Below are 72,089 nucleotides of genomic sequence, written 5' to 3' on the forward strand. Positions count from 1 at the left end.
GGAGCCGACAACCGTCGCCTACATCCTGTTTTGGGTCCATCTATCTTCGTACCTGTTAGGTGCACTATCCTAAAACCACCAAAATGCAACAACTCCTAACTTCTGATAGCCATAGTCATAAAACGTGAACCGAAATGACTTTCTCATTGTACTTACAGTACGTGTTATATGTCACTTACATCATGATACTACGTTAATAAACGTACTCAAAAACAAAGACAATGCCTAAAGAACTGTACATTTATATTGTTTATGTAAAATAAAAGAATTTTATAACTGCACATGCAGTGGATTTCAATATAAATGGCAGATGCCACTTGGCCTGAGCTGTATGTTTTGTTAAGGTTGTTAGAACGACAACTAAAAGGTCATTACTTGTGCTGCAGTTTATAAGAAATTTTAATTAAATATCAGTTTATTTTGTAGTGTCCTGTAACATCTTTCCTCAATGTTAAACTCTGAAGATCAGCGTCACTAGCTCAAGGAGGTGACATTGTCGTGCTTGCAAACACTACACACACACACACACACACACACACACACACACACAAACACACACATGCAGCACATCGGAGGTATTTGCACATAAAATAATGTGTTCTACTCGTCGATGGTGTAAAATGCTTTTGTTGTAAACACACCAGGATCTATACTAACTCTCTTCAGCACTTCTATTCTGCCATTATTTCAGTTATTGTGACATAAATCTGCATCAAAGACGCCTATTTTGAGTACTTCAAGTCCACAGAATGTGATTTTTGAGCATGTAATCCAGATTAAAATATTGAGGCTTTCATTTGCATTTTTTTTTCTTTCCGTGAAGACACTTACTCAATACATCAGTGTTTCCAAGAAACCTGAATGTGTGCCTAATTGTATTCATAATAGGTTCTGGTAATGAGTTTTTATGTGGGTACGTTTCAATTCTGTTATTAAACTTACACCAGTCATCTTTCGGGCACAGATTGTGCATTGGTGTTTGGTCGGTGGATAGTTTGTGGAGAAAATTCCCCTCGCTGCACGCCTCATTGTCTCTAAATTATGTGTGGTTTTAATGATAGATCTTCCATAAAATAACTGAAGAGAATCAATTTCTTTCGGAGTAAGCCTGTCTTTTCCTTCTAGCGGTTTTCCATCCTCAAGTACTTCACCTTCCTTCTCTTCCAGCAAGCGACGAAGGCTGCCATCAAGCCACTTTTGGATGTGGCCAACACATTCCAACTTTTCTGTTCTTGTATTGTACAGATTTTTGTCGGTTACAGCTTTCAACGAAGAGGAGTCCCCATCACAAAGCATTTATTATATCTAACACCATACTGGTCCTCAGGTCTACATCTACATGACTACTCTGCAATTCACATTTAAGTGCTTGGCAGAGGGTTCATCGAACCACAATCATACTATCTCTCTACTATTCCACTCCCGAACAGCGAGCGGGAAAAACGAACACCTAAACCTTTCTGTTCGAACTCTGATTTCTCTTATTTTATTTTGATGATCATTCCTACCTATGTAGGTTGGGCTCAACAAAATATTTTCGCATTCGGAAGAGAAAGTTGGTGACTGAAATTTCGTAAAAAGGTCTCGCCGCGACGAAAAACATCTATGCTGTAATGACTTCCATCCCAACTCGTGTATCATATCTGCCACACTCTCTCCCCTATAACGTGATAATACAAAACGAGCTGCCCTTTTCTGAACCCTTTCGATGTCCTCCGTCAATCCCACCTGGTAAGGATCCCACACCGCGCAGCAATATTCTAACAGAGGACGAACGAGTGTAGTGTAAGCTGTCTCTTTAGTGGACTTGTTGCATCTTCTAAGTGTCCTACCAATGAAACGCAACCTTTGGCTCGCCTTCCCCACAATATTATCTATGTGGTCCTTCCAACTGAAGTTGTTCTTAATTTTAACACCCAGGTACTTAGTTGAATTGACAGCCTTGAGAATTGTACTATTTATCGAGTAATCGAATTCCAACGGATTTCTTTTGGAACTCATCTGGAGAACATCCTCACAACTACAGCAGCCTCCATGGCCACACTTCAGCCACTATAATTTTTAGAGCATGCTACTGCATGGCAGTATTTAGACATAATTTCTACATCTAAAACTTTACCTGAGTCAATACCAATAACAGATTCGAGTACAGGGCTCATTGAGCTCCAAATGTTCTCAATTTGAGAGAGATTCGGCGACCTCGCTAACCAAGATATGGTTTGGAAAGCACGAAGGCAAGCAGTAGAAGCTCTCACTGTGTGTGCAGGCCGGCATGTCTTGCTGACATGTAGGTTTAGGTTTGCTGGCATAAAGGGCAACAAAATGAGTATCTCCATACAGCTGTTAAAACTATTAAAATATAAAACTGAATGAAAATTTCGATAGTCCGCTGTAGCTCTATTTGTCTGAGTCGATTAGAGAACCACAAAATCGGAGCTGTTACAGAAAGCCTCAGCGTGGCTAGGCAAAATTCCCAGCCATCTTCAATTGATAAAAGCCGTAATCAATGATGAATGTAGTAATGGGACACCGTTTTCTAACATAACCTTTTCTTTATAGATGTAGCCGTTACCAGGATTAATCCCGAGTCTGGAACAGGTGAATATTCTCGGCTGTTTCACTGTAAGAATTTCTGTTGAGTTTGTATACGATGTATTATATTTCAGCTAAAATGGATAAAAAGAAATTAAGTTCTTACAATCGATACAGCTAAAATTCTTCTTCTTATAGAGATTACGAAATAAAAGGTATGCTTAAAATACATATTATTAATTGCACAATCTAACGCTAACTATTAAATTTATTTCTAGATTCATATATAAAATAATGATGTGGCTTAGTAAAGATTCTTCTTTTGACAAGAAATTATGTAAACTCTTTTGCTTTATAAACTCTTTGGAATATTGTGAGTACCACAGAACGTAAGGGGTAGCGGGTATGCCTCTGATGGAGACAGACGTATTTATGTGATCGACGCTAACAATGTAATTCTGAATATTAAGTGGAAATTGTAAAAACTGTGTTATATTTAATAATGTGACAAAGAATAAAATTCAAGAAATATACAGGCATATCTTCATCAGTTATTTATTCATCAGGAACCCACAACGTTAAATCAAAATTCAGCCGCAAGAATGAACCCCTAGACGCAAGACTAGATGAGAAAATCAGGATCTAAGGACTGAGAGCAATAAAAACTACATATGGGGGGGGGGGGGGGGTGAGCCAAAATACGTACATACCAAAGACAGGAAATGACTATGTCCAAAACCAAGTAGGAAATCTTGTGGCATTGAAAACAGCTTCCAGTCGTCTGGGATAAATACAGTACCTGCATGTTTTTCTAGGAAATCTTATACCACCCATAATACAAAAATAAGACGTATTATCAGGAAGATGGCCTCATCATGACCTCCTTTCTCGGGCATATTAGCAGACATTTTTATTAATCATTTGGAGAAAAATTTCTTTCTCATCATTTATAGTTTGAAGAATATTATTTTATCTTATAGGCTGTATGTAGATGATATTTTCGTACCAGCAAAAGATAATGAGCAAGATGTGCTTGATTTGTTGGATGCGATTAATAATTAGCATCCAACATCAGCCTAATAGTTGAATTTGAGAAGGACAGCAGCCTCAATTTGCTCAATCTTACAGTGAAAAGGAATGCTACGCGGTTTGAACTTGACATTTATCGTAAGCCGAGAGACAATATCAAACTTAAACCTAAGTACGTCATGCATAAACTAGGAAACAGATGTAATCATCCAGATAGGGGTGGACAATGGCTACACTGCAGAGTTTGGGGGTAATATTGGTAAGGAAGTGTTTAATAAATTATTAGTTTCCTTTGCACCGGCAACAAATAAACTCTATTTCTCGTCATTTTAATATACTGGTCCCTTTTGTTAACGCATAGTACATGCACTTAAGAAAACTAATGTAATGACTGGCTCTTGCACATGAAGAAATTGCTTTCCGCTCTACGCACTTTAGTGAATCTGAATGATGATATGTTCTCACTTCCAAGAGTTTATGAGATAACTTGAGGCTCTTGTGAGTGCAATTAAATCGGGAAAACGAGTGAAAATTTCGATACTCGTTTCAAAGGACACAATTATAAAAATGATACTGCACTGGCTTGCCATTTGGTCTCAGAGATTCATGCACTGGGCCCCATTGATGAATGTTTCAGCTGTTCTGCACATCGAATCTAAGAGTACAGAATTAGTAATTTTGAAAGAGTTTACCCGCATGTTGTTTTGAAAGAACTGTTAAACTCAAATCGGAGATGCATTTCGTGATGATAGTCAGGAATTAGGTAGGACCCACGGTGTTTAACTAGACGAAGAGAAGACCCATCCTCATATATCTTCGGTAGGACGTTAAAGCCTTGGCGGAACAGCAAGGGCCATTAACTATTTCTGTCGGAATAGAACTCTTCTTTATGCTCTGGCAGGGGGCACTATGAGGGTCGCTTTTCTTCAATTGTGACTGTCTTCCCACGCACACGTATTGCGTGCTACTGGCCTGATAAATTTCGACGCCGCGGCGCAATTATCATCGGTCTCGTCTTGTAGCAGTGACAATAGCATCTACCGCCATCAGAAGATGCCTAGAAGTAGTATTAAGGAAATATTGTGGGATTTACACGATATGATCCAACGGTAAACCTGAGAACTATATTTGCACTAAATAGGGTTTAGCGTTCCGTCGACATCGAGGTCAGCTGTACAGCTAAGATGGTTTCGAGAATAAGGAAGGAAATTTTTTATACCCTTTGAAAGGAAACATCCCGGCATTTTACTGAGGTGATTTAGACAAATCACGACGAACCAGAATTAGGTTCAAGTGGTTCAAATGGCTCTGAGCACTAGGCGACTTAACTTCAGAGGTCATTGGTCGCCTAGAACTTAGAACTAATCATCATTACAATCATCATCATCTGCTTTTATGGATTATGTTCAAGGAACCCATTCCGGCTTCAGCTTCTTAGCGCCATCGTTTCCCGGGGCGACCTACGTCCCTTTACCCCTCTAAATTTACAGGATGGTTCCATGATGATGTTACAAACTTTCATGGATGATAGACTAGGATAAATGAATCAATTTCAGGTGAGGGATCCTAGTGCAGGAACGAACTTCTCGACAGTAATAAGCCCAAGTCGTTCAGATACCTCTGATAGTAGACCTCTTCAACAGCAAGCTCTTCGATTTACACATTTTTCGCCGTAGTACTAATGGTCTAAACAAGTGGAAACTGTCCAGTAAGTATGGTCTGTAAAGTGCTATCTTAAGAGCTATGAGCTCATTTCTGCTATGAAACGCATGTCTTCTACTGAGCAAGTGCTCATACCTATTACGGCACGCGTTTTAGAAACCTTGTTTACTGGACAATTTTTTCTTCTTTAGATCCATACTACAACCGCCAAAAAGGTAAAAACCAAGGAACTTGCAGTAGAAGAAGTCCACTGACAGAGGTATCAGAACGGGTATAACTTTCGACTTGGTAGTTTCCGGCCTAGGATCGAAATTGATACATTTTGCCTTCTCCATCACCACTAAAAGTTGTTAACATCATCACGGAATCACCGGTGATATTGGAAAGCTTTCTTAGGATACCTGTATTGTTGACTTCTGCTTACATTCTTCTACCACTTCTGCTGATATGTGTCGATTTTAAATGGCGTTGCACATATTTTAAGCTCGTGTGCATATCATCGTTTCGTAACGTATCTTCTAGTTTACGCCCTTTAACGGATATGCGGAAGTTCAGCTCTGATCTCATCAAGTCTCAGATCCGTAAAGTAGTAATGGAACAGCTAGTATTTTATAGAATTAGCGTTGCATTCCTTTATTTATCTTTTTGTTTTATGTTATTTTTGTTGTTCCACAGCCACACTGAAATTTTACTGTCTTGTTCTTTATATTTTTATCAAAATAAAAATAAATTTCTGAATGCATGGTCTCGCTGCGACATGAATTAATAATATCTTCTCGTGCTGCCAGCAGTATCCGACGATTAAAATCACCTGACACAGCAGGAAGCACGAGATTATTTTGTTAAAAGTACCTTTTCTTTATGTACAAGCATTAAGCATGTACTAAGCACAAACACAATATTTTGAAAGATGAAACTTACATAGATATGAATGCTGATTGATTTCAGTTTTGATGTGTGGAACGAGGAAAAAAAAATTAAATACTAAAGCTCGCACTGTACTTACCTGGCAGTTGGCTGCTAGCTGCAACAAGCTCATCATTACTGATAGATGATTGTGAAGGTGGTTCGATGAACCCTCTGACAGGCATTTACATGTGATTTTCAGAGTATCCATGTAGATGTAGATGTAGACTATTCACACGGGAGTGCAGCCAGAGTGTTTTGCGGCTGTTTCTATGTACTTTTAATTTTTGCTGCAGTTCTGCATTGGAGACACCATAAAATCGTTCCTAACATTGTTTTTAAATCAAATGAGAAACAATATGACATAAATTTTATTCCGTTTAAAATTGTGTTTTTTAGAGAAAAATATGAGACATAATGAAAATTACGTTAAGTTTAAATTCTAAAAACACCGCGTAAATACCACCTCAAGCTATAATCGTACAATATAACCTTCATTTTGAATTTTATTTCAGAATTCCACTTTGAATAGTTTATGAGCTACGTGACTCAGAATGCCTTGATCTTATTAAGTTACGATAACATTGACCCTTAAAAAATCCAGACGGACTTGTTTATCACAGCTGCGAGTTAGCCAAAGATATTAACTTAACGGCTTCTATCGATGACAGAAAACTGAACACACAAAAATGCAGGGTTTCTTGCTGCCCAGCCCATGTATCTCCTTTTTTCAACGGCTTTCCTAGCAGGAAGCTCAGTAAGACCACAAGGCGTAGACACCTGTCGATCTCGCACGTTGACCTCGCTTCGTCCGCCTGTTGGGCGGCTACCGCTCTCTCTCTCTTCTTGTTCGACTAATTTTTATGTCTGGTTTCCTTACCAGGGTCGGATGCTTGAAACCTTTTACATAAAAGTTAAAAATTGTAGTACTGGGACCAATATAAGAAATATTGAAGTCGCTGCTCCATTGAGCTCATCCTGTTGACCTCAGCGCTCAGCTGTAAACGGTGCAGGTGGACCTGATACCGCGCAGCTTCACTGAAATGAGTGAAATCTGATGTAGACAGATGGGATGCGTTAGCTTCTTCAGTAAATCTTGTTCTTGCTAATGGCGTACGTCATGCAGCTGGTTTATCTGTTGTTGCGCAGCTTATTGCAGCTGAGTCTGTTCTATGAGTTTTGACAACGTTCCTGGTTTGTGGAAGTACAAATCTCTCGACGTTACTGTTACTGCTCAACTTTGCCCGCTTGGTATCGGCAAATACTCTAAGCACCAGCAGGGTCTGTGGTTGATTCTGGTTGTATAAGTTGATATGTAATATGATAGGTTAAGACAAAAGGAGGATTAGAAGTCAATCTCAGTAGCTGAGTGGTCAGCGCAGCGAATTGCTAGGAGAAGGATCTCAGGTTCGATTCCCGGCCGGTTAGGAGATTTTCTACGCTCGTGACTGGGTGTTGCATTTTCCTTACGTTCTCATCGTGATATTTGACATTGCACTATTGACGTGGCTGAATGTCGAAGTCAATAAACTGAAGAAAAAGGGATGATTGGTACCGTACTACAATGAAGACCCAAGACTTAACACTTGTCGGGTATCCCATCGGGTAGCGTCGTAATTTCTCCACAATATTTCGGCAGACGTACACGCTGCCATCTTCAAGTGGTTCCTGACGAATGCTGTGCTCTTTTTTTTAAAAAAATACAGGTGGAGCCCCTCCACGCCCGCACCGGCATGATGGCCAACACAAAAGGTCTACTGCCATCTCTGCATAAGGGTTAGTATTCACTAAAGTGAGGTGTCGCAGGATGTGGGTACTGCGATGTTTGCGTACGTCTGGTTAGGATTAACCATTAATACGCGCTCATCTGGAGATAGATTGGTCGAAATCTGACGAAGGGTAGCGGTTTTAAGGGCAGAGGAAAAAAAACTGCCGGGGCAAGAGCCAAGGGAAAAAAACCTCTGCAATAGTTAGGTCTGGTGGTAAGAGCAGTAGCGGTTTTCTTGGTGCCTGCGATAGGTTGTGCAAGGATAGGCATTGTTAGTAGTGGGTATCATGCTTGTCGATACCTTGGCGTTGTGCGTTGTGCTGCTCTGCGGCTGGCGCTGGGTGCTGGTACAGAGTCCTCGTTCAGCGTCAGCAGCCTGTAACAGTTAGGTTTGTTATCGAACTTGTGTCTGATAGGTCATATACCGGGGACACAGTGTGAGGGAATGTTGGCAGTTTGTTTGTGAGCCTGTGGGCGAGCTCGGTTGGTGTCCCTGCTGTGGCCTGTTGATCGGCTCTAGTAGCAGCTGGTAGTTGCCAGTCAGTGTTGCTGATGTGCAGGGGCTTACCGACGTTTGTCGCTGTTTGCGTATGTTAGTTTACCAGAGGTGGCTATGCCCTAGCTACCAGTGTCTTTGCCCGCTTGTGTTTCCACCTGTGCTGTGCTCTTCATCCCGGCGCCCTGTATATACTAGCCGTTATACCCTCCACCGTTCCTCTCGTGGTGTCTTTGGTGCGCCCGACGCGGTGGCTACTGGAGGTGGTAGGGGGAAGAGGCGCCTGTGTCTGAACTGGGGTATGCAGTCTCCGCATCTTTCTCTCCAGGCCGAGTGCAGGGTTCAAAGCCTGACTAAGTTGAAGGCCGCTGTCTTTATTAATTAGATCGTCCTGTAATCGGATTTCGATGGTCTCTTTAGTAACGCAGTCCCAGAAGTAGGAGGATTGACAGAGAATTTTTGTTTTTTCATAGTCCATAGTATGGCCAGTCTTTATACAATGGTCGGCCACGGCTGATTTAGTGGCCTGGCGTAATTCGGTATGGTGCTTGTGTTCGCGACACCTCTCTTCTACAGTGCGGACCGTCTACCCAATGTATGATTTTCCGCACTGACATGGAATTTGATAAACACCTGGTTTTCGAAGGCCTAGGTCATCTTTCACCGAACCTAGTAGAGTCAAGGGTTTTGCAGGGGGTTGGAATACCCATTTCGCCGGCCAGAGTGGCCGAGCGGTTCTAGGCGCTACAGTCTGGAACCACGCGACCGCTACGGTCGCAGGTTCGAATCCGGCCTCGGGCATGGATGTGTGTGGTGTCCTTAGGTTAGCTAGGTTTAAGTAGTTCTAAGTTCAAGGGGACTGATGACCTCAGAAGTTAAGTCCCGTAGTGCTCAGAGCCATTTGAACTAATACACATTTCACATTGTGTTTCCCCAGGATTCTACCGATTTTTCTTGAGGTGTTTCCGACAAATGGAATGCACGCCAATGACCTGTGTTCTTCTGTTTCTTCATCTTGTTCTCTTGGCGCAGTCTAAGTGCGTGTCTTATGTGCTTCTGGTTGTACCCATTTTTCTGAAATGTTGTCTCGAGGTGCTGCAGTTCTGCTGGAAGGCTCTCCTGATCGCAGATCGATCGTGCCCTGTGAACAAGTGTGCGCAAAACGCCTTCACGCTGGGATTTATGGTGGCAACTGAAGGCATTTAGGTACAAATTGGTGCATGTAGGTTTTCTGTATACACTATGTCCCAGCAGGTTTTCGTTTCACCAGGACGTCAAGAAACAGTAGATCAACATCCTGCTCCACATCCATCGTGAACTGTATGTTGGGGTGCAGCGAGCTGATGTGTTCGAGAAATTCATTTAAGCTGTCCCGTCCATGTGGCCAAACAACGAACGTGTCATCCACGTTGAGGAAGAAACAAGTTGGGTTTTGTTTAGCTTGTTCTAGTGCTTTCTCCTCGAAATTTTCCATAAAAATGTTGGCTACAACCGGTGAAAGCCGGCATCCCATGGCGACGCCATCTGTCTGTTCATAATATTTTCCGTCGAACAGGAAGTATGTTGAGGTGAGCACGAACTCGATGAGCCTTGTTAGGTTGTTGAATTTCTTGCTTATCAGATCGATGGAGTCTTTCATTGATACCCTAGTGAAGAGGGACACTATGTCGTAGCTCAATAACGAATCAGTATCCTGGAGCCGAAGTTCTTGTATACGTTGCACGAAGTGGATGGAATTGCGGACGCTACCCGGTCGGATACCCGAGAACTGTTCAAATTGGAAATACGCCGGGAAAACTTCAGATCGCAAGAGCCAAGACATTTCCATCAATGCCCATGGCGAGAGTGTATACCGTCTCGTGATGGTGCGAGCAGTATAAAATCAGGGCTGAGACTTATGAGAAATTACTGTAGAGAGGGAAAGACCTACACATGTAGAAATCACTGACATGAACGACTTTCCCCAAGGAGAGATTGTTATGACTCGTCGCTTGGGAAACAGCATCTTGGCTGTGGCGAAGCTGGTCTGCTGTTCGCGGGTTTATGTTATGAGAATCAATGGCAAGTGGTTGAAGGACAGTGAAATTAAGAATAGGCGACAAAGTATGCACGTCCACGCCTCATCGTTGAACGTGGATGATGAAGTGATTTTCGCTCCGTAAATTAGGAATGGCAGTGGTCTGATACATAGTAACCATCATATAGAACCGCTCGCTCGTAAAAAGGTCCGTACCCAAAGACTAGAAAGTTGCTCAAGTCTCACTAATACCAAGAAAGGAAATAGTAGTAATCCGGTGAATTATGGACATGTATCACTTATGTTGATTAACAGTAGAATTTTGAAACGTATACTGCACTCGAACATAATGAATCACCTCCAAGAAAAAGATTTATTGACAAATAGCCAAAATGGATTCAGAAAATATCGTTCTTGTGAGACACTACGAGGTGTTTATTGTCACGAGGTAATGAGCGCTTTCGACAGGGGACGTCAAATTGATTCTATGGTTTTAGATTTCGAGGAGGCTTTTGACACGGTTCCTCGCAAGCAATTTCTAATTAAATTGCGTATCGTCTCGCTTGTGAGACTGGATTTTCGATTTCCTTTCAGAAAGGCCACAGTTTCTAATAATTGAGGGTAAAACAGAGGCAAGGTCTGACGTTCCACAAGGAAGTTTTACAGGCTCTCTGTGGGTCTTAATCTACATACATGATTTAGGAGACAATCTGAGCAGCCTTCTCCGATTGTTTGCAGATGATGCTGTCATGTATCGTAATGTAAAGTCATAAAATGATCGAAACGAACTTGCAAAATGATTTAGACCAGATATCTGTGTGGCGCAAAAAGTGGCAATTGATTCTATATCTCGAAAAGTGCGAAGTCATCCACAAGAGCACGAAAAAGAATCCACTAAATTTCAGTTCACGATAAATTACACAAATATAAAGGTTGTAAATTCAGCTAAATACTTAGGATTACACTTATGAATAACTTAAGATGGAACGATCATATAGACGATGTTGTGGCGAAAGCAAACTAAAGACTGCGATTTATTGGCAGAACACATTGTAAAAGGTCAACTAAAGAGACTGTTTACACTGCGCTTTTCCGTCCACTTCTGGAATACTGTTGTGCGGTGTGGGATCCGCATCAGGGAGAACTGAGGTAGGTCATCGAAAAAGTTCAAAGAAACACTAGTTTTGTACTATCACGAACTAAGGGAGAGAATGCCATGGATATGATACACGAACTGGGGTGGCAGGCATCAAAACAGAGGCGATTTTCGCTCCGGCAGGAAATTATTTTAAATTTTTATTCACTTCTTCCTCCTGAGAATGAAAAAAAAAATTGTTAGCGCCCACCAACACAGGGAAAAATGATCATTACAATGAAAGAAGGGAAATCAGAGCTTACACGGAAAAATTTAAGTGTTCGTTCTTCCCATGTGTTGTTCGAGAGTGGAACGGTAGAGAAATAGCATGAAAGTGGTTCGATGAACAACTTAATTGTAAACTGCAGAACAGTCATGTTGATGTAGATTGTACGCTCACAGTGCTGATCAGGGTACAGTTATTTCCGAGCACAACATCCAGCGCATGTTGTTAATCAGGGGTTGCACAAAAGATGGCATATGCTGACACAACGATGCAGTCAATTGCTATTGCAGAGGGCACAAAATCATCGAAATTGGATCGCAGATCAATAGAAACGCGTCGCCTGCTTGGATGACATTAGGTCATGGTAATATGAGGATATGCTGTCTTTCAAGCGAATCGCTGCTCGAAACAGGCACCGCGCTGCAGACGTAGGCTAGTGAGGTCAGTATCATGCTATGGCGGACATTCACTAGGACTTCAGTTAACAATCGCAGGCACCATGACAGCTGTGGAGAACGTGAACACTAATGCGAAACGGCTACGGGGTGATCCTCTGTCTTGCGGTGTCATACGGATGCTGTATGGAGGGTCATCTCACCGCAATCCAGCCAGTTCTGCAGACTTTCCAGACCGCGTAGCCACTACTACTCGGTCAAGTAGCTCCTCATTTGGCATCACGAGGCTGAGTGCACTCCGTACCAGACCTCCCACTAGGGAAAAATCCATGGCAGTACCAGGAAACGAGCCGGGTCCTCCGATTTACAGCCATCTGCGCTGACCACTCAGTCGCAGAGGTGAACTTAATTTACAAGGAATGGACAAAAATATGGAAACACAAAAAAAAAAAACGCTTTAGCATACCTAATGCGGTGTAGGAAAACGTTTGGCATTCAAATCAGCTTTCAGTCATCTCGGAATAGGTAAGTACAGGTCCTGTATGACCTTCAAGGGAATCTTCTACCATTCTTACTGAAAAGTGATGCGAAGTTCAGGTAATGATCATGGAGGTCGGTGGCGATCACTCATCCTTCTCTCCAAAGTACACCATAAACAGTGAGATATGTTAACTGTGGTGGCAAGGGACACAAAACCAGTCCTGGATGAAGCACACTGTATGAATAGGTCCTTGTCGTCTTGGAATGCCGCATACCCATTGGAGGACTAACATTGTTCCACGGGTCGACCTGATTAGCCACAATGGTCCCGTAATCCTTGGCAGTAATAACACCTTTCAGAGTAGACGTGAGGCCCATGGAATACAAGATAAGGCTGCCGAAATCATCACCGAATCCCTGATTTCTTTCACTCTTGGGACGAAACCTTGCCCGGAAGTTTGAAACATTGTGAAACGAAATTCATTCGAACAAATTACTTTCTTCCATTTCTCCATAGTTGAGGTTTTACGGCTTCGACGGCACGCTTTTCCCGTTAAGGACATTTGAATGGTGGTGAGTCAGTTTGGAAACCCAGCTCTTAATGCAGTTCCCTACATACGGAACTCCCTTCTCGTTATTTTGGTGCTGAAAGTGTTCGCGAGAGTGACATTCAGTTCAGCAGCAACTTTTGCAGCAATAGTTCCTTTATTTTTTGTCAAAATCCTCTTCGATGACCGTCCGTAACGTTCACACAACATGTATTTTCGTCCTGAACGTGCTTTAGCTTTCCTATATGCGATAGAAATCTTAGATACTGTGCCTCTTGAAACACCAAAAAATTCGATACGGAAGGAGCCACCATATGAGCACCAACAATTTGCTTACGCTCGACTTAACTCCGACAAAACGCACTCACAAGTAGACCACTGTTCTTACAACATCTGACACTAGTAACATGTTGAGGACATTGCACAGGCGCCGTTCGTGGTCAAATACAAAAGAACAACCTGAATGCTTGGATAGCATCTGCACATATGTTCAAGCATGCATTTCTCACGCTGTTTGTATATTTTTGTCCATCTTCTGTATTCCGCAACGAAGACTGTATCTTCCAGCAAAATAACCGTGACACAGATAATTATCTTTCTACAATGATTTGTAGAACGTATTAGTGAACTGACGTTGATGTCAGGCCACGAAATTTGAAGTCTCTGGACACGATCGGACACATTTCAGACGCTATAGTGTGCCAGGTTTGCTCCGGAAAACCATCGGCCCATAATTGCGTTACCTGTTCCTAGACATAAACACGCAATTCTGGGATGCATGCCAAGCAGAATCGCCGTTGTGTTGAGTTCCGTGGGTAGAACACCAAGTTTTTAAGGACGTGACGAATAATGTTTTGGCTCATCAGTGCTGCCGTCTTCGCTTAAGACGTTGTACGAATAAGACTTCAGCGCTACACTTGGAACTACAAAAGGTTATCTCCCCGGTCTCCTCTGTCAATATATTGCAGTAAATTCTGTCATCGGATCTATTACTTTTTTCTGTTTATTAAAGACTAATATCTGATCGACGTCGAAATTTCCTAATGTTTAATTGGGTGAAAAGCGATTATTCACTGAACATGTGGACCTTATGATTAGCAGGTCAGTTGTGCACTAGGCAAAGACATTTCTGTATACAAAGGTCCAAAGAATCATTTTTCAAGTCAGTAGCGAGCTACTCCCAATTTATAATGTACCTCATAAAATAATCTGCGACAGGCTATTCGTAAGCTGAAATGTGTTTCGTATATTCTGATACTCATGTTTAAGGAAAAGTTTAGAATACTTTTGTTTGAATACACGTAGTCAGCAGTGCTGTTTGCAACTGCTAAGCAGTCGATATTAGAAGAAGCCAGTAAATTATTTCATATGAAACTTAGGAAAGATGAATCCATATCAAAACACTACAGCGTAACTTAGGTACGAGAGTTGATCTTAATGCTAAGAGAAGCGACATAGTGCAAACGAGAACTGCATGTAAATGTTCAAACTGCAGTTAAGATTCTTGCGTCAAATATGTGGTACAGTATGTACTCTTTTAAACGAGCAGTTGAGGAGAATCCAGTAATACTCTCAAACTGCCTCCGCCATGTTAATTTATTATAAGTTAGTAAACAACGGAGGCTCCTTGTTGAAAATAAGGGAGATATAAACATTAGAGATAATTTCTTGATACTTTTATAGGATTACCCGATACGAGTAACTCAAAAATACGGACCCTTCTACATTATGTCATACGTTTCCTGAAAACAATTTCTTCTGCAAGTGTTAAGTCTGTAGATTTCTCAAAAAAGGAAAAACAATATAGAAATTTTTCCAGTTCATATGTGGCATAACAGCAAACCAGTGCTTAACAGTATTGGTTAAAAACAGTCTTGGTTGCCATTTTTATTTTTTATTTTTCAACTACGCGTTTCGCCTTATTTAGGCATCTTCAGGTTATCTAAATAGAAAAACAGAGAACAAATACATCTATTTAAGAATCGCGATCGTGTTGTGCAGACTTGGATAACCTATAAGCATGTATAAACAGATCACCTATTGAAAGAGCAAATACCTTCATTTGGTATTTCTTAAGAATCCTTTAGTCAGTGTAGCCAAAGGGCACCGTCGAATATATCAAGCCAACATTGCCTTCATTAAACTCAGTAAAAACTAGAAATATAAAATAGTAAAATCATTACCTTTTCTAGATGGACGCGAGAGGCACCAAGATCTGCACAACGCGTTACCGTTCACAGGAGTTTTTTACTGAGTTTAACGAAGGCGATGTTGGCCTGGTGTATTCGACGATACCCTTTGGCTACACTGACTAAAGGATTCTTAAGAAATATCAGATTAAGGTATTTGCTCTTTCATTAGGTGATCTGTTCATAATTTCAATAGGTGATCTGTTTATACATGCTTATAGGTCATCCAAGTCTGCACAACGCGATCGCGATTCTTAAATAGATCTATTTGTTCTCTGTTTTCGATTTAGATAACCTGAAGATGCCTAAATAAGGGTAATGCGTAGTTGAAAAATAAAAAAAACTAAAGTTACAACCAAGAATGTTTTTAACCAATACTGAAAAACAATATAGCTAATAAGAGTATCGAATAGTTTGCGAATGCAGAAGATCTAAGCGGGTGCATCTGATGTGGTGAAAATCAACAGTGAAAACAATCATCTAGAACTAAGGTTGATTGGGAAAGTGAAATAAATGAAATTCGGTCACAGAGTTTAGAAAAACTGTCACGTGTCTCTTTTATTACTAAGGTAAACAAAGTATATAAATTTTGTTATACTTGTTAAGTAATTATTCAGATTTATAGTCTAAGGCTATAAGATTGTACCCTATGGAGTTAACTATGTCCTGCTAATCGAATTATGGAACTGGAACAAATGGAAAATGAAAACCTATTGTTGCTTAACAAAGAAAAGGAGAAACAATATGGATATTTAAGGAAGTTGTATTTGCAGAAAAGGAAATGTAAATGTGAGTTATGAGTCGTACCTACATAACTCATTCGATAAGAGGACTGCCTGCAAAAGGCAAGGTTCCAAGATCGAGTCCTGGTCCGGCGTACAGCCTTTTCTGCAAGAAAGTACCCTTACTTCCATATGTTCGTAGTTTAAAGAAGATCGGGTACCTATGACGGAAAGTATAGGAAGCATGAAGAGAAAACTTTAGGGACAGGTTAAAATGTGGTTTTCATCCTCCAATGTGATAAATAGTTTTCACATACATTGTATCATGTATATACAACGAAATCATATCAAGCCACTGGAATTGGCGTTCCTTCAGTCGCCTAATGCTGGGTAGTTACAGAGTTACCACATATCATCAAAATTCCAGAGTAAAATCTATGCTTCCTGACGTTGCAGTGAACGGTTGAAAATAGAGCGCAGAGGTCTCAATTCAACGACCAGGAACATTCACACCATCCTTTTGGAACAGCTACCCATCATGCAGCCACCGACAACACTATCGAAGTGGCTTCCGTCGGGACATACGACGTGCGTTGCTTCTAGATTACTGTCACAGTAATAATATGAGCTACAGCTCAACGGATCCGCGAAGAAGCCGCTGGAAGGACACCTGAAATCTGAGCTGCTGCTTCCGGGGCAGACTGTTGTGCACGATCCCATCATGCATCCTCCAACCGAGCTGTCAAAGTGACTACCATCCGGACACAGAACATGCGTCTTGACATAACCCGAACCATCTCTGGAGCAGTAATAGTAACGGGAACAATTGGCTGGGTCAGCGAACCAGCCCTCTGATGTGCAATAAAAATCGACACAGCTGTGGTTATATGACAAGTAGTACTGATCAGTATCGCATTCCCCCAGATCTGGTGTCGCACCTACGCCACTGCAGTGATAGTAAACGGAACAGTTCTTTTCATCTCCATAATAATAAGTACCGTTACAGCTGGAGCCCCCAGCTGTTGAATTATTGACTGGGCAGCTAACTGAAATATTGCAATTGTCACATTTACTAACATTGAAGTACGACCCTGTAGCATTAATAATACACACGAAATACACAGACGGATTTTCAGGCGAAATACTTATAGCACCATTAATACTACAGGGAAAGGAACAGATGGGTGGTTGCTGAGTGAAGCTGCAGTTGCCCTGGCACGAGTTGTAGAAGGTTCCGGCAGGACACGGAGTGATGGTCTGCGTGTAGCTGCCGTCGCCGTTGCTCGTGCAGTCCATGTAGTAGCCGCAGTCCGTGGGGTCGGGGAATCGACCCTCGGCCCCGCAGAGGACAATCGAGAGCGCCTTGGGTCCTGCTAGCTGGCAGCAGGCGAATTCTGGAAGCGCCGCCAGCGCCATCATCTGTTGAGGACAAAGAATCTACTCAGGAGGATTCACTGCGAGAGAAACGAATTCTGCCTTCTAGGTATGATAATAAGAGAACAGGACCTGTTATACAAAGTTACATCTCACAGATAGCAACGATTACTCAATGATATCCATACAGCTGAGAACGATCAAAAAATGAATAATAATACGAAATAATACACTGCTGGAAAAAAATCGCAGTACCATAAGGGCTTGAGAGACATAAACTAAAGTTGGTAGGTGTGATTCAACATCTGAAAGATAATGTCTAAGCAGTATTTCAGGACAGGCGGTTTAGAATGGCGCTATTAGTTCCAGTATGAGGATGCAAATCATATTTGATTTAAATACACGTTGTAAGAGCCATGCGCCTCAGTTACGTTTGAAATACGACGAATGTCGAATCGAAACACCTTTCAGGCGTCTAAATTTCCACTTGTTATTTTATTGCGAACCAGTTTCGGCTGTATATTACGCCATCTTCAGGTCTTCTGACTAAAGTACAGGAGGATTTCCACCACTAGTCCAGTCAAAGCAGTGACCAGCATTCAGTGACTCGTGTCCCTTGATTTTGGACGCAGAGACTCCAGCGTTCATCACTTGTTGACGAAAAAATGCCGTCATATATAGCCGAAAGTGCTTGCTCAATAAAATAGCAAGTGGAAATTTAGACGGCTGAAAGGTCTTGCGATTCGACATTCGGTACTGAACAACCGAGGTCCCATAACCATCTGTGAAAAGATGGACACAGTGATAAGCTGATGTCAGTCAAGAATACCGTTAAGGCGACGAAGACGCCATTATCAAAATCTCACTAAGTCTGAACGTGCAATATGGCTACAAGACGTTAGATGTTGCCGCTGCAATAATGCAGAAAGATTTGGCAGGAATACAACCATTGTATATCATTGCTGGCAGCGATGTTCACCGGAATGTACCGTCACAACAACACCGGGCTTTGGGGGTCCACATTTCACAACCGAGAGTGAACATCATCTTGTTCGGTGTATGGTTCTACTGCATCGTACTGCATCTACAGCAGCAATTTCAGCAGCAGTTAGCACCAGATTAACACAATAAACTTTACAAACTGGCTACTTAGAGGACAGCTCCGAGCCAGACACCCTGTAGGGTGTGTTCCACTGACCCCATACCACCACCATCTGGGACTTCAGTGGTGTCAAACGAGAGCTCATTGGAGGTCAGGTTGTTGTATTTCTGTTGAAAGCTGGTTCTGCCTCGGTGCCATTGATGGCCGTGTTTTGATTAAAGGAGGGCAGTTGAGGGCATGCAACCAACGTGTCTGCTAGCTAAACGTACTGGACCTACAGCTGGAGGGAGTTACGGTCTGCGGTTATCCCACGCACCCTCACTGAAAATCCCTGCGCCAGTCTGGTGAATGTACCTCTTGTGTTGCTATTCGCGATCAGCACTCGTGGGGGGGGGGGGGGGGGTGTTTTCAAAGAGGATAACCTTGCCTAAATACCGCTTTTGTAACCCACCACGCTCTACAAATTGTCTACATGTTGCCTTGGCCTACTCGATCACCGGGTTTGTCTCTAGTTGAGCACTTATGGGACATCATCGAATTACAACTCCGGGGTCATCCACAACAGCATTAACCGTCCCTGTACTGACCGACAAAGTGCAATAGGCATTGAACGTCGTTCCACAAACTGACATACGGAACCTGTACAACATAATGCATGCACGTCTGCACACTTGCATTCAACGTTTCGTCGGTTACACCCGTTGTTAATCTACTACCACCATTTCACATTTGCAACGCCTTACGACTCGCTTACAATGTTAATCATGTGTTACCTAGTCAAATGTTTTTCCTAAATTTTAACTTATTTTTGGTGTTGCGATTTTTTTCCTGTTAGTGTATATGCTGGATCTGATGAAAGCTAGTTAAAAGTATGTGAGAGCACAAAGTAAAAATTAAGTCTGAAAGCACTCCTGCCAAAGGAAGTTCGTAGTACGCGGCAATGGCCTACTAAGGAGCGGTTCAAGAATTTCTCTGCAGTTATCGATGTAGCCGCGCAGTCTTGGGCGCCTTGACACGGTTCGCGCGTCTCACGCTGTCGGAGGTTCAAGTCCTCCTTCGGGCATGGGTATGTGTGTTGTCCTTAGTGTAAGTTAGTTTGAGTTAGATTAAGTAGTGTGTAAGCCTAGGGACCGATGACCTCAGCAGTTTGATTCCGTAGAACTTACCACAAATTTGAAACATTCATTCGTTTTTGAAACCCATATTTATTTGAACCTACTGACTGCACTTGATCCCCCTCAACAGTTTTTACCTCCAACACTGAAGCAGAATTCGTGGCGGGCTGCTTCCAACCAGCCAAAAGACTAATGACCCTAAAAAGAAATATTACTATGTAAAAGGTGTTGACAATCTAATAATCATGCAAAACTGGAACGTGATAGTAAGAGAAGGAAAAGAAGATAGAGTTATGGGAGCATAAAGGATCCACAGTTGAAATCAAAGTGGAGTAAAACTAAATTCTTCAAACAAATTTGTTTTAGTGATAGCGAATGTACTGGTCAAAAATCACAAGAGGAGGAAGTAGGAAAACGTCCGAAGGATTCCAGCTGGAATGCATGATGGTCAGAAAGAATTTCTTAAATTATTTATTAAATTGTAAGGCATACACAGGACTCGGATCCCAGTTTAGTGATAAAGAAGAGTAGGCCGAAATTTAGGAGAATCGTCAGTGAAAAGCAATAGGAAGGAAATGGGATACTGAACAACTGCAGAATGAGGTACGTTTAAAGTTGTCTACGCCCGTGTATACTGTGATAATGAATACCACAGTATCTAACGGCTCGTGCCTGATTCATCTAGCCACTTTGCCGAGACAGTTTGGAGACAAAAACTGTGGTTGCAATTGTATACGTAAGGTATAAACAATAGAAGGATGACTATGCTTCCATCTGGACACCTCTGCCCCAGTTCGTTTATGCTCCAATATGACTGGCGTTCCATCACATCTCATCCGGAAAGAAATAGCTCGACACTGTTCCGACAAGTTCGATATCTCAGCTGTTACTTCACACCACCAAATACCGACTTGCTTTCAAAGAGTTGTCTTTCGTGTGTAGATAACTCCACGGACTGCATGCCTACCAGCTTATGTGAGGTAGTTTCAAGCAAGAATTATGTGGTAACGATGCACTTAACTTTTGTGCCCACTGTTTTGTGGATTTTTGTCTAGTTTACAAGATATATACCTGTTTCACACCAATAACAAAAATTAATTGTGGTAAAACTATATACCACTTACAGTTACCATGAGCTATTGCATGTTATAAGTAAAATAAACGAGACAATTTCTGATTGTTGCCTGACAGTGTTTTCTGTGACACGCCTGGCGCATCGTTGAGTCAGCGAAAGCCTTTTTTTGTTGTTATCTGTCTTTAACATTGTTGGGAGTTACGTTATTCGAATGTGGGGCAGGTAGTTTCTTAACCGTCACTTCACGAATTAGAAATAATGTAAGGATTTGGTTACAAATGATGGTAATTCCAGTTAGTCTGTAACATATGAATCAATGTTGAGAGTCTCGTAACATCATACCCATGTTCCAATGTTCCAGCCAGCTGTGAAAGTTCACGATGAGCTAAACCAAGGAGACAGATGGATAGGTACATATAGCGAGAGAGAGAGAGAGAGAGAGAGAGAGAGAGAGAGAGAGAGAGAAAGAGAGAGATGATCTGTTAGTTAATCGGGCTGTAAGACTCTGCTGCTTAGTTTATTAAATGGTTCAGTTTTACTAAGTAAACCAATGAAACTAGACATAGCCCTTGCTCTCATGTAGAGACGAGACAGTTCTAGGAAATTGAGTGGCTGTAAAAGATTATGAGACTGGAAGCTGGCTTGACCTAGAGAAACATCTTCCCTTAAACGAAATGTCGCTAAAGGAAACATTTAAGTAGAAATTGTAAAAGCATTTTTGGAATTGTTGTTTACAGTTGCCCAGTGCACTGGTGCTGTATTTACGACTGCTAGTAGTGTAGTGGAACTAACGACCAGTCCCGTATCTATGAACTATTTTATTTCCTTCCCGGGCCAGAAACTTAATAGTGGCAACCCCCCACCCCCCCCCCCCCACACACACACACACTTACCACCCTCTCACTCAAATGTTTGAGATAGGACGTGAAAAATTTAAAGGAGTCAATTTTTCAAAAATACACTCCTGGAAATTGAAATAAGAACACCGTGAATTCATTGTCCCAGGAAGGGGAAACTTTATTGACTCATTCCTGGGGTCAGATAAATCACATGATCACATTGACAGAACCACAGGCATATAGACACAAGCGACAGAGCATGCACAATGTCGGCACTAGTACAGTGTATATCCACCTTTCGCAGCAATGCAGGCTGCTATTCTCCCATGGAGACGATTGTAGAGATGCTGGATGTAGTCCTGTGGAACGGCTTGCCATGCCATTTCCACCTGGCGCCTCAGTTAGACCAGCGTTCGTGCTGGACGTGCATACCGCGTGAGACGACGCTTCATCCAGTCCCAAACATGCTCTATGGGGGACAGATCCGGAGATCTTGCTGGCCAGGGTAGTTGACTTACACCTTCTAGAGCACGTTGGGTGGCACGGGATACATGCGGACGTCCATTGTCCTGTTGGAACAGCAAGTTCTATGAATGGTAGAACGATGGGTTCGATGACGGTTTGGATGTACAGTGCACTATTCAGTGTCCCCTCGACGACCACCAGAGGTGTACGGCCAGTGTAGGAGATCGCTCCCCACACCATGATGCCGGGTGTTGGCCCAGTGTGCCTCGGTCGTTTGCAGTCCTGATTGTGGCGCTCACCTGCACGGCGCCAAACACGCATACGACCATCATTGGCACCAAGGCAGAAGCGACTCTCATCGCTGAAGACGACACGTGTCCATTCGTCCCTCCATTCACGCCTGTCGCGACGCCACTGGAGGCGGGCTGCACGATATTGGGGCGTGAGCGGAAGGCGGCGTAACGGTGTGCGGGACCGTAGCCCAGCTTCATGGAGACGGTTGCGAATGGTCCTCGCCTATACCCCAGGAGCAACAGTGTCCCTAATTTGCTGGGAAGTGGCGGTGCGGTCCCCTACAGCACTGCGTAGGATCCTACGGTCTTGGCGTGCATCCGTGCATCGCTGCGGTCCGGTCCCAGGTCGACGGGCACGTGCACCTACCGCCGACCACTGGCGACAACATCGATGTACTGTGGAGACCTCACGCCCCACGTGTTGAGGAATTCGGCGGTACGTCCACCCGGCCCACTATACGCCCTCGCTCAAAGTCCGTCAACTGCACATACGGTTCACGTCCACCCTGTCGCGGCATGCTACCAGTGTTAAAGACTGCGATGGAGCTCCGTATGCCACGGCAAACTGGCTGACACTGACGGCGGCGGTGCACAAATGCTGCGCAGCTAGTGCCATTCGACGGCCAACACCGCGGTTCCTAGTGTGTCCGCTGTGCCGCGCGCGTGATCATTGCTTGTACAGCCCTCTCGCAGTGTCCGGAGCAAGTATGGTGGATCTGACACACCGGTGTCAATGTGTTCTTTTTTCCATTTCTGACAATCTTATTAATAGAGACAAGGGTTTTCTTTTAAGTAAGACTTGGGACCCAGTGTTGTCTGACATTAAAAAACAACGGTCTGTGGTTCTATTGTCGGAATAACATTTTAATTTATTTTTATTATTTTTTTTAAATTTCTGACAGCGATATCTCGATTTCGCCTCTTTCCATCACTGGCGGCGGTGTATGTCTACTGCGCTAGAGGGCGGTAACGGCACCTTCTCGCGCACGCGTTGTGGGTCTTCTGCGGCCTATATAGAAGCCGCCGCTTGCGCTGGGAAGTCAGTTTCCGGCGAGATCGTGCACCAGCACTCTGACCTGAAGATGGCGGCCAATTGGACCGCGGAAATATTGTGTCTTGAAGACGTTACGATCCGGCTGCATACCCGAGAAGAATATTATCAATTATTACGCCGGGAAAGCCTTCGTAGTCACAGTGTATGTTCATATTATGCCGGCCGGTGTGGCCGAGCGGTTCTAGGCGCTTCATTTTGGAACCGCGCGACCGCTACGGTCGCAGGTTCGAATCCTGCCTCGGTCATGAATGTGTATGATGTCCTTAGGTTAGTTAGGTTTAAGAAGTTCTAAGTTCTAGGGGACTGATGACCTCAGATGTTAAGTCCCATAGTGCTCAGAGCCATTGGAACCTTTTCTTTTTGTTCATTGTATAGCGCACATCTTCTTGAAGAGTTTGTCACGTATAACATATATGTTAGAGGGAATGTAAGTGCAGTGCCACGCTTCGTCATACAGCATTCTTCTATCACACGTCACTGCATTTCCGTATGTGGAATTCAGCGTGTGTGTTTTGTAACGGAAGCCGTTAAACTCATATTCAGAATAGTGGAAATTAAAATGTCCTGTGGTGCCTCTCCTACTCCCTGTTGCCGGTGTGGTTTCTCTATTCGATTACGACTATTTTATCACTGTCTGCTAGCTAAAACGAAATGGGCCTTTCTAGTATTACAGCAGTTGCAACATACGCCAAATAAGCGAGATTGTTTTGGCACAAATGGTCAGTTTTATCCATATCATTTACACAAATAACACGACAGAATATAATTCAAGTAGTACCAATATCAAATGCCTATTAGGTCTATTACAAGCAAGAAGTTTTATGTTAGGAAAAAGTTTCACATTTCATTCTCACGCTTCAGCTTTTCAAGCATGAGATCGAGAACTAATAGTAGTTGTTGTTGTTGTGGTCTTCAGTCCTGAGACTGGTTTGATGCAGCTCTCCATGCTACTCTATCCTGTGCAAGCTTCTTCATCTCCCAGTAACTACTGCAACCTACACCCTTCTGAATTTGCTCAGTGTACTCATATCTTGGTCTCCCTCTACGATTTTTACCCTTCACACTGCCCGCCAATACTAAATTGGTGATCCCTTGATGCCTCAGGACATGTCCTACCAACCGTTCCCTTCTTCTGGTCAAGTTGTGCCACAAACTTCTCTTCTCCCCAATCCTATTCAATACTTCCTCTTTAGTTATGTGATCTAACCATCTAATCTTCAGCATTCTTCTGTAGCACCACATTTCGAAAGCTTCTATTCTCTCTCTTCTTGTTCAAATTATTTATCGTACATGTTTCACTTCCATATGTGGCTACACTCCATACAATGCTTTCCGAACTGACTTCCTGACAGTTAAATCTATACTTGATATTAACAAATTTCCTCTTCTTCAGAAACGCTTTCCTTACCATTGCCAGTCTACATTTTATATCCTCTCTACTTCGACCATCATCAGTTACACTCCTGGAAATTGAAATAAGAACACCGTGAATTCATTGTCCCAGGAAGGGGAAACTTTATTGACACATTCCTGGGGTCAGATACATCACATGATCACACTGACAGAACCACAGGCACATAGACACAAGCAGCAGAGCATGCACAATGTCGGCACTAGTACAGTGTATATCCACCTTTCGCAGCAATGTAGGCTGCTATTCTCCCATGGAGACGATCGTAGAGACGCTGCATGTAGTCCTGTGGAACGGCTTGCCAGGCCATTTCCACCTGGCGCCTCAGTTGGACCAGCGTTCGTGCTGGACGTGCAGACCGCGTGAGACGACGCTTCATCCAGTCCCAAACATGCTCAATGGAGGACAGATCCGGAGATCTTGCTGGCCAGGGTAGTTGACTTACACCTTCTAGAGCACGTTGGGTGGCACGGGATACATGCGGACGTGCATTGTCCTGTTGGAACAGCAAGTTCCCTTGCCGGTCTAGGAATGGTAGAACGATGGGTTCGATGACGGTTTAGATGTACCGTGTACTATTCAGTGTCCCCTCGACGATCACCAGAGGTGTACGGCCAGTGTAGGAGATCGCTCCCCACACCATGATGCCGGGTGTTGGCCCTGTGTGCCTCGGTCGTATGCAGTCCTGATTGTGGCGCTCACCTGCACGGCGCCAAACACGCATACGACTGGCACTAAGGCAGAAGCGACTCTCATCGCTGAAGACGACAAGTCTCCATTCCTCTCTCCATTCACGTCTGTCGCGACACCACTGGAGGCGGGCTGCACGATGTTGGGGCGTGAGCGGAAGACGGCCTAACGGTGTGCGGGACCGTAGCCCAGCTTCGTGGAGACGGTTGCGAATGGTCCTCGCCTATACCCCAGGAGCAACAGTGTCCCTAATTTGCTGGGAAGTGGCGGTGCGGTCCCCTATGGCACTGCGTAGGATCCTACGGTCTTGGCGTGCATCCATGCGTCGCTGCGGTCCGGTCCCAGGTCGACGGGCACGTGCACCTACCGCCGACCACTGGCGACAACATCGATGTACTGTGGAGACCTCACGCCCCACGTGTTGAGCAATTCGGCGGTACGTCCACCCGGCCTCCCGCATGCCCACTATACGCCCTCGCTCAAAGTCCGTCAACTGCACATACGGATCACGTCCACGCTGTCGCGGCATGCTACCAGTGTTAAAGACTGCGATGGAGCTCTGTATGCCACGGCAAACTGGCTGACACTGACGGCGGCGGTGCACAAAGGCTGCGCAGCTAGCGCCATTCGACGGCCAACACCGCGGTTCCTGGTGTGTCCGCTGTGCCGTGCGTGTGATCATTGCTTGTACAGCCCTCTCGCAGTGTCCGGAGCAAGTATGGTGGGTCTGACACACCGGTGTCAATGTGTTCTTTTTTCCATTTCCAGGAGTGTATTTTGCTCCCCAAATAGCAAAACTCCTTTACTACTTTAAGTGTCTCATTTCCTAATCTAATACCGTCCACATCACCCGAATTAATTCGACTACATTCCGTTATCCTCGTTTTGCTTTTGTTGATGTTCATCTTATACCCTCCTTTCAAGACACTGTCCATTCCGTTCAAGTGCTCTTCCAAGTCCTCTGCTGTCTCTGACAGAATTACAATGTCATCGGCAAACGTCAAAGTTTTTATTTCTTCTCCATGGATTTTAATACTTACTCCGAATTTTTCTTTTGCTTCATTCACTGCTTGCTCAATATACTGATTGAATAACATCGGGGAGAGACTACAACCCTGTCTCACTCCCTGAACAACCACTGCTTCCCTTTCATGTCCCCCGACTCTTGTAACTGCCATCTCGCTTCTGTACAAACTGTAAAAAGCCTTTCGCTCCCTGTATTTTACCTCTGCCACCTTCAGAATTAGAAAGAGAGTATTCCACTCAACACTGTCAAAAGCTTTCTCTAAGTCTACAAATGCTAAAACGTAGGTTCGGCTTTCCTTAATATAGCTTCTAACATAATCCGTAGGGACAGTATTGCCTCATGTGTTCCCATATTTCTACGGAATCCAAACTGATCTTCTGCGAGGTCAGCTTCTACTATTTTTTCCATCCGTCTGTAACGAACTCGCGTTAGTATTTTGCAGCTGTCACTTATTAAACTGATAGTTCGGTAATTTTCACATCTGTCAACACCTGCTTTCTTTGGGATTGGATTTATTATATTCTTCTTGAAGTCTGAGGGTATTTCGCCTGTCTAATACATCTTGCTCACCAGATGGTAGAGTTTTTTTTCAAGACTGGCTCTCCCAAGGCCGTCAGTAGTTCCAATGGAATGTTGTCTACTCCCGGGGCATTGTTTCGACTCAGGTCTTTGAGTGCTCTGTCAAACTCTTCACGCAGTATCGTATCTCCCATTTCATCTTCATCTACATCCTCTTCCATTTCCATAATATTGTCCTCAAGTACGTCGCCCTTGTATAAACCCTCTATATACTCCTTCCACCTTTCGGCTTTCCCTTCTTTGCTTAGAACTGGGTTTCCATCTGAGCTCTTGATGTTCATACAAGTGGTTCTCTTATCTCTAAAGGTCTCCTGTAGTTAGTATCTATTTTACCCCTAATGAGATAAGCCTCTACATCCTTACATTTGTTCTCTAGCCATCCCTGTTTAGCCATTTTGCACTTCCTGTCGATCTCATTTTTGAGACGTATGTATTCCTATTTGCCTGCTTCATTTAATGCATTTTTATATTTTCACCTGTCATCAGTTAAATTCAATATTTCTTCTGTTACCCAAGGATTTCTACTAGCCCTCGTCTTTTTACCTACTTGATCCTCTGCTGCCTTCACTACTTCATCCCTCAAAGCTACCCATTCGTCTTCTACTGTATTTCTTTTCCCAATTCCTGTCAATTGTTCCCTTATGCTCTCCCTGAAACTCTGTAAAACCTCTGGTTCTTTCAGTTTATCCAGGGCCCATCTCGCTAAATTCCCACCTTTTTGTAGCTTCTTCAGTTTTAATCTACAGGTCATAACCAATAGATTGTTATCAGAGTCCACATCTGCCCCTGGAAATGTTTTACATTTCAAAACCTGGTTCCTAAACCTCTGTCTTACCATTATATAATCTATCTGAAACCTGTCAGTATCTCCAGGCTTCTTCCATGTATACAGCCTTCTTTTATGATTCTTGAACCAAGTGTTAGCTAGGATTAAGTTGTGCTCTGTGCAAAATTATACCAGGCGGCTTCCTCTTTCATTTCTTATCCCCAATCCATATTCACCTAGTACGTTTCCTTCTCTCCCTTTTCCTACTACCGATTCACCCATGACTATTAAATTTTCGTCACCCTTCACTATCTGAATAATTGCTTTTATCTCATCATACATTTCTTCAATTTCTTCGTCATCTGGAGAGCTAGTTGGCATATAAACTTGTACTACTGTAGTACGTGTGGGCTTCGTATCTATCTTAGCCACAATACTGCGTTCACTATGCTGTTTGTAGTAGCTTACCCGCATTCCTATTTTCCTATTCGTTATTAAACCTACTCCTGCATTACCCCTATTTTATTTTGTGTTTTTAACCCTGTAGTCACCTGACCAGAAGTCTTGTTCCTCCTGCCACCGAACTTCACTAATTCCCACTATATCTAACTTTAACCTCTCCATTTCCCTTTTTAAATTTTCTAACCTACCTGTCCGATTAAGGGATCTGACATTCCACGCTTCGATCCGTAGAACACCAGTTTTCTTTCTCCTGATAACGACATCCTCTTGAGTAGTCCGCGCCCGGAGATCCGAATGGGGGACTATTTTACCTCCGGAATATTTTACCCAAGAGGACGCCATCAACATTTAATCATACAGTAAAGCTGCATGCCCTCGGGAAAAATTACGGCCGTAGTTTCCCCTTGCTTTCAGTCGTTCGCAGTGCCAGCGCAGCCAGGCCGTTTTGGTTATTGTTACAAGGCCAGATCAGTCAATCATCCAGACTGTTGCCCTTGCAACTACTGAAAAGGCTGCTGCCCCTCTTCAGGAACCACGCGTTTGTCTGGCCTTTCAACACATAACCTCCGTTGTGGTTGCACCTACGGTACGGCTATCTGTATCCATGGTTCATGGGGGGGGGGGGCTAATAGTAGTAGTACTACGAAATTTGTATATAAATTAGGAATCGTCATATTTTTCCATGCAATTTGTCTGATGTCCTCGTTTCTTCTCCTTCCTTGTTCTAAGAAACTATCTTGTCATCACTAACATTGTAACTATTCCTGTCATTGTCAAAACTTATTCTCCGGTTAACTTCACTGACCCCGCCAGCATCTCCGGTTTAGTTATCCTGCGTTTATCCTCAGGTTAGGCTTTATTATGCGCTCATACAACGCGTTTTCCGCGTTATTCCGAGAATAGAACTTAAGCTGTTGCTAACCGGGAACTAGACAACTCCTTCTTAGTAGTACAACAATCTGACAAAACTATTCTGACGAAATTTCGTTTTTTGGATACACCTAGAAGATAAAATGTAATGTTTCTTACCTGTTATTCTCGGTATTCACCCGCCAGGTTAGACGAGAGTGCTATGTATGCTGATTCCTGCACTCGGCTAGTAGCGCCGGCACCGGATCGAATCTACCCGGTGGACTAACAACGACGGCCGGTGTGCTAGCCAGCCTAGATGTGGTTTTGAGGCGGTTTTCCTCGTATCAATAGGTGAATACCCGCCTGGTCCCCGCGTCCCACCTTAGTTACACGGCTCGCAGACATCTGAACACATTCGTGCTTTTCCACGGATTACTCTAGTAGCAGAAAGTTGGGGTACGCTAATTCCTTCCCGAGGGGTACGGGGTGGCGGCAGGAAGCGCATCCGGCCACCCCTTAACACTAATCTTGCCAAATCCGATTATCCATGCCGACCTTGCCTAACCGCGGGAAAATGGCGCAAGCGATAGATTCTTGTTAGTCGTTTATTTCCACTCTGGTAGACTGAATCTATGAATTTCGCTAGTAATTATAACAACGTTTATCATTTGCACGACAAGTCAGCCACATAAAAAAACAGCGAATGGTATTTACCCGTTCGGATCTATACGGTTCAGATGGTATAGCTCGGTCCCCTTTTGTCTGCGGGGCTGCTCGTGATCGCCGTTTGAAACCAACTACAGGGCCAGTTGTAAATTAAACTGGAGGTAATTTTTTAAAACAAATAATTAACATACATGTAGCTGTCAAAGAGTGTAAACGGCCCGCGACTTTCTCAGGTAATTCAATGAGAGACGTGTGTTATTTAGAAACAGTTTAGTAGTAAATTTGTCACCCAGTCCACGTATTATTAATATTTCTAATTCTGTGGTTAACCAACAAACATCAAGCTGTAATACGACCACATCTCTCGAATATGCACGTAATTCGATTATCTCTGCTATAAAAACGATCACTCCCATTCTCTACGTGAGTTTTGTCACTGTCAAGACAGTGGAAAACCGACAGTCTCTCACAATAAGAGTCGACGAAGGCATTCAGTCACTTTCACCTATTTCGCAAGTGTTTGGTTAACTGTGGTGGATTCTGAGAGCCAGAAGTCTTAATGTAGTGCGAAGGTCGTCAGTCAGAGAAGTTCAGCATGTACTGTTACATGTGCCAGAAATTTGCTTTGCACAAAAAATGGCGGTGAGATGTAATCAGCTCATAACAAATAGTATATTCCTTATCAGCCATTCTCAGCGTTTTGCATTTTTTAAAGGAAAGCATGGACATTTACCAACGACAGCAGCCAGAGAGGTGGTGTAATGTTATACTAAATTACGAGTACAGTAGTTTAAGCACCAAACAACCCGGCTTTAGGTTTTCTTTAATTTTCCTAAAACGACACACACACACACACACACACACACACACACACACACACACACACACACACACACACACGCAAACGTGATGCAAGCACTAGTTAACAAGAGAATACAGTTATAACTTACAGCTAAAACTCTGAGTCCAACAGCCTTGTCTCCTGCCATTATCTGACTTGCACAGTAAACACGCAGTGCGATATTTTCGAGCACTATATATATTCACCTGTGTTTCTAAACACGCCGCTCAAAAGATAAGTGATAACACGCAATCAGCAGCTGAAGTGTTTTCTATCAGTTCAGTCCAAAATTTCGGCCACATGAATCAGGTTTGTAAACAATTCCAACCACTAGAAACGTCGATAATCGGGAGAGCCTGCAGCCTGCTACAAATCATTACACTCGTGGTGTATTAACAATATCTCTTCCACCTCCCCTTACCGGAAAATAATGAAGTTAATCATAAAACAAAAATAGGCTCAGCTAATTTGTTCCCTACTCAGTTTGATACCATGGCGATGCTAATGTTCGTTTCACGATATCGCTTTGCTTTTAGAAACTTCAAATCCGATAGTAAATGTTTAAAAGTTCCCCTTCTCCTTGGTAGCGTTTATGAATAACATAACTTTTACTTTTTTCAAATTATGCGCTTCCGTGTTTACATCTTTCGCGGGATATCATTTCTTCAGTTGCGTTATTTAGTCGCTACCGTTCCCGTTTTTAACAAATAAAGTTAGAAATCAAATATGAAGCTAAGAAATAGTATGACAGACTGGTTTGAAATCGAAAGAGGAGGTAGATACAATTTTCTTCTTCCGCCAAATCCGTTTGCTATCATTGTATATCGAAGACTTAATAAAGACGAAGGGAATGTAGGAGTAGGCTTAGGACGCCGGCATCAACTGTTGCTTGATTTGCTGACGACATGGTACTTCTAGACAATAAAGCAACAACTCTTCAAAGAACACTGTTCACACCAGAAGAAGAATTGAAAGATTATGGAAAGAAAGTCAGCAACAAGAAAAATATCGTGATGAAAGTACTGGAGAAAGCAGATATGGATGTAAAAAATGCCCTAAAGTCAAATTATTCACGTTGTCCAGCACAAAATTTTGATGAATGGACGAAACAAAGTAAGATCAAGATTTATAATGCCGAAGCAAGCTTTCCCGAAAGGAAATTTGTCGTGAAAGAAACCGGGGTTAGGGTTGCATAGAAAGCAACAGTGTCGGATTGTCACTCAGCCACCTTGATGAAAAAAAACACTTTTATTTACTGTCTAAACTAGTTTAATCAACAAATATCGCCAAACCAGTGTGTTCTTGATTCTAAAACATACAGAAATAATATATAATAAAACATAGTAAAATATTATTATAAGTGTATCGTTTTGTTACAAATACTATTTTCGCAAGTAATGTCATAATACCGTACCTGATTTTCTACACGTCACAACATGGTATTACGATTGTTGCCGCTTTTCCCTGCAGATTTTCCACGTAACTTTTCTTTTCTTCTTGTTGCCGTTTTTTCTGGACATTGGCGTACATCATGTCATCTGCAACTGTATAAGTGTCTGTTAGGATATAAATACAAAAACGTGGACCTATATAAGTCAGCGTTAAACAACTGGGTTTGCAGCAGTGTTGTGGATACAGTTTTGGAGTGTTGTAATTTGTTACATAGTTTGTCTTGAACTCACATTCGTTGTATGCAAACACAGTCCAGCGGAGGAGTTTCGTGATAAAAATATTGTTTCTACGTTGGGCCAGGCCTTCCCAGTGAAGCTCTTCAGAACTTAAGAAAACGACGGTGAAACTACACCAAACAAACATGAACCTCAAGTACAACAAAATCTGTACACCCAACAATATCATTTCTAACCCTATCCAAATTAATGTAAAGAACATGTCACCTGCAGCACAGTGTGCTAAACAAGCAACTGAAATTTGTTCCCTTTACTAAAAAAACGAAGAAGATAAGCAAGAATTGAATGTCAGCTTATTTAAATTACTCTTAGAACTAACAAACCAGCTCCTCAATACTATGTGACGTAAAGGAAACAATAAATCACTACACACTGTCGATAATGCGAAAAAATGGCAGAAACAGGAACAGAAACCAAATAAACTCATGTACAAAAACAGGTCTGAAACTAAGAGACACTCACAACTCACTTTCCATGAATGTTTGATTAGTTTCACAGACATAACACTCACAAAAACAAAAACACTAACTAATTCAAAAAGGTCACAAATACAATTTGAACACTCATAGAACACATAATACCACAGAAAATGTTATTACTGAGACTGAGTACATCATAGGGTAATAGGAAAAAAATGACTTCAGACCTTGCCTAGCAAGAGAACTAGTGACAGAGAAAATGAAACAAACTATCAGAAAAAACAAACCATCCATAAATACAAATACAAAAATATCTGATGAGAAAATTACAAACAGTATATACAAAAAACTGAAACAACATAATGAAATCGTCAGCAACGGAGATAAAGGAAACTCTCTAGTCTCAATGACAGAGGCAGAATACACTGAGAAAACTGGAAAATTCCTGGAAAAGTATAAAATAACCAAGCTAACCAGTGACCCTACAAAAAATACGAAAGGAATTAAAGTCTCTTAAAAAGCATGACTCACACCCTGACACAAAGCACAACAAAAGAATGACACAAATGAATTCTAAAGGTCCAAGCCTTCGAAAGGTCCACAAACCTCTTATCCCAGTCAGGCCAGTGGTGGACTTCAGAAAAGCCCCTTCTTACTTAATAGGGAGATACATGCACACATTCCTACAGAAAAGATACACATACACAAACAACAGCAGCCTCAAAAACACAGGAGACGTAACAGAGAAATTTAAGTACAACAACATTCCCACAGCAGGAAAACTGGTATCTTTTGACATTACATTCATGAACACAAACATAACCACAGGTGAAACTATATTATAGAACAACAGCTAAAAAGCAAGAAATTCTCAGGCATACTAATGAATGAAGTTTGATGCATTCTCCGGGGTGGCCGAGCGGTTCTAGGCGCTACAGTCTGGAACCGGGCGACCGCTACGAGCGCAGGTTCAAATCCTGCCTCGGGCATGGATGTGTGTGATGTCCTTAGGTTAGTTAGGTATAAGTAGTTCTATGTTCTAGGGGACAGATGACCACAGATGTTAAGTCCCATAGTGCTCAGAGCCCTTTGAATCATTTCATGCATTCTTAGACTGATCACAGAACAGAACAGAACTTCACAACGTAAACAAAAAAAAGAAACAAATAACCAAATTACCTGGATCTTACAAATATAAGAAACAACAACAGACACTTATTTTCCATCTACAGAAAATCCAGATCCACAAGCACTATTATCCATATCTCATCCAACCACACGACAGTGCATAAATATGCCACTTTCACACGCCTGCTCCACAGGATAAACAGAATACGTCTTAAACCAGAAAACTACACACAGGAACTAAGTGTAATAAAAAAAAAATACTATTGAAAACGACTGCACAAAGTAGACACCATATACGAGCTCAACAACAAGGGAAAAATCAAACATAACAATAGTAGCCAGCCACTCAAAAGCACAACCAAAGCATCTGAAATCCCAGAGGAAGGACATGCAGACAACATACCAGACCACATCACACTAGGAAAAAGAAACAGATGGTACATAGTAACAGACGACATTAAAACAGCACATAGAATAGGAAACATATTAAAAAAGCAACAGATTCCAATAATATTCAGGACAAACAACACAGTTCAACGAAGGCTATGACCAGGCCATAGAATCTCTGTCAAGTTCAGCAACAGTTTCGACCGAAAACTACCAACAGAAGAAAATTATTGCATACAAAAGGCTGTAGTGGAAGGGAAAAGGAACAGAGACATAAACAACGAACCGAAGTCCTCAGAACTCCTGCTATAATTTGCATAACCTTCTAGCAATATTCGACACATTTCTCGCAACACACAAGAACAGCAAGATGGCATAATGTTTTGGATTACGAGAAAGGTGCGAAAGTAATGTTTCTCTGTGTCAAAAAGTAGCTACAAGCCACCCAACGAACGTGAGTACAAAACAAACTATGTAGCAACCTAGTACGCACCAAAACTATATCCACAACACTACAGCAACATTAATTGTTTAACGTTGACATACACAAGTTCATGTTTTTTGTATTTTTGTCTACAATATTTGGAACAAAACAATAAACGTGTAATAATGTTTCACAAAGTTTTATAAGTATGCTATTTCTGCATGTTTTAGAATCACGAACCCACTGATGATGGCGATATTTGTGGCTGAAACTAGTTGGTGAATAAATAAATAACGAAAATGTTTTGTATCAAGGCGGACCCATAATCGCGTGCTGGTGCTTCGTGTGGAGTGTTTTTCTGTATGGGTGTGAAAGCTGAACACTGAAGACGGGAGAAAGCGACAAAATTGAAGCGTTAGAGAGTATATCTGGAGAAGAATGAGGAAAATAAAATGTGTGGATAAAGTGAAGAATGGTGAAATACTGGAAACAAAGAAGTGTTCAAAACATTATTAATGAAAGGAAAGCAGGCTGGATGGAATATACACCACAAAGAAAAAGTAGTTATGATAAAAGCTATCTAAGACACATTTGAAGAACAGAAGAAAATAGGAAAGAGAAGAACAAAAATACTGGGAGAAGCGAAAATATAAAGATACCGGGCTAGGAAGCAAATAGCCAGGAACAGAATCAGAGACGTCAATAGTGTCAAGAATCCACCATTAGCCAGAACACCTTACGATGTTGATAATGTTCCCAGTATTTCGACGTATTTTAAACGGCTATTTTAACCCAAGGTAGTACCCGATGGAAACTACGATCGAATATTAAACACTTTTAAAAATCATATGTCACATTTAGCAGCTGAACAGACTAAGAGGCGATAAAAAGTGATTACAGTATAAAACGCTATAACACTTTCGAAAACATAACTACTAATCATACAATGTCTTCTGCCGTTGCGATTATTACGAAACATAAAAAATAAATTAAAAGTTACTTCACAAAATAGAGATGCTGCTACACTACCAAAGTATCGAATTATTCTTCAGTTAGGTATTGTAGGGAATTGGGGTGGGGTGGGGGGTGAATTGTAGGGGTAGACCAAGTCTCGATCGACTACATTAAGCATGTTCAAATGGATGTCGGCTGCTTCCACGGGAGAGAATAGCGTAGAGAGCTGTACCAAAGCAGTATTCGGAGTGAAGATCACAACAACAATTGTGTTTCGCGAAAAAAATGGAGTACTGTAGTAAATTTGCAAGAGGGGCTACTATGTATTTGTTGCACAATTAAACAGATTTTTATTTCGCGAATTACTTTGAATCGAGTTATAACGGGGGAAAATTGTTTCGCATTAATGAGCAATTAAATTGTAGTTAGACGATGAGTTGGAGAGGTACAAGGGTCTCGCGCCGGTATGTCGTCAAACCTTCAACTGGCCATCGATGTGAATGTCGAGAGCAATATGGACAATACTCAGAACGTAAGTGTTCTGACTACAGCCAGATTATAGGGCTGATCGCAGTGGGACACTTACAACTTCGAGACTGAGGGATATATATGTGCGTATGAATGGAGGACACGAAGTTGTGAATCTCCTTTTGGACGGAAGCCATCACCGCCCGGATTCATTGTCTTGGGAAAGAACGTGTTGAATACTGAGCTGGGCGTCAGCTATCGTGGTTATTGCGGAATGGAGGTTCAATGCAGGACAAGAACAGCTAGTGAAGAAGGTAAAACTAGAAGTATTGTACCACTGTGTGGTACAGAAAGCAAAGTGAAGAGTAGAATGCACCACCATACAAGTGTAGTACTTCGCGCCACTCCTCTCTAGTAGCAGAGGTTGGAGATGGTACTAGCAACGTCACCACTAAACACTCGAAGCGTTGAAAAAAGTTGGCTAAATTGTTGAAAAACGGGGTATAGTGGTACGGGATGACGACAGGTTATGTATACGTCGTAAACCATATCTGCCAACAGCGAACCGTGCAAGCAGTTTTGAAGGTAGTCTAGGGTTAGGGATGTTAGCATAGGCTGAAATTCCGCTCCTAATAAGTTGGTCATCGTCTCTCATACGGAAACGGTATAGGGTACGGAACTCCAGGTTTTGATGTAGTGAATCTGTTTGTTCGCCTAAGGATCCTTATAGGCGACCTGAACCTTCAGCGAGACGGCATAAATCTTGACGATCTCAGATTTTAGTGGCAATTTTTTACAAACACATCACGAACATGAGGCTGTTATATTGCTCCTAGCTTACGTGATCTGAATTTTATAGAACATGAATGTGGCCCTATATCTGAGAAATCTATGTGTTGCACACAAGTCTGACCACTCTCGTTGTAAGAACGCTGGGATTTTTGTGGTTGGACACTGAGTGTACTATATTCTTGAATTACTAATTTCACCTTCACTGCGACAAAGTCTCCTACTTTGTTTAATTGATTTGAAAATGGGATAACAGAAATGTTAATTCCTAGCAGTGGTCTTTCAGAACCCGTAGTTGTTACTTTGTACGTAGCTCGGAAACGTTGCGTGGAGTTGCCGCCGACTAAGTTTTTAACCACGGACATTGCTTGCCCTAGGACGAGATCATCCGCCAACTATCACAATCAAAATCATTTGAAGAGAAGACAAGGGAAATGTTCTAAGCGCCAAATCTGGCCTCTGTCTCGGGAATGAAAAGACAGTCTATTTCTGTTTTTATGCAACTGTTGTGTATCCACGAGGCTGCGGTGCTCTGCTACAAGAGGACCGCATCACTGCAAAAATTATAACACAAATTTGATAATAAATACTTTATTAAGAAAGCTTTAAGTGCCATAAAAGGAAGACTGTGGTCCTAAGTGCGAGTTAAGGAACTTTTTAGAAGATAATTCTTGAAACGAAGAAGCTGCATCCAGCCACCATCATCTTCAGACTGCTGTTCACTTTTATATAACATTTGTTATTGCTTACAATAGTTGTTGGCTGTTTTTTTGTTCAACAAATGTGCTGTGAACCTCAACAACTGTCTTAAGACGAACCTGTCAGTCCGAAAGAGCAGTTTGAGAAAATACGTAGCACTGTTGACACTAGCTGGTTGCTGTTTCCTTCTTTGCAAGAATGAAGTCGTGTTTGGTACACAGCCACGGCTTCAAAAATGCGCAGCCACGGCCTCTAAAATGCCTTTTTCACAGTCGCGGGAAAAAAATATTTGTTCCAGGTGAGGGACTACGTTTTATTCGTGGTAATACAAGTACAGAAATTGAGCATTACTTTTTTCACTAGTAGAACTGGAATAAAAAAAACTGCTTCACAAATCTTTTAAATTTTGGACCTCCAGAGGGAAGCACAACTTGGATAAACGGCCGTGCGTCATCCGCTAATATATTTTTGACAGACTTCCACCAAGGTTTGTCACGTGGATTAGGTCTAGGGACATTCAACAGAGTACCGGAAACACAACAGCATTGAAAACATGGTTTCTGAAAAAAATGTCAGAATGTTTTTCATTTCCACCATTCATGTCGTCACACGTAAAATACTCCACTTGTCATGCTTTGTTTTAACTAGAACGGCATTACAATGGACAGTCAGTAAGGACACATCGCTCTGATTTCAAAAGTCCATGCAAATCAATCAACCAATGTCCGCAACTCTCTTTCTTGTGTTGACATGGGCTGCTTCCGTACACTGACGAGGAGGCCGTTTCGATCACCCTCTTCTAAACAATGTTTTAGCGCAATTGCGTCGATCCAGCTTACGATAATTGTAACTGATCCTTGCGTTCTCATGAAGGACTTCTCAGTCATAAAATTAGGCGATATTTTCCCTGAGTGAAGATAAGAAGAAAGATGAACCCATATAATAAATTAAAAATAACAGAATGTTTGGAAGTGATGTCTTGGTCCATTGCGTGCTCTCAGTGACCTGTCCATAAGTGAAGTGTGGCTAAAATATGCAGGTAACTTTACTCAAAAGGATCACCACATCGTTAACTTCTAGACTCTTAAAATTTCGTAAAAGGTGGTTAATCGACACAGATTTTACCTAACTCTGTCACTGGTTTTTATAGAATTTACACGTTTCAGAGTGCATACGGAAAACATTATATGAAAGCTTTTTTAATAAGCCGGCACTAAAAATATCGAAATTCATATAATAACTTATTAAACTCTTAGTTCACTTTTTAGAAACTCAAGAATCACATCATTTCGTCTTATTTACCATAACTAAATTGTAGACAACTCTTAATCAGCATAGTTAATTTAATGCCAAATAATCGCACAATAATCGTGACGTTGTGCAGTTGCGCTACATGTGGACGGCAGTAACACTACATTTCTCACGATCGACTTTCAATTGAGTAGTCGAGGCAAGTGAGTATACTGCAGCTCCACTATACTGAGTCTCGCTTGTTTCAGGTGTCGTTTTCGTTTACACGTCACCGACAAAACTGCGTGCGTTGTGAGCTCTGTCTGCTGAACTTTGGCATATGAATGGTGAAAGTACGGATGCGAGGGATTTTCTTTTACGAAAAGTCGAAAAGTGGCAAAAATGTAGGAACAAGTAATGATAATAGTGCCTATTAACGATGGAAGAAGAATTCATTGTGGACGTTCTTGTCAATGTCGTGTGGTAAATTCTTCGCACTCCTTTGAACTAAAAAAATAGGAAACTTCTCATCCAGACATTTAAGAATTTAATTATATATTTTATTTATTTATTTATGCATTTATTTTACCTGGCAAGATTAGGGCCTTCAGGCCCTCTCTTACACCTAACCAGGCATACTCAGATTGAACGAGTTACAGTTTCTAAATAACATTAAGGACATTTAACGTATTATGCAGTATTGATGTTAAACAAAAAATTGAGATTATAACAGTAGTACAATGATAATTATAACAATAAAAATAATTATAACAATCAAGAATGATAATAATAATGATAATAATAATAATAATAATAATAATAATAATAATAGTGACTAAGTATATGAAAGTAAACATACTTTTCTTTTGTGAATGTCAGTCCCATTGTTAGTTGGGAATTTTCTCGCTATATTCTTGCAGCTTGTGAGTTATTCTCATCGAGCAGAGACATAAGACGATAGAATGGGGTGAAAGAGATATATAAGAGGTAGATAGGTTAGAGGAGGAGAAAAAGAATGGTAAAATTCGAAGCTGTGATGGAGAGGAGAAAGAAAGAGATGGGAGGGGCACAACAATGGTGGCTATACCGTCCCTAATATGTAAGTTTTGAGTTCCCTCTTGAATGTTGAGTAGTTCTGGATAAGACGCAGATCACAGGGGAGTGCGTTCCATAGTAGTATGGCTGAGATGGAGAATGACACGGAGAAAGATTTTGTGTTATGTAAAGGTACAGCCAAGATGATAGACGTATCCGATCTGGTATTGCGATTGTGGAATGATGATAGGTGTTTAATGTGAGAAGATAAGTATTGGGGGCACCAGTGGCTAAGAAATCGATGAAGTAAGCACATTGTGTGGAGATCGCGTGCCTTATGTGGGCGTATCCAACCTAGCTGGGAGTATGAAGGACTGATATGATCATACAACCGAGTATTGCACACGTATCTAACGCAAGCATTCATCACTAGCTCGAGGCATCTAGAATTTTCACTATTTGTGCCGTGTTGAACTACATCGCAGTAGTAAAGATTAGGCAAGACTAGTGTTTGGACTAATTTTTGTTTAACATGGGTTGGAAATATTTTTCTAAATTTTTGAATTGCATGTAGGGAGGAGAGCGATTTCCGGCAAGCTGTGACTGTTTGTTCTTCCCAGTTTAGGTGTTCATCCAAGATTATTCCAAGGTCTTTTACTGTTTTTTGGTATGGTAGTTGGGTACCATTGAGGAGTATTTTAGGGACCATTTCGCGAAAGTACCGGCTGATTAACTTTGGATGAGATATTAGTGTGACCTGGGATTTCTTGGGGTTTAGTTTCAGACCTAGGTTCTGTGCCCATCGAGAAACAGAGCAAAGATCTGCGTTCATACTCGCTACTGCGCCAGCAATGTTTTTGGGGCTTGCACTTATCTACAGTTGGATGTCGTCAGCATATAGATGGTAGCTGCAGGAGTGAATCACTGAAGAAATATCATTAATGTACAGTGAGAAGAGTAGTGGACCAAGGACGGAACCTTGGGGAACTCCAGAGTGCACGCTTTTCCATGATGACTTTTCCGACCCACAAACGACTTGTTGACTTCTGTTTTTGAGGTAGCTGTCGAACCAGTGTATTGCGCTGATTGAGAAATTCAGCTGTTTCATTTTAATTAGTAATATATCGAAGTCAACTGTGTCAAAAGCCTTGCTAAAGTCAAGCAGTGTTAGGACAGTAGCTTCACGTCTGTCCATAGCATGTTTAATGTCATGAGTTACTTTGATTAATGCAGTTGCTGTACTATGGTGCTTTCGAAAGCCTGACTGATATTCGTCATGGATGTTATGAGTTTTGAGGTAATCCGTCAGCTGTTCATGGACGATGTATTCTAGGGCTTTAGATATTGCAGGTAGTATGCTGATCGGCCTGTAGTCACCTGGCGACTTAGGGTTGTCAGTCTTGGGTATAGGCTGGATTAAACTTTGCTTCCACTCAGTAGGATATATACTACTGACAAGAGACAGGTTGAAGATGTCTGTGATAACTGGAATAATAGTGTCTACGACGTTTTTAATCATGCCAATGCTCACTCCATCATTTCCTACTGCCTCGGAAGAGATTCTCATAATTGCCTTGTGTACTGTGCCGGTAGTGACATGTTTTAGGAAAAACTTGTCTCTCGAGAGGTTGATATCTTGGGGCTGGTAATTTGGCGCTGCGTGGCAGATTACAGCTGTTGAGAAGAAATCGTTTAATTCTTCTGCAGACGCTTGATAAACAGCGTCATATCTTCGCTTCCCTATACCGAAACTGCGCAGCTTTTTCCACAGTGCAGCGGGTTTTGATATGCCGCATACGACAGAGCGGGCATGTCTGATTTTGGCATTCCTCACGCTTTGCTTCGTTCTGTTTCGGAGTTTCCTATAAGCTTCGTACGCCTCGGGAGTTGGGTTACGCTTGAAGGCCTTGTGTGCAGCATCACGTTTATTCATTAACTGGCGTAATGCAGTGGTGAGCCACGGAGCAAGAGCTCTCTTTACCTTGACAGTGCGTTGAGGAGCATGTTTATCATACAGTGCAATAATTTTGCTACATAATTGCCGAATTTTTCCGTCTAAAGTCGGTTCATTGCTTATATCATGCCAAGGGATGTCTGAGCAATCCTTTTGAAGAGCGTCATGGTTAACATTTTTTAAGTTTCTGTAGGTTACCAGGTGAGATTTTTCTTTGGTAGTATGCACTGAGTAATTTAAGAATATCACGTCATGAGCAGAGAGTCCCGGAGCGGATGTCTGATTGGCGCGGATTATTTTATCTGGTCGCTTTGTTGCTATTATATCTATGAGTGTGTGGCTGTGTGGCGTGTGATGAGTTGGGTCCAGCTGTGTTAAACTCATATCATTGGAGTGGAACAGTCGCCTTAGTTTTTCGGCAGAGGGAGATTTTAACTGTAAGTCGATGTTTGTGTCGCCCATAATGATTATGTGTTCATACTGTGTCACGAGTGAGGACAGGGCAGCCTGAAAGGAGGACATGGCACCGACGTTTGGAGGTTTATAGATTACTCCAATTAGCAGTTTTTGATTTGATATATTTATTTCGAAAAACAAGAACTCTGCTTCTCCTTCGCCCTTTGCATCCGATGCGCATAGTACAGTAGGTGTCAGATCAGAGCGAACATAGGCACCCACACCACCCCCGCGTCGTGTTTCACGATCTGCCCTTAGGAGAGAGTAACCAGCGATTCGGATAGCGTCGGAAGAAATGTTTGGTTTCAACCAAGTTTCAGAGACGAGGATAATGTGTAACAGCGATTGGCAGAACAGGTCACAGAACTCGTCGAAGTGAGCCGTTAGCGACTGCGCGTTCGCGTGGTCCACAAAGAGCCCGCCGCAGGAACCGGTCCGTCCCATTGTGGACGCCTGTAGGACCGAGCGCGCTCCGTTTACCTGCTGGCCGGAAGAGGGACACAAACTGGATTTCGCGGGGGAAGACATGTTTACAGGTGTCCAAGGTCGTGACTGACTCAAGCGTCTGTGAACTAAAGGTGAAAAACACGCTGGAAGTATCGGAGAAGGGAGCGAAAAGAAAGATGGAAACTGGCAGTAGTGGTTACGAAAAAGATAATAGTAGTAGTAGTGGTAGTGGCGAAGATGAAAATAACAGATATAGAAAGGCGGTTGTAAGGAGATTCCTGTTAATGGAGAATGTTAATTCCCATTTGACTGACAATATGAATATACATGAGCACTTATGATAGACAAATAAAGAAACAATATTTTTGTCAAACAATTGACTGATTTTAAATAGAGTACTTATGGTACTTATAGAAATAACGGAGCAGTATATAAGCTAAAAAAATGAAAAGAAAGAATAAAAATTAACTTATATTTGACAGATTACAACATGAGACTTTGTGTCTCGCGAGATTTCGCTCAGTCTTTCAGTCCGAACATGTTCGTCACCGTTTTCCTGCCTCCTTCCGTCTTGACTACGATCCTGCCGTCCTGGGTCCATACATTTTGAAGGCCGAACTGTGTGATCGCAGCGTTCAAAACTTTTAGTCTTTCGCGCGTCAGATCTTCCCTCAGAGTAACCCCACTCTTGGCGAGTTTTCTTTTCTGAGCAAACACTTCAGCTCTTTTCCGGTAAGACACAAATTTAATTATTATAGGCCTGGGTTTCGTGGCGCCTGGTATCCTGCGCCCAACACGATGGCTTCTGTCAATATCGGCCACGTCGATCTGCACGCCAAGTTTCTCACGCACGAGGCTAATGGCCAGGTCGTCGGTGTTTTCGCGATCGTTTTCAGCTACCCCGAACAAGCGCAAGCTGTTCCTTCGCTGATATTGCTCAATTTCGTCGGTGGCAGCAGACAGTTTAGCTTCTAGCTCGGCGGCTTTTTTCTCTTGGGCGGCCAAGGACTTTCTAAGAGACTGGATTTCGGTGCTGTTGCGCCCGACAGACTCTTGCAGTTTGTCCATGACCGCGGCCGTCACAGAGTCCGTGATGGATTGCACGATTACGTCTAGCGTGTCTTTGCTGTGCAGCGCCGCACTCACCTGGGACCGGACGAGCTCCCCGATGTCGGGAAGCGGGGCCTCACCTGCCGCCGGAGACCGGGCGCCCGCGCTGGCTGCGCCCCTGTAGCCTCGCCTGCTGCCGCTTACTCGTGCTCTTCGCATATTTCACTCACTTATCACTTATCACTTGTGGTAATCGACGGAGAACAATACACCACGGCAAGTAACACTTGTTTAGTCGGATGCACACGTTGTGGACTGCCGCACTTCTCTGTAACACCTTCAATGAGCGGAAAAACTCGCGAGCCGAAGAAACGCGCGTCACTCACTGGCCGCCATGTTCCTGACGTACTCCAGGGAATATTTAGTTGCAAACACGTCAAACAACATCTAGAATTCGGTCACTAGCACCTGTTTTACTTTCATTGTCTCCTATTTTCCTGCTAAGTGCCAAATAATATCAAAATTATTCTCTCGCCCAATAACTCTGACTTTTTCATTGTTGAAATAGTTCCCATTAAAAGATTTTTATCTGTTTTTGTTATTATTCAAGCATAGTGCATGCTTTTTGTCCATAACAGGCAAATATCCTATTGCTTTCAGATATTTTGTCTCTCTCTTAGGAGAACACTAGCAGGAAAACCGACCAGGAACTTATGTAACTTTTCAATGTGTTGTTGTGACCCGGGTCAGGGTCGCGTTGTAATCAGAAGCTCGGGCAAAGAGTGAGAATCAGTGGTTCAATGCAACGCCCCAAAGACGTCAGTGATGCTGGGTTATCTCTAATAAGGATTACTGATCGTACAGAGTTTGCAAAGGTATAGCGTTGTTCAGACCTGTAGGCACAGGCATATGCACACAATGCCACGGAGGAATGTTAACGCCTCGTCAGCTCGTCGTGACGTTGTCACTTCAAGTCAGTGCCACTGCTGTGTGTGGTGCTGGCGACGGTAGCTGGCTAGGAACAAACGACACACACTGACATACTTTGATGATCCAGTACAGCGACCACCTCAGTGTTCTTGATGACAATCCGTCATGCACTCTGGTGATGTCTATGAAGACTACGATCCAGTCACCCACCACAGATGGACCAAGACAGCTAGAATGTTGCACGTACACGCCTCACATGGTTGGTGCAGGGATGGCAACTTGTAGATCACCTGTGACGACCCAGTACTGGATACGAGGTGCCTGTTCTCCACTCTTCTCATCAGCATCGACCGAGTAGGCAGCAGTAACACACCATGGCAGTGTTGTGCACCAGGCTGCCTGCCTCTTGGTGTTGAACCCCACAAGCAAGTAGGAGGCTGTCCATCATCGGTCAGCATGTCACTGTTTCATTGAAACTCGACAGACTGTCTTCTTGAGCTCTGAAACCCTAAGTGTTTAATTAGCAGAATCTATGCCAATGACGCACTGGCTGTGGTTGTATGGGAGCATTTGTCTCCATTTATCAGAACCATCAGCACTCCATGCCTCACTATGGCTAGATTCTAAGTCGCCAAGCACTGTCCTTTCTGTCTACATTTGAGAGTGAAGTGGCGCTCGGGCACGAAGTTACATGGTGTTGTATCACATGAGATACCACACAACGGACATCACAAAGTTGGCAATGGAATTGCAAGTTCCCGTTAAATGCCGACAGTTGTTGCGCAGGATCTGGTGGACCCAATAGTGCGCGCCCACTGAGCCATACATCCGGCAGCTCCCTACCACGAGCACCTTCCGCTGCCGCAATATTCACTCCTGGAAATTGAAATAAGTACACCGTGAATTCATTGTCCCAGGAAGGGGAAACTTAATTGACACATTCCTGGGGTCAGATACATCACATGATCACACTGACAGAACCACAGGCACGTAGACACAGGCAACAGAGCATGCACAATAACGGCACTAGTACAGTGTATATCCACCTTTCGCAGCAATGCAGCCTGCTATTCTCCCATGGAGACGATCGTACAGATGCTGGATGTAGTCCTGTGGAACGGCTTGCCATGCCATTTTCACCTGGCGCCTCTGTTGGACCAGCGTTCGTGGTGGACGTGCAGACCGCGTGAGACGACGCTTCATCCAGTCCCAAACATGCTCAATGGGGGACAGATCCGGAGATCTTGCTCGCCAGGGTAGTTGACTTACACCTTCTAGAGCACGTTGGGTGGCACGGGATACATGCGGACGTGCATTGTCCTGTTGGAACAGCAAGTTCCCTTGCCGGTCTAGGAATGGTAGAACTATGGGTTCGATGACGGTTTGGATGTACCGTGCACTATTCAGTGTCCCCTCGACGATCACCAGAGGTGTACGGCCAGTGTAGGAGATCGCTCCCCACACCATGATGCTGGTTGTTGGCCCTGTGTGCCTCAGTCGTATGCAGTCCTGATTGTGGCGCTCACCTGCACGGCGCCAAACACGCATACGACCATCATTGGCACCAAGGCAGAAGCGACTCTCATCGCTGAAGACGACACGTCTCCATTCGTCCATCCATTCACGCCTGTCGCGACACCAATGGAGGCGGGCTGCACGATGTTGGGGCGTGAGCGGAAGACGGCCTAACGGTGTGCGGGACCGTAGCCCAGCTTCATGGAGACGCTTGCGAATGGTCCTCGCCGATACCCAAGGAGCAACAGTGTCCCTAATTTGCTGGGAAGTGGCGGTGCGATCCCCTTCGGCACTGCGTAGGATCCTACGGTCTTGGCGTGCATCCGTGCGTCGCTGCGGTCCGGTCCCAGGTCGACGGGCACGTGCACCTTCCGCCGAGCACTGGCGACAACATCGATGTACTGTGGAGACCTCACGCCCCACGTGTTGAGCAATTCGGCGGTACGTCCACCCGACCTGCCGCATGCCCACTATACGCCCTCGCTCAAAGTCCGTCAACTGCACATACGGTTCACGTCCACGCTGTCGCGGCATGCTACCAGTGTTAAAGACTGCGATGGAGCTCCGTATGCCACGGCAAACTGGCTGACACTGACGGCGGCGGTACACAAATGCTGCGCAGCTAGTGCCATTCGACGGCCAACACCGCGGTTCCTGGTGTGTCCGCTGTGCAGTGCGTGTGATCATTGCTTGTACAGCCCTCTCGCAGTGTCCGGAGCAAGTATGGTGGGTCTGACACACCGGTGTCAATGTGTTCTTTTTTCCATTTCCAGGAGTGTATTTGATGCGTCGTAAGTCTCGAGGATGGGTACTCCAATGCCTCAGACAGAGGTAAAGTATGCATAACGCCTACGGCTACCACATATCGTCGACGGCTCTCCAGTTCTTTTGAATATGTTGCATAATTTCTCTCATAGAAATTTTGCCTTGCTGAGACGCTGTCAGTGTGTTCGAGACGTGTATAACATCATGATTGCGGGTATTGTTAGGGTAAGTTGGATTTTGTGTTGGTAGTATAATAACATTTTAGAGAATGTGTTAACCACACTTTCTGTACTGCCATTAGTCTGTGAATGCAATGGACTTGTTCATAATTTTCGGATTAGGGTAAATTACTTAACTGTTTCATCAAGGCTGGCACTAAATTTATGTCCAGATCCATAGCTAAGTTATCAGGTACCCCAAATTAAGTATCCTGCTGTTAAATAAAGTTAACTAAAAGTAGCTGTTCTATCCTGTTGATCAGGATTTGCCACAATTGCTAAAAACTTCGAAAAATGAGCTATGTTTGTCAGTACATAATTATTTCCAGTGGGTGTCCTATTGAAAGGTCCCAAAATAACAACAGCAATCATTTGAATTAGTTCAAATGCCTCTGGTAGTTTTTGCGAAGGTATTTCCTTATGACTAGGGTCAGCTTATTGTGCACAATTACATATTGCTCAACATCACGTTCTCTTGTTCGCCACCAGACTCTTTCTGCTACACTCTGTCTGTTGCTTGTCGTCCTCCACGACCTGACAACACAGTCATGGCACATGACACAGCACTTCGTAATTGAAGATCATCAGAACTGCTATGCATGGTCTGCACTTCGCCATTCTGTAGAGCATGCCCTGATCTGTCACAGTCCTTGTGGGCCACTTCTGCTCTTCGCCACTGCATTAAACTTTTGCCTAGAACATCCAGCATTGGAACTTTACTACTTAGCATCTAATAATATGCATGCTTCTAGCCTGGTTTTGTGGACCACATTGTAATCAAACTCGTAACTTTTGGCACCGACTTTGTTAATCTACTTGATAGTTCTTCTAGCCCTAATAACCTTTTTAAGGAGGCGTGGTCTCTTTAAATAGCAATAAAAGTACACTATCCCCAATATTAGTGTCAACATCTCCCTTTTTGTTATGGAGTAGCTACATTCCGCTTTGTGAAATTGCCTCGACTTTCATATTAAAGTGGTCCTTTCTGCCTGCTGATGTACTGGCTTAAAAAGCGACCAACTGGCCCACTGCTAGACTAGTGCTGCACCAAGAACTAACGCTGGCTTCAATGCCTTAAATGACCAGTAAAATTTCATGCCCTTCCTCGACAACACAGTAAAGGGTTCTGTTATCTGTGGAAATTTCTTTACAAGTATTCAGTAATACTTGCGCAAACTAAGGAATGACTATAGTTACTTTGTTGTTTGTAGTGCTGCAAAGTTCAAAATTTCCTCTGCTAGGTTAGGATCAGTTTCAACAACTTTCCCCCTTAATCACACGCTCAAGGTAATTTAACTGTGTTTGCACAAAATTGCTCTTGTTTCTACACTAAGCATCTGATGTGCAGATCACAGCGTACTGAACGTGTCTTCCAAGCCTTTCACATGCTCTGACCTGTTGTTGTTGTTGTTGCTGTGGTCCTGAGACTGGTTTGATGCAGCACTCCATGCTATTCTATCCTGTGCGAGCTTCTTCATCTCCCAGTACTTACTGCAGCCTACATCCTTCTGAATCTGCTTAGTGTATTCATCTCTTGGTCTCCCTCTACGATTTGTACCCTCCATGCTGCCCTCCAATGCTTAATTTGTGATCCCTTGATGCCTCGAAACATGTCCTACCAACAGGTCTCTTCTTCTTGTCAAGTTGTTCCACAGACTTCTCTTCTCCCTAATCCTATTCAATACCTCCTCATTAGTTATGTGATCTACCCGTCGAATCTTCAGCATTCTTCTGTAGCACCACATTTCGAAAGTTTCTATTCTATTATTGTACAAACTATTTATCATCCATGTTTCACTTCCATATATGGCTACACTCCATACAAATACTTTCGGAAACAACTTCCTGACACTTAAATCTATACTCGATGTTAACAAATTCCTGATTTTGAGAAACGCTTTCCTTGTCATTGCCAGTCTACATTTTATATCCTCTGTACTTCGACCACCATCAGTTATTTTGCTCCCCAAATAGCAAAACTCCTTTACTATAAGTGTCTCATTTCCTAATCTAATTCCCTCAGCATATCCTTCGAAAATACAGTGAAATTATCCAAATACACCATTCCAGTTTCCAGCTTTAACCCAAGTAGAACTCCATTCAATAAACTTTGGAATATGATTTCCCTGTTTTTCAGCACACATTGCATCTTTTTATACTGGTAATGTTCACATGGGACTATGAAAGAGATCTTTGGCCTATCTTCTGGGACTACCTCCCAGTATTTGTACAGGCTTGTCAGATCCGCCATTGTAAAATGCTGGCACTGTCCTAGGTTCCCTAACGTTTTTGTAGAGCCGGGAATTGGACTCGCAACCGTCATGATCTTCGCATGTAGGTAGAACTAATGACAACAGAATTTATTCTTCCTGGTTCATTTGTTGACTTTTTCATTTGGACAACGTTAGTGTTCTACGGACCGACAGTGTGCTCTAAAATTTCTTCCGCTAACTACTGATTTATAAACTCTTCCATTATGTGCTGAAGATGTCTTGCTATGCTTACAGCATCGTATAAACCGATGCATTGTCAGCTGTAGCTGTATGATGCTGGGTCAGCGTTGTTGCTGATAAGACCCTTTGTGTTAAATAAATCGACAGACCACAGTAACAAAAGCTCCATTGCCTGTAATCACTGCTTTGAAAGTGACCCAGTTTTCCTCATAACTGTGCTGCAGTAATAGTTTGCTTGTGGCTCTGGTCATCACTCAACTGTCAACAGCATGCTTATCTAATGTGGTAACTATTAAATGCTTCAACAGACGAATCACGTCCCTCCTGAAGTTATTCACGTATACCAGAACCATAAATTCAAGATTAATGTTAGTAACGTGTGCTTCACTTTTCCACAGAAGTAACGTTTTCTACCCATATCTTCGCACTCATTTAGTGGCTTTATCGCATATAATGTTTCTCACAGCAAATCAGTATCAACTGAAGCCCACAATAACTTCACCATACATGCTGGTATTTAGTTATGACAACCAATACTTATTGGGGGGGGGGGGGGGGGGTGTTCTCCGTTTAATTGCCTGACTTGCAGTTGTATCCCCCAATGAAAGCAAAATATCACTCAGTTCTAATGTACATGTGAAAATTCGATTTTTGCATGATGCCAGTCGAGGAAACTACTGAATTTCCTTCTAACTATGTATGGCAACACTTCCATTTTCTCCAGGAAGACTCAAGTTCCAATACTGAAACTGAACAACGCCATACCTAACGACTCTACACTGAAATCATTTACTCCACGTAATTTATAATGTGGGGGACCCATTCCCCTCCTGTCTATGAGGTTCAGACTGACAGCTGACGTGTGCACACCTATCTTTACCATAGATTTATGTTCTTTACTTGTTTACCCTTTTTACATAGACTGACAAACAGCATTCCATCTGAGCACAAAATTCTGCAATACAAAACAACAATAAAAATACATAAACCATCCCTCCAACTCATAAAAAATAACTAAACTCTAATTCTTACATTGCATCGCCACCCACCGAATCCAGAACAATCTTATGCCACATGCCTGTACTGTCTACAAATATTACACATAAATAGCACAGCCTTGTTACATGGTAGTTCATGCTCTATAGGCTTACAAAACTTATTCCAAACTTGTATTAAAGACGTTTTCTATAATTACCTTTAAAATGGGTCAAATGGCTCTGAGCACTATGGGACTTAACAGCTGAGGTCATCAGTCCCCTAGAACTGAGAACTACTTAAACCTGACTAACCTAAGGACATCACACACATCCATGCCCGAGGCAGGATTCGAACCTGCGACCGTAGCCGTCGCGTGGTTCCAGACTGAAGCGCCTAGAACGGCTCGTCCATTCCGGGCGGCATTCCCTTTAACACTGATAAGCTCCCAAGTTCTTGTGGAGTAACAAATGACACTTATAGGTGCTGTTGATATTTCAATGAACTTACATGGCCCACAATAAATACAAATACATTCCAAAGGCGTCCAATGAATAAGAAGCTCACTGATCAACTGTGCTAGTGTTGCTAGAAGGCACTGCAGACGTAGACTGTCAATGAAGTCTTGAGGTGACAGCAAATTCCGACACCAATATTGATTGTCAGAATCACTTCCGACAACAGGTGCAACCTGGGGCAGGGGTCGCATTGCATTCAGGTGGTCGAGTGAAGAGGGAGAGTGCATAGTTCAGTGAATGCCCAGAGGCATAAGCGATACGACATGGACAAAATGACAGCACGAAAGATTGTGTTCTTGAGCTCGTAAGCCTCTCTATTTAACGAATCGAGCCCATGTCGATGAAGCACTGGCTCTGATTATAAGAACTCATTTGCCACCATTTACGGCAGCTGTCGGCGCACCTTGACTCGTGGTGGTAATTTCAGTAATGATTCTAGGTTGTCCTGCTCGGTCTCTTTCTGTCTCCGTTTGTATTTGTAGCTGCGCTCGGGCCCGAAGTTTCGTTGGGTTACCTGACAGTGCCGTGGTAAGTGATACAGCGGTGCTTGCGTTTGAGTCTGCCGTGTTCCGAGGTCTGCTGAAACGGCGCTACGACATGTTGACACAATGACACACACAACAAGTATCTGCAGTGAAGAGTGCGAAATGTTATAGATTAATTGTTTGTTGTCGTACAGCTCAACACTATTTTCAGGAATGACAGTTCGGTAGTGTTATTCCCCGACTGTTTCTCCTGGGCAGCAAGAGTTGGGAATGAGGTCATTAGTCATGGGGCCCAGAAGCAAATGTTTGTACCAAGAGTAAATTTTCGCTCTGAGTCACAGTGGGCGATGGTTTGAAACTCTCTGGAATATTAAAATTGTGCGGCGCGCCGGGCTTCAAATTCTAAACCTCCGTCTTTCGCGGCCAGCTGCTCCACAACGGGCTGTACACATTCGACTCAAGACCCGATCTTCCTCCTACCTTCCAAACCTCACAGACGTTCTCCTGCATACATCGAGGAGAAGTGGGAAAGCGGTGCTAGTGGAAGTAAAGCTGAGAAGGCGGGTCGTGAGTCTGGTCTGGACAGCTCGTTCGGGAGAGCAACCGACCATGAAATGTAAAGGTTTCTGTTTCGAGACCCGGTGCGACACATTTAATTCGCTATGAAATTTCAAATACTTGTTCTTGAATCCATTACGCAGGGCACACGGGAACAAAACAATCAAATCAAGTAGACTGCGTTAGTGACAATAAGAAGTGCGCCATAACAAAAAGACTATTATTATTCACGAATATCATTTCTGAACCGTCGCTAATCATGATAAAGCTTAACTACAACATTTTGAAGAAAAGGCATATCAACACTGGAATAAAAATTTAAAAAGTAAACAGCCAATTTGGTGCAGAAACATCTTTTCTTCAATACTGACAACGTTTAATACGTTAGTGTTCAGAAAAAAATGATTAAAACAGTTCCGAGAAGGAAACCATACTTTTAATAAAATTGTAACTAATCCACTGTGTCACATGACCTCAATGCTACTGAGCACAAGTAGTTTATTATTAGGCTCTGGAGCGACACACCGTAGTCTGTATGAGGTGTGTCAAGGAATCTCTTGGCAGTCGACTTGATCTTAAACAAATAACACTCACCGTTATCACCTTTTAATCGAGCTACGTTTGTCATCTTTGACTGCAGACAAAGGAGGAAATTATGCAAGACTCGTGAGCTACTTTTTCTTTTGCGAAATCATTTACTGTGAAAGTTTCATCTGTCTGAACAGTCTTTCTCACGTCATTAACTTGCTTGGTGGCAACATTCACCTAGTTTCTGTTTCTCCTAGGGGGAGAAACGTCCCTATCCTTGTTGCTTATTATCAAAATCTACAAACCGTTACATTCCGCTTTCCACATACCGAGAAAGTGCAGTAGTTGCAGCATCTAAATTAATCGTTTGCAACTACTTTGAGCGCCACTTACGGAAATAATAAGAACAGTCGAAATTCACATTACGGGTACTTTGACTATTTTAAAATCAGATATCTGGGTGGTAAAATAAGGAAATAGAGTTAATAGAGTTATATATATCATACTGCAACTACCAGACCGACAGCAGCTCAGTATACAGTAACAATAAGTACATTATGCAAACAGCAGCTCCCTACGTATCACTGAGGCTAAGTCAATGGAGGCTTCCGTAGAGCGAATGGGTAGAGTGGTGGGAAGATCTATTTAAAAAAAAGTCCTTGGAGGTAACTTTAAAATACAGAATAATATTGGATCACGAGTAAGAATGAGAGAGAAGAAAGAATCCTTGAGTCCTTTAACAAATTTCGACTAGTAATGGCTAAAGCAATGTTCATGAATCAGGAGACAAGGAGCTATGAATTGGAAAGCCCAGCATACACAAAAGATATCATCTGGAATACATCATGTTGAAATAGAATGCTAAATCAGGAGTAAATGACAAGTCAGCAATGAAAAAGATTCAACAGGCATACAAAAGGAGACAGCTTACAAGCCCAGAAATTAATAAGACCAATTTAGGTATAACAAAGGTTAAATACGAAGAAATTGAGATAAACAGAAGAAATATTTCATTGATTAATGAAAAATAGAACAAAAATGTTCTGAAAATGGTGGGAGTAAAGCAACAGAAGTCACTTTTGAATGAAAAAATAAATATCAGATGCAACCAAGGTAAAGCGAAATTACTGCAGGAAAAATGAATAAATCTAAATTCACGTGGTCGTCGGAGAGACAGTTGAGGAGTACAGAAAAGTCAACATACCTTTCAGAGAAATTATAAGCAAAGACATCAATATCAAAAGGGCCAAAGAAATCCAAAATTAAACGCACAGGAGAAACCGGATGCAGAGGAACAGACATGTTCATAGAATTTGCCCACGTAGATAGCATCAAAAACTGTCAGAATGCTGTGCAGGGAAAGAGCGGTAACATATGTTACGTACAAGAATAAAAGGGTGACAAAAAGAGCGAGTGATAAAATGTGGCCGGCCGTGGTGGCCGAGCGGTTCTAGGCGCCACAGTCTGGAGCCGCGCGACCGCTACGGTCGCAGGTTCGAATCCTGCCTCGCGCATGGATGTGTGTGATGTCCTTAGATTAATTCGGTTTAAGTAGTTCTATACTCCTGGAAATGGAAATAAGAACACCGTGAATTCATTGTCCCAGGAAGGGGAAACTTTATTGACACATTCCTGGGGTCAGATACATCACTTGATCACACTGCAGAACCACAGGCACATAGACACAGGCAACAGAGCATGCACAATGTCGGCACTAGTACAGTGTATATCCACCTTTCGCAGCAATGCAGCCTGCTATTCTCCCATGGAGACGATCGTACAGATGCTGGATGTAGTCCTGTGGAACGGCTTGCCATGCCATTTCCACCTGGCGCCTCAGTTGGACCAGCGTTCGTGCTGGACGTGCAGACCGCGTGAGACGACGCTTCATCCAGTCCCAAACATGCTCAATGGGGGACGGATCCGGAGATCTTGCTGGCCAGGGTAGTTGACTTACACCTTCTAGAGCACATTGGGTGGCACGGGATACATGCGGACGTGCATTGTCCTGTTGGAACAGCAAGTTCCCATGCCGGTCTAGGAATGGTAGAACGATGGGTTCGATGACGGTTTGGATGTACCGTGCACTATTCAGTGTCCCCTCGACGATCACCAGAGGTGTACGGCCAGTGTAGGAGATCGCTCCCCACACCATGATGCCGGGTGTTGGCCCTGTGTGCCTCGGTCGTATGCAGTCCTGATTGTGGCGCTCACCTGCACGGCGCCAAACACGCATACGACCATCATTGGCACCAAGGCAGAAGCGACTCTCATCGCTGAAGACGACACGTCTCCATTCGTCCCTCCATTCACGCCTGTCGCGACACCACTGGAGGCGGGCTGCACGATGTTGGGGCGTGAGCGGAAGACGGCCTAACGGTGTGCGGGACCGTAGCCCAGCTTCATGGAGACGGTTGCGAATGGTCCTCGCCGATACCCCAGGAGCAAAAGTGTCCCTAATTTGCTGGGAAGTGGCGGTGCGGTCCCCTACGGCACTGCGTAGGATGCTACGGTCTTGGCGTGCATCCGTGCGTCGCTGCGGTCCGGTCCCAGGTCGACGGGCACGTGCACATTCCGCCGACCACTGGCGACAACATCGATGTACTGTGGAGACCTCACGCCCCACGTGTTGAGCAATTCGGCGGTACATCCACCCGGCCTCCCACATGCCCACTATACCCCCTCACTCAAAGTCCGTCAACTGCACATACGGTTCAATTCCACGCTGTCGCAGCATGCTACCAGTGTTAAAGACTGCGATGGAGCTCCGTATGCCACGGCAAACTGGCTGACACTGACGGCGGCGGTGCACAAATGTTGCGCAGCTAGCGCCATTCGACGGCCAACACCGCGGTTCCTGGTGTGTCCGCTGTACCGTGCGTGTGATCATTGCTTGTACAGGCCTCTCGCAGTGTCCGGAGCAAGTATGGTGGGTCTGACACACCGGTGTCAATGCGTTCTTTTTTCCATTTCCCGGAGTGTATTTTATAGGGGACTGATGACCTCAGAAGTTAAGTCGCACTGTGCTCGGAGCCATTTGACTCATTTTTTGATAAAATGGTGTCGACCTGAAAGGGGTAACGCTGTTGTCTTCCTCGTCCATTGTTGATTACTTACATCGAAGTAGCTGTGAAGAAAATAAACAGAAGGTTCACTAATAGGTTTAAAATTTAGGGTGACAGAATATGTATGACAAATTTCGCTGATGATACTGCTGTGTTCAGGTAGGAAGATTTACCGAACTTGTTCAAAGCAATGAGCAGTTTAGTCAGCATGGTATGAGGTTTGAGAATAAATCAACGAAAGAGGAAAGTAATTAATACAGAACTGCGGCGAAACTAACATAAAAACTGGGGAGCATGCAGTAGACAAAGTGAAGGAATTCTGCTACCATACTGTAAAGGAGACAGCGAGAAGACGGGGGGCATAAATCTAAAAGAGTTGCTATGAATCGAGAGAGGTGTCGAAATGGTAAGACACGGGACTCGAATGCAGGAGGATGGAGGTTCAAAACCACTGCCCGGCCATGCACATCTGTGTATTCCCTAAATCGCTTAAGGTGAATGCCAGGATGGTTTCTGTGAAAGGCAGCTGCGACGTGCTTCCTAAGCCTGTCCCACAGGAGCTTGTGTTCCAACCGTAACGATTTCTTCACCGATGAGACGCTGAAAGCCAATGTTCAGCCACACTCAGTTCTTCACAGTATGTGCGGCAATAAACTGTGCGTCAAGTACAAAAAATAAATACTTACAAGCAAATTTAAAGAAAAAGCAGGGTCTACTGTGAAATGAAAGCTGTTATCTGACTCGCTCCATCGAAGAGATCGAATTTGATGTGGTTAGAGACACATTTTTGATATCTTTGTAGGAATAGTGACAAGAAACAGAATGACATTGAATATTCTATCGCTGTTACACATTTTTATCGTTATTTTCGCATTTTCTACATTTCCTTTCACAAATTTGCGTCTAGTGAACTCTATAGCTTCTCCCTCGAGGTAAACATTAAACGTAGATATCAGACGCTACTTTCATAATTGGGTCTAAGGAGAGTTATAGATATCCAATAAGGATCTCGGAAAGGACTGGGACTGTTACCTTCAGTTTAAGACAATCGTATGTAACTCGTATACTAAATCCTAAATATACAGGGATATTCAAAAAGAATATCACAACTTTAGTAATTTAAAACTCTGCAACGACAAAAGGCAGAGCTAAGCACTATCTGTCGGCGAATTAAGGGAGCTATAAAGTTTCATGTAGTTATACATTTGTTCGCTTGAGGCGCTGTTGATTAGGCGTCAGCGTCAGTTGATGCTAAGATGGCGACCGCTCAACAGAAACCTTTTTGTGTTATTGAGTACGGCAGAAGTGAATCGACGACAGTTGTTAAGCGTCCATTTCGAACGAAGTATGGTGTTAAACCTCCTGATAGGTGGTGTATTAAACGTTGGTATAAACAGTTGACATAGAATGGGTGTTTGTGCACAGGGAAAAGTTCTGGACGGCCGAGAACGAGTGATGAAAATGTAGCACGCATCCAGCAAGCATTTGTTCGCAGCCCAGGAAAATCGACTCGCAGAGAGCTGCAAATTCCACAATCAACTGTATGGAGAGTCCTACAAAAAAGGTTAGTTATGAAACCTTATCGTCTAAAATTGGTTCAAGCACTGTCTGCAGCTGATAAGATTAAAAGAATCGATTTCTGTGATTTTATCCTTGCTCAAATGGAAACAGATGAATTTTTCGTTTCAGAGATTGTGTTTTGTGATGAAGCAACTTTCCACAGTAACGGGAAAGTCTACTGTCACAATGTCTGTATATGGGGCACTGAGAATCCGCGGGAAACAACTCAGTATGAACGTGACTCGCCTAAGGTGAACATTTCCTGTGCCATTTCAGCCAATAAAGTTTTTGGTCCCTTTTCTTCGAAGGTGCTACTGTAACTGGACTACAGTATCTGGAGATGTTAGAGAATTGGCTGTTCCCTTAGCTCGAACAAGAAGCACAACAATTCATATTTCAGCAGGATGGAGCGCCACCACATTGGCACTTATCTGTCCATAACTACCTGAACGTCAACTACCCGAGGCGATGGATCGGCCGCCAGGCAGCCTATGACAGAGCACTTCATCACTGGCCTCCAAGAAGCCCTGATCTTACCCCCTGCGATTTTTTCTTATGGGGGTATGTTAAGGATATGGTGTTTCGGCCACCTCTCCCAGCCACCATTGATGATTTGAAACGAGAAATAACAGCAGCTCTCGAAACTGTTATGCCTGATATGCTACAGAGAGTGTGGAACGAGTTGGAGTATTGGGTTGATATTGCTCGAGTGTCTGGAGGGGGCCATATTGAACATCTCTGAACTTGTTTTTGAGTGAAAAAAAACCTTTTTAAATACTCTTTCTAATGATGTATAACAGAAGGTTATATTATGTTTCTTTCATTAAATACACATTTTTAAAGTTGTGGTATTCTTTTTGAATCACCCTGTATATCCATGTTTTTCAGCAGAAAGTACTTCTCGCTTCACAAGTAGGTTACAGAAGTGTTCGCTCTCTGCCTAAACAAACGTGACACACACAGTCATATTAAGTGCAGATAAAGCTTCACACGAAAGGTTATCAACTAATTTAGATAAGAAGCTGCTACTCTAAGATAATGGCCTTATGTAATCTAAAGTAAACGTAAAACCAGTGTGAAAGTTACATTTAACTCCAGGGGAAATGGAGCCGCCTCGCCGTTGATCAGTGAAATACATTTAGCGGCGGTAGCGGAGTTCTTCTGTCGCGGCATTACTCAAGAAAGAGTGTGACGTTCTTGCCTATTTACTAGCGTTTGGCAAGACTGGTGCTGCATCAGTGAATAGCTAGAAGAGAGCAATGTCGTAACCGCGATCGCTTCTCCCAGTACTTAAACCTAACCATATCTCTTGATACAAAAATTAGACGAATAACATACAATTTCTGTTATACGTAAATAATTATTTTCCATCACCAAATTAAAAATATCCTGTTAGCATGGTAATGTATTGGACAAACAGAAAGCGAACACCCATCACAATATTTCAATTTCAAATGTCAGCTAGCTCCGCACATGGTGAAAAGATTGAAAGAATATATGAAGAAATAAAAGAAATTATTTAGGTAGTTAACGGACAGGGAAATTTAACTGTGTTGGAGGACTCGAAATTGATACTAACGAAACTAAGGAAAGGAAAAGTAGTAATTGAGTATGGACTGGGGGGCGGAAAGGAATTAGAGAGGAAGCAGCCTTGTTATAACTTTGCAGAGAGCATAATTTAATCATTGTTAACAGTTAGTATGAGAATCGTCAAAGAAGATTTTATTCGTGGGAGAGCCTCCTGGAGGCACTGGAAGGTTACCGACTGGTTATGTAATGATAAGACAGAAACGTCAGTACCATAGTTTAAACTATGTCATCGCCAGTGGCAGCTGTGAACTCTGCCCATTGTGTATTGGTTATAAATTGTAGATTAAAACCGTAGAAACTGCAAGTAGATAGAAAATGAAGGAGATGGGGCCTGGATAAGTTGTAAGAGCCAGAGACGGGTGAAAATTCCAGATGGAACATTATGCCATACAACGACTGACTACAGCAGGGCAAAGGAATAAAGTAGAATACGAATGGGTAGCCTTCAGAGACGTAGTATTGAAGGCAGCAGAGGATCAAACAGATACAAAGAAAATGCCTAATAGAAATATTTTCATATCACAGAATGTACTGAACTTCACTGAAGAAAGGAGAGAATACAAAAAAAAGGCCGCAAAAGAAGCAGGCGAAAGGGAGTAACGATGCACAAAATGAGGTTGACAGAGAGTGCGGTAAGGTTAAACAGAAATGGCTAGAGAGAAAATACGAGTCTATATAAGTGTACCCAGGTTACTCAAAAGAATGGGAAATTTTGGGACCTTTTGGGCAACGCTGCGAGGTAATTGGAGTCGAATGACATATTGTATACTGATCGCACTGTCTTGCCATAACAGCAAATATGGAGCAATAGGATAGTGTACAGGGTGCATTTGCGATAAAAGCCTATTAGAAGAATGGAAGCGTGGAGGCCGCGCATCGAGAATTTCGGCGACATTTCAACATCAGATGGCATTGTTGTGTTCCCTCAGCGCATGCAGTCAACATCAGGGTTCGCACTTTTGAAGTAACGGGTTCTACATTGAAGAAGCAATCTGCAGGGAGACCTGAAACGCTCGTACGTGAGCCAGATACCGAGGCTGTGCGAACTGCTTTCCTTAGGGAGGTAGGACGTGAAACGAGCCGACTTGGAGAAGGAGAGGCACCACAGGACATTTTAATTTACACTGTCTATAGTTTTACAAATAAATTCATAAAACCATGTTAGCATGACCAGGAAGGATTCAGGATTCACACTCATAACAGAAGAAGTTCAAAAACATAACAAAGCAAATTTTTTTTACATGTGAAATTTCATCTTTTTTCATTTGGTATTGGCTACATTTGTTGCTCTAGGTACACTTTGTTTCATAAATAAGAGAGATTCTTCGATGAATTTTGCACAGCATACAAACCCCACTTACAGGTGTATGAAACTCTGGATTTTCACAAATCTACTAAAACTGTGGAAAAAATTGAGATAATTAACTATAAAATACTAAGTTTAAAACGTAACAGCCCTTAAATTTTTACATGCATCAAATAAATTCTAGAATTTCATACACCTGTAAGTATGGTTTGTAAGCTGTGCAAAATTCATCGAAGAATCTCTCTTACTTATGAACTGGATTGTTTGGGGAAGGAGATCAGACAGCGAGGTCATCGGTCTCATCGGATCAGGAAAGGACGGGGAAAGAAGTCGGCCGTGCCGTTTCAAAGGAACCATCCCGGCACTTGCCTGAAGTGATTTAGGGAAATCACGGAAAAGCCATCAGGATGGCCGGACGCAGGATTGAACCGCTGTCCTCCCGAATGCGAGTCCAGTGTGCTAGCCACTGCGCCACCTTGCTCGGTCTTACTTATGAAGAAAAGTGTACCTATAGCAACAAATGCAGCCAACAGTAAGTGAAAAAAATCATGAAATTTCACATTTAAAAAATATTATTTTTTCGTGGTTTTGAACTTCCATTGCTATGACTGTGAATCCTGAATCCTTTCTGGTCATGCTGACAAAGTTTTATCAAATTATTTGTAAAAGTATAGACAGTGCAAATTAAAATGTCCTGTGGTGCCTCTCCTTGTCGAAGTTGACCCGTTTGACGTCCTACCCCCCCCCCCCCCCCCCTTAAGAAGCCCATAGCGCTCTTTTGGACGTCATCTGCATTGCATTGTATTTTTGAGTGATAAACGAATACTAAAAGTGGATTTAAAGTTCCACCAGTACGAACTGCACATCGTATAGCAACTTCATCCTAACGATCTGCTAATGCGCACGCAATATGCTGAACGCAATTTAGCAAAATTGCATCACGAGGAAAATTTCATTAACAAACAGTGGGTGTCGGACGAAGCTCACTTCCACCTCGAGGCTTTGTCAATAGAACTTTTGCTATTGGTCCCAGCAAAATCAACGTCAGCTACATAGGCGTCCACTGTACAGCAGAAATGTTACTGTATGGTGCACCATGTCACTGAATGGTATTATAGGCCCTAATTTTTAGAAAATGACGATAGGTGCGCAACCACTGTAACGTCTGCTTTGTACGTTGCCATGACAGGAAGTTTTGTAGCGCATGAACTTCCACATTTATCTGCCCACACTTGGTTTCAACATGAAGGAGCAACGAAACGAGGGCATAGATATCGACAGGAGCTGTGCGACGATTGTTTGGTAAGTACAGTGACATTGGATGGTCTCTAAGTTCGCCCGTTCTGACAACGTGTGACTTTTTCTTGTGGGCCCACATTACGGGCGTGGTTTACCGTAATCGAGCTGCTACTACTGAACAACTTAAATCAGTATACGATGACAAATCTCATACTGAAATGTTAGATTGAGCAATGCTTAACGTTCCTATCAGTATGCAGAAATGAGTACGCCGAGCGGAACCTCATGTATTGGATGTGACATTCAAGAAATAAAAATGCCTGTGACATTCAATAATAGCATAACCTATTCTATATAGTGACATAAACAAATATGTGTAAAGTAATTGTCCTCATCCTTTAATGGCCATTACAAAATTTGCAGTTTCTTTTGAATCACCCTTGTAAACGAGGGAAAGGATAAATACCGCCTGTAAGGAAATTGAAGGGTCCTTTGGAGAAAAGGGAAGCAGCTGTATGAATATAAACAGCTCAGATGGAAAACGAATACTAAGCAAAGAAGGGAAAGCTGAAAGGTGCAAGGAATGTATAAATCGGTTGCACAAGGGAAATGAACGTGAAGGTAATTTTATAGAAAACGAACTATATCAAGATGCGGTGGGAGATATGTTTCTGGGAGAAAAATTTGACAGAGCACTGAAAGACCTAATGGGAAACAAAGCCCCTGGAGCACACTACATTCGCTCGGAATTACTCATATCCTTGGGCGAGTCAGCCATGACAAAACTAATCCACCTAGTAAGCAAGACGTGTGAGACTTTAAGAATGATAAATAATAATTGCAATTGCAAAGAATGCTGGTGGGAATACTACCGAACCATCAGTTTGATAACTCATGGTTGCAAAATACTGAAACGAATTATTTACAGAAAATTGGGAAAACTGGTAGAAGCCGACGTCGGGGAAAATTAGTTTGATTTTAGGAGATGTGTAGAAATAAGGTAATGTTCTCGCTACAACTTATAGCAGAAGATTCACTGAAGAGCCAAAGAAACTAGTACATCTGCTTAATATCGTGTGTAGCTCCCGCGAGTACGCAGAAGTGCCGCAACACGACGTGGCATGGACTCGACTAACTGGAGGGAACTGACACCATGAATCCTGCAGGGCTGTCCGTAAGTCCGTAAGAGTACGAGAGGTGGAGATCTCATCTGAACAGCACGTTGCAAGGCATCCCAGATATGCTCAATAATGTTCATATCTGGGAAGTTTTATGGCCAGCGGAAGTGTTTCAACTGAGAAGAGTGTTCATGGAGCCACTTTGTAGAATTCTGAACGTGTTGGGTGCGCATTGTCCTGCTGGAATTGCCCACGTCTGTCGGAATGCATGAATGGATGCAGGTGATCAGACGAGATGCTTACGGACGTGCCACCTGCCAGAGTCGATCTAGACGCATCAGGGGTCCCACGTCAATCAAACTGCACACGACCTACATAATTACAGAGCCTCTACTAGCTTGAACTGTCCCCTGGTGACATGCAGGATCCATGGATTCATTAGCCGTACACATCCATCCATTCAATACAGTTTTAAACAAGTCTCGTCCGACCAAACAACATGTTTCCAGTCATCAGCAGTCCAATGTCGATGTTGACGGGCCCAGACGAGGCGGAAAGCTTTATGTCGTGCAGCCACCAAGGGTATCCGAGTGGGCCTTCGGCTCCGAAAACCCATATCGATGATGTTTCGTTGAGTGGTTCGCACGCTGACACTTGTTGATGGCCCAGCATTGAAGTCTGCATAAATTTGCGGAAGCGTTGCACTTCTGTCGCGTTGAACGATTCTCTTCAGTCGTCGTTGGTTCCGTTCTTGCAGGATCTTTTTCCGGCAGCAGCGATATGGGAGATTTTTACATTTTACCGTATTCCTGATACTCACGGTACACTCGTGAAATGGTCGTACGGGAAAATCACAACTTCATCACTACCTAAGAGATGCTCATGCGCCGACTGTAACACAATGTCCAGACTCACTTAAATCTTGATAACCTGACAGTGTACCACCAATAACTGATCTGTCAACTTTGCCAGACGCTTGTTGTCTTATATAGGCGTTGCCGTCCGCAGCGCCATCTCCTACCTATTTACATATGTCTTTGTTTGAATACGCATGCCTATACTAGTTCCTTTGGCACTTTAATGTAGTTTAAACAAAGGGAAGCCACGCCTGCAGAATTTATAGACTTAGAGAAAGCTTTTGACAGCGTTGATTGGAATACACTCTTTGAAAGGATGGACGTAGCAAAGGTCAAATATAGAGAGCGAGAGATTTTACATAACTTGCATAGAAACCAGACGAAATTTGTAAGTTTCGAAGGGCATGAACCACAGAGAGACAACTACATCTTCAAGACTGTGGGTTTCACGCGTGCAAAAGATTCTAGGGTATAAAGTATGAATCTCCATACGGACGGAAACCACCATCGTGAGAATTCATTGTCTTAGAAAACAACTTGTTGACTATAGTGATATCGACTAATGTGGGTGGATAAAGCGGACAGGCAGTTCACAGTGTCAGTTAAATGCTGGGCTACAGCAGCTGGTGAGAAACCACCAATTGCATCTAATTTCTGACTGTGTAGGACAGACAGCACAGCCTCACAAGTGCACAACTATCCATTTCTCACCACAGACGCAAAGCTCAGAGATGGGATTACGATCACTGCCATTGACCTCTCTAAGCATGGAGAAAAGATGCCATAACTGTCCAGAACTGGACTATATGTGTTTCTGCCGATGGCACGGCATATATTCATCATCAATCAGATCTGGCTACGGATCACTTTTGTCAACAGCGAACCATTTAGGCAATTGTGGAGAGTCTCTAGAGTGGGATAAGATGTTGTTGTTGTGGTCTTCAGTCCTGAAACTGGTTTGATGCAGCTCTCCATGCTACTCGATCCTGTGAAAGCTTCTTCATCCCCCAGTACTTACATCAACCTACATCCTCCTGAATCTGCTTAGTGTATTCATCTCTTGGTCTCCCTCTACGATTTTTACCATCCACACTGCCCTTCAATGCTAAATTTGTGATCCCTTGATGCCTCAGAACATGTCCTACCAACCGGTCTCTTCTTGTTGTCAAGTTGTGCCACAAACTCCTCTTCTCCCCAATTCTATTCAGTACCTCCTCATTAGTTATGTTATCTACCCGTCTAATCTTCAACATTCTTCTGTAGCACCGCATTTCGAAAGTTTCTATTCTCTTCTTGTCCAAACTATTTATCGTCCATGTTTCACTTTCATATATGGCTACACTCCATACAAATACTTTCTGAAACGACTTCCTGACACTTAAATCTATACTCGATGTTAACAAATTTCTCTTCTTCAGAAACACCTTCCATGCCATTGCCAGTCTACACTTTTATATCCTCTCTATTTCGACCATCATCAGTTATTTTGCTCCCCACATAGCAAAACTCCTTTACTACTTTAAGTGTCTCATTTCGTAATCTAATTCCCTCAGCATCACCCGACTTAATACGACTACATTCCATTATCCTCGTTTTGCTTTTGTTGATTTTCATCTTATATCCTCCTTTCAAGACACTGTCCATTCCGTTCAACTCCTCTTCGAAGTCCTTTGCTGTCTCTGACAGAATTACAATGTCATCGGCGAACCTCAAAGTTTTTGTTCCTTCTCCATGGATTTTAACACCTACTCCGAATTTTTCTTTTGTTTCCTTTACTGCTTGCTCAGTAAACAGATTGAATAACATCGGGGAGAGGCTACAACCCAGTCTCACTCCCTTCCCAACCGCTGCTTCCCTTTCATGCACCTCGACTCTTATAACAGCAATCTCATTTCTGTACAAATTGTAAATAACCTTTCGCTCCCTGTATTTTACCCCTGCCACCTTTAGAATTTGAAAGAGTGTATTCCAGTCAACATTTTCAAAAGATAGGACGGACTTAAATTAGTCTCTTGATAAGTTTACCATCGTCTCTCAGCAGCAGCCGATACAGGTGTCTAGTGTCTGACCTAGTGCATCCTTTTGTATGCCTATAGCTCCTTGTAAGCAACCTATACCTTCAGCAAGAAAATATATCAGGCTGATGCTCCTAATTTTGTCACAATAGATGAGGAACACTTTACGGCCATGAGGTTGTTTGTGTCGCTTACATGTTACATAACCTCGATTTTACAGTGCATCCAATTCCGACCTGTCGCCTTTGTCGGAATTCAGTGGGAAATTTTGTGGTGGGATTCCAAATGTGCTTTTACTTTATGAAATTATTACGGTCAATTTATCCCGTCTTGTGACGTTCTAATTGGCCAGCAACAACGATTACGACTCTACACCATACCTATAGCACATACAGCTCTACATGACAAGTGAAAAAGAATGGAGAAGTATGTGTGAAGTTGGTGTTACACATCAACATTCGAGGTTGTTTCATTCTCCGTCAGTATTTCAAGGCTGTTATTTATACCAGACTTGCGTGCTTGGAAGAAAAGCATTGCGTTTTTCACGCTTGTATGGTGCACTACAGGTGTGGCTTCAGGGTTCTGTTTATTGGTAGAAGACAGTCAGTGAATCGCATAATGAGAGGGGAGCCTTCACAGCGAGATGGGTCGTTTTGACGGAGCTGATGCTGCTGCCTCCGCCACGCTACTATGGAACTGGTGCTCTGCTCTATCTATGGGCATGGGGGTGCTAACCCATAGATAGTTACACTAAGAATTATAAAAAAGAACGAGCGTTGCGCTTACACTATTTGAGTCAGATCCAGGACACACCGAGACAGGATTTTCATGCTGACCGTTTTCCAAGCTCTTGGCTATGGTATCTTTTGACATCCTGACATTATTAAGGCACAGAGAAACACACCTCAGGAGTGGAAAAAGTTGTAGCAACTATTTTTGGCAGATTTTGTAGCTTGTACATTAATCTGCAGCTCTAGTACCTCCTAGTGTTGCGCCTGAGAACTATAGGTGTTTGTCATTTTTTGGTAGTTACCTGTACATATATTCGAGGATTCTGACAGGGCAGATTTATATTCCATGTGAAGATTATTTGTATGGCAGATTAAGGTTTTATTTCTATTATGTGACATGATATTTACGTGTTTAGTTATTCACTCATGTCTAATTTGTGACCGAGACAATTTTTTGTGTAATAAATTTCTGTTTAATTTCTGTTGTATATGGATAGGTCTAGCTGAGCACGATCGAGATCGGAAAGGCGAATTATTAGCCAGAAGGATGCAATGGAATCGAATGAAGTCACATTCGAATTTTCTAAGGAGAGGCGTCCGCAACATTTGTTCTGCCCGAAACCCAGGAAACTATGCCAGCAGCAAAGCACAGTGTAACTAGCGAAGCTTGTAAAATTTAGAGCACTATCGCACAGAGCAGCTCGAAACTCGGAAGCATGGAAGTTATTACTTTCTGGGCAAAATAATAGCTAGAGAATGCCTTAGTAAACAGGAATCAAGTCAACGCTGATAGGATGGAAGCAACAGAAAATTTGGAAATTTGTGGTAAGGTCTTATGGAACCAAACCGCTGAGGTCATCGGTTCCTAAGCTTACACACTACTTAATCTAACTTAAGCTACCTTACGCTAAGGATAACAAACACAACCATGCCCGAGGAAGGACTTGTACCTCCGACGGGGGGAGCCGCGTGGACCGTGACAAGGCACATGAGACCGCTCGGCTACACAGCGAGGCCATGAAAGCACTAGCAGGTAGAAAAGAAGTGCCGGATAAAGACAGGAAAGAGAGGAAAATCGGTTCCCAATTTAAATCCAAGGATGGATAGCTGGTCAAGATAGTAGAAACTATGGAAGGCAATGTGACCAGGCTGGCTCAGACAGAGCCACGTTTAACGAAAGTAGAAGAAACCGACACCACCTTTATATCTCAAAGGACAGTTTCGTGAGTAGCGATCTGAATCTAAAATTAAGAAAATCGTCGATTCAAAATTCTGTGGAGTTTACTTCACTCAGATGCATCGCTCAGATGTTAAGGAGGGACACTGAGCGATCACAAGTCATAGCGCCATTAATACCCCCAACAGAGAGTGGGAATTCGTGACCATCAACAGGCAGGACTTGAATGAAAAACCTTTCTTCTTGCCGAGGAAATTCCTTGCTTGTAGCACAGGTGGAGTCTTCCACATCTGAACATCGACTGAGCTGTTTAAAGACAGCCTCTGAAACTCTTGGGCAATGCGTGTAACTGGAGTTCATGAGTAAGCACATGAGGAGAGATGTAATTGCGGAAACGTTACCAGTCACGAGGCACTCTACAACTTTTATGGAATTTGAACAGGGAATCATGAAGCCATACGGGTCCACTGCCAAACAAAATAGCATACCTCTAAGCACCACAAAAGCTCTGCAACAGCAGATTGGTGATTGCAGAGGTAATGGCAAAAATCAGGAAACCCCTTTGCTATGGCAGAAGAATACTAAGAATGTGAAGCCGTGATTCTTCTATGGGCAGAATGTGGTAGTGAGAAATCACCAGCTCTTTAACAAAGTGAGGAATAAATCACACAAGCTCTCATTACTGTATGTTAGCCTGTTGTGAATAGAAAGCCTGCTCTTGGAAAATGCAGCCATCCTAGGGATGTTACTCATGAAGGAGGTAATTGGACCACACCATTTCTCAAATCAGTAGATATTCATGCACTGATGTTACTTCAATTATTTTTATATAACTTTAATTAGTTATGTAGTTGCTTTATTTCTTATGTGATCCCTGTCCATAAGTTCTCGTTTGTGTTTAGCAGAAAATCTGTACATAATCATGACACGACACTTGTGGCTGCTTCAGTTTGTCTATAATTATGCGTATTGGGAAATGTCAGGGGTAAAATTGTGCGTAGGGCATTGGAGTTAGACGTGCCTCCCAAATCTTGTTTTTCTTATTTTATTGATTTTGGTTGGAGAACACCACAGCTTTTTTCGTAAACTATACTGAAAAGAAATACTGTAATCAGCCACACATTTTCTTGAAATAATTTTATTGTACCATTACTAGTTTCCGGCTTTGACCCATCTTAGACTGTAGCGTTGATTTCTGGTACGTTTTACACTTCCATCATAAAATATGACAATATTTAAAAAAAATGCAAATGCTATCATACGATCATGAGCTCAGGCCTGAAATTAGCAATGGTACAATAAAATCATTTCAAGAAAACCTGTGACTGGATGCAATACTTCGAGCAATGTAATTTGCAAAAACAGTTGCTGTGTTTTCCAACCAAACTGGATAAAATAATAAAAATAAGATTTGTGAGGCACGTCTAACTTCAATGCTATATGCACAGCTTTACACTGTTATTTCCCAGTGGGCACAAATATATACAGATTGTATCAACCACAAGTGTTATATAAGGACTGCTTAAAGGCTTTTTTGTGATGCATAGTTTACAGAAGATTGGTACAGTAAAATCATTTAAAGAAAACTTGTGGCTGGTTGCAGTATTTCATACAGTGTAACTTATTGTTATTGTTGAACTTGAGCATCAGTGTGTTTGCGTTCGACAATCTCAAAATCTCACGTCCAATGATAGCATGTTGCAAGAGCATAACGCCTGTTTTGCGAATGTTTTAGATAATCAAGTGCAGCTACAGCCAGCGAAATTCCTCAACAGATCTGATTACATGTAATTATCTGTTTCGGAAGCGTTGAAGATGTAAGGTAACAACATTTGATGTATTGTTCCTCTAAAATTGTGTTTTTTCTCAGGGTACGTTGCCTTATTTTCGTTTGGCTTCCTGTGCAGGTTGTGTGTATCAGATTTTGTTGTGAGATGCATGTCTTTATTTTAAAAAGAAGATAGTGTCTTCCAGTTTTATGAAGTTCAAAAGGGTGTAGCAAATCGTGATGTGACGTGAGAGATGACTTTTGTGACTGGTATGGGGAAGACTTAGGGATTTTGTGTTCCGGATGATCAGCAACCGCACAGAACGTGCTTTGATAGATATTTTTCGCCTGCTTGCAGCTGAAAATTAGGCACCTGGATATTTGCCCAGCTGTTTTGAGAATTTCAGAAGCCATATTCTACCAACAGGGCGCTGAGCGATCCTGACCATACTTACGGTAGGAATGTTATTTTACTCTGTGTCATTTTTGTGCATTTAGCAGCCTATATTGCTGAAACATGAACTTAAATCGGTAGTGCACATCTCACTTACAAGGAAATATCGGTAACGTCTTCACATTTTAAAGAGACAAAGCACACGTGTAAGATATCAGAAACAGTAATCGATCCCGTGTAAAACTATGCCTCGTTTTTAATAATACACAGTTATGGCCTTGTGAATGTACATCTTTAAAACTTCACGCGTGCCGGCCATTTTCCAATCACTTTGCTCCACAGTAACTGCTTAACGCCCAAGAGCAAAGTGCAGCACCATGGAATGTATAATACGTTTGCGTCCATAGTGTCAGCAAAGAGACAAGCGATAGTACGGCACCCACAGGGTCAGTACCGAAGGTTGGTCAAGTTTGAACGTCTACTCGTTAAACAAAGAGAGCTCCTGAAAGTCGTGTATGGTAGGCACGATGATATACTAGTCATCAATTAAATAAAAATTGCAGGTTGCCACTTCAGTTGTATCTATATCGACGTGGAAAGTTTATGGAGCTTTCTTTGGGTTGTACTTTATACCTTTCAGTGTCGTTGCAGTAATAATAGACAACTCTATGAATGAAGAGACCCCAGATGTAGAGTGAAGTGCTTCCTTACATGAGGATTAAAATGACGATAATGAGTATACGCTTTCACCAATCATATTCGTCGATCAGATTCATTGGCACAACGGGGCAGCGATGTAAAAACAAGAATGTATGTTATGATGAAGCTTGCTCTGATGATGTAATTTCGTTGGATACTACTTTGCCCTTTCCGTAACATGGGAGTGTAGGAAAAGACTTTTCACCTTTTGGAAAATTGGAAAGAAGGGAAACCTTTTTTCAGGGCTGTCGAGAGGAACTTTAAATTATTAAAACACGGACCAGAAGACACAGAAGAATTTGTAAGAGGGTCGTTCAAGAAGTAATACCCCACATTTATTTTCTCAGAGCATATTTATTGTTACGAGTCATAATTTAGTGCTAATGTACATCATTATGTTTTGTCCATGTCCTATTTTTCTACGTAGACTCTATTACATTTTATGACCGTACGCGAACGTTGTGGAAGAGCATGTATTAAAAGCTGGTAAAAGCTTTTGTCCTGTAGGCGTAGCCATGTTTTCATTGCGTGAGTGACACTCTCGTCATCTAAAAACCTACGTCCTCTATTATTTGCAGGATATATTCCAATCTCTGTTTTCCTCTACAGTTTTTGCCTTCTACAGCTCCCTCTAGTTCATGGAAGTCATTCCCCCATGACTTAAAAGAAGTCCTGTCATCCTGTTCCTTCTCCTTATCAGTGTTTTCCACATATTCTTTTCCTCTCCGATTCTACACAGAACCTCCTTGTTCGTTGCCTTATCAATTCACCTAATTCTCAACATTCTTCTGTAGCACCACATCTCAGATTCTTTAATTCTCTTCTGTTCCGGTTTTCCCATAGTCCATGTTTCACGACCATACAATGTTGTACTTCATACGTACATTCTCAGAAATTGTTTCCTCAACTTAAGGCCGATATTTGATATGAGTAGACTTCTCTTGGCCAGGAACACGCCTTTTGCCATTTCTAGTCTGCTTTTGATGTCCTCCTTTCTCCGTCACTCGTTATTTTACTGCCTAGGCCGCAGAATTCCTTCACTTCATCTACTTCGTGACCATCAATTGCGATATTAAGTTTCTCGCTGTCCTCATTTCTAGTACTTCTCATTACCTGCGTCTTTCTTCGATTTACTCTCAATCCATTTTTTGTACTCATTAGTCTGTTCATTCCATTCTGCACATCACGTAATTCTTCTTCACTTTCACTCAGGATAGCAATGTCATCAGCGAGTTTTATCATTGATATCCTTTCACCTTGAATTTTAATTCCAGTCCTGAACCTTTCTTTTATTTCCATCATTGCTTCCTCGATGTACAGATTGAGCACTAGGGGAAAAAGACTGCATCCTTGTCTTACACCCTTTTTAATTCGAGCACTTCGTTCTTGGTAGTCCACTCTTATTATTCCCTCTTGGCTGTAGTACGCATTGTATATGACCCGTCTCTCCCTACAGCTTACCCCTATTTTTTCAGAATTTTGAACATATTGCACCATTTTACATGGTTGAACGCTTTTTTTAGGTCGCCGAACCCTATGAACGTGTCTTGATTTTTCTTTAGCCTTGCTTATATTATTAACCGCAACGTCAGAATTACTTCTCTCGTGCCTTTACCTTTCCTAAAGCCAAACAGATCGTCATGTAGCTGATTCTCAATTTTCTTTTCCATTCTTCTATATATTATTCTTGTCAGCAACTTGAATGCATGAGCTGTGAAGGTGACTGTGCGGTAATTTCCGCACTTGTCAGCTCTTTCCGTCTTGGGAATTGTGTGGTTGCT

At 42.6% G+C, this 72,089-nt stretch overlaps 1 protein-coding gene across 1 annotated transcript; it reads right to left on the reverse strand.

The window, feature by feature from the left end:
- Positions 1-15,915: 15,915 nt before the first annotated feature.
- Positions 15,916-30,886, reverse strand: LOC126355966 (protein psiG-like). Its single transcript, XM_050006572.1, has 2 exons — positions 30,826-30,886; positions 15,916-17,524 (listed from the first exon to the last, which is right to left on the reverse strand). Exons 1-2 carry the CDS (start codon positions 30,862-30,864, stop codon positions 16,613-16,615), a joined length of 951 nt encoding a protein of 316 aa, XP_049862529.1. The 5' UTR covers positions 30,865-30,886; the 3' UTR covers positions 15,916-16,612.
- Between the last annotated feature and the right edge of the window lie 41,203 nt (positions 30,887-72,089).

The sequence above is a fragment of the Schistocerca gregaria genome, chromosome 3, assembly GCF_023897955.1.
Source record: "Schistocerca gregaria isolate iqSchGreg1 chromosome 3, iqSchGreg1.2, whole genome shotgun sequence".
Taxonomy (NCBI): domain Eukaryota; kingdom Metazoa; phylum Arthropoda; class Insecta; order Orthoptera; family Acrididae; genus Schistocerca; species Schistocerca gregaria.

Excerpts from the sequence above, each read along its gene's own strand:
- LOC126355966 (XM_050006572.1), bottom strand. The coding sequence starts at position 30,864 with ATGGCAGGAGACAAGGCTGTTGGACTCAGAGTTTTAGCT. Across the intron at positions 17,525-30,825 it reads TTGGACTCAGAGTTTTAGCT|ATGATGGCGCTGGCGGCGCT; the intron begins GTAAGTTATAAC and ends TGTCCTCAACAG.